Source organism: Triticum aestivum, chromosome 2D (genome assembly GCF_018294505.1).
Source record: "Triticum aestivum cultivar Chinese Spring chromosome 2D, IWGSC CS RefSeq v2.1, whole genome shotgun sequence".
Classification (NCBI taxonomy): Eukaryota; Viridiplantae; Streptophyta; class Magnoliopsida; order Poales; family Poaceae; genus Triticum; species Triticum aestivum.
Genome location: NC_057799.1, coordinates 429,254,361 through 429,315,361, shown reverse-complemented (window position 1 = coordinate 429,315,361; position 61,001 = coordinate 429,254,361). Strand labels below are relative to the sequence as shown.

The following is a 61,001-nucleotide window of genomic DNA, read 5'->3' as shown; positions in this document are numbered from 1 at the left end:
GCGGCGACGGGCCGGGAGGGCCGGCGTTGGGCCTGCGGGCTCCGGCGGCGGCGTACGGGCTTGCCACGTGGCAGCCGCGGATTGGCCAGTGGCGGAGGTGGACGCGTCCGGCTCCGCCCGGACGTGTCCGGCGGCGGAGTGGGACGAGGGCTAGGGTTTGGACTGAGAATGCTATTTCGGGATGCTCACATATTTATAGGTAGAGGGAGCTAGGAGGCTCCAAATGAGGTGCGGTTTTCGCCCACACGATCGTGATCGAACGACCTAGAGCATGGAGATGACTTGGAGGGGTTTTGGGCTGGTTTTTGAGGGGGGTTTTGCTGGACACTCAAATGGACATTGCGGATGCCCGGTTAACCGTTGGAGTACCAAACGACCTCCAAATGGAACGAAACTTGACCGGTGGTCTCCGGGTGGTATAATAAGGCCACTTGACAAGCCTCGGTCCATTCTGAGAAAGTTTGACACCCGCACACGAAAGAAAACAAGAGGGGTGCACCGGAGGAGATAGGAGCGCCGGATAGCAAAACGGACAACGGGGAAAATGCTCGGATGCATGAGACGAACACGTATGCAAATGCAATGCACATGATGACATGATATGAAAATGCATGACAAGACAAAATGCAAAACGAAAGACAAATCCCGACTACGGAGGGAATATCATAACACATAGCCGAAAATGGCAAGAGTCGGAGTTACAAATATGGCAAGTTACATGCGGGGTGTTACAACACTCCACCACTACGAGAGGATCTCGTCCCGAGATCTAGGACTGAAAGAACTCCGGATATTCGGAACGGAGATGGTCCTCGCGTTCCCAGGTGGCTTCCCGGTCGGAATGGTGCGACCACTTCACTTTCAAAAATTTGATTGACTTGTTGCGGGTCTTGCGCTCAGTTTCTTCAAGAATAGCAACGGGGTGCTCATGATAAGACAAATCTTCTTGGAGGTCAATCTCTTCGAAGTTGATAGTGCGCTCAGGCGTCTTGAAGCACTTGCGGAGCTGTGACACGTGGAACACATCGTGCACGTTCGTGAAGTTGGAAGGAAGCTCAAGTTGATAGGCGAGGTCGCCTCTTTTGCCAATGATCTTGAAAGGACCCACGTATCTAGGGCGAGCTTCCCTTTGATACCGAAGCGACGAGTGCCTTTCATTGGAGAGACGCGGAGGTAGACATGGTCTCCGATCTCGAAAGCCAAATCACGATGCTTACTATCATAGTAACTCTTCTGGCGCGATTGCGCGGCTTTGAGATTATCACGGATGACTTTACCCATTTCTTCAGCTTCAGTGATTAAGTCATTGCCAAGAAGTTGGCGTTCACCAGTCTCTAACCAATTGAGAGGAGTACGACACTTTCTGCCATAGAGAATCTCGAATGGGGCTTTGCCCGAACTCGCTTGGAAGCTGTTGTTGTAGGAGAATTCAGCATAAGGAAGACAATCTTCCCATTTCATGCCAAAGGAAATGACACAAGCCCTGTGCATATCTTCAAGAATTTGATTGACTCGCTCGACTTGGCCACTAGTTTGAGGATGGAAAGCTGTGCTGAAGCGAATGTTTGTGCCCATGGCCTTCTGGAAGGAGTCCCAGAACTTAGAGGTGAAGATGCTTCCACGATCTGAAGAAATCAATTGTGGAATGTCGTGCAAGGAGATAATTCTGGAGGTGTATAGCTCTGCCAGCTGAGCTGCTGTGATGGATTCTTTGATTGAAAGGAAATGAGCCACTTTAGAAAGCTTGTCAATGACAACGAAGATAGCATCATTTCCGCGCTTGGACTTTGGAAAACCAATCACGAAGTCCATTTCGATGTGATCAAACTTCCATTCCGGGATAGCAAGAGGTTGGAGGAGACCAGCTGGTCGTTGGTGTTCTGCTTTCACCCTTCGACAGACATCACATTCATTCACGAATTGAGCGATCTCTCGCTTCATTCGAGTCCACCAATACGACTGCTTGAGATCATGGTACATCTTCGTACTTCCAGGATGAATGGACAGGAGAGAATTGTGTGCCTCGTTCATAATGACTTTCCTTAGATCACCTTTAGGAACCACAATCCGGTCCTCGAAGAACAAAGTGTCTCTGTCATCAATGCGATAGCACTTGTATTTGGAAAGACCCTTGTCGATACCACGTTTCACCTTCTTCACCATGGCATCCAGGAGTTGTGCCTCACGAATTTGATCTTCCAAAGTAGGAGAGACTGTGAGGTTGGCAAGAAAGCCTTGAGGAACAACTTGGAGATTCAGCTTGCGGAAAGCTTCACAAAGATCCGGTTGGAAAGGCTTGAGAATTAAGCTGTTGCAATAAGCCTTCCTGCTTAAAGCATCTGCAATGACATTGGCCTTGCCTGGAGTATATTCAATACTCGGATTGTACTCTTGAATCATTTCGACCCATCGAGTCTGCCTGAGGTTGAGGTTGGGCTGAGTGAAGATGTACTTGAGACTCTTGTGATCAGTGAAAATGTCCACTTGTCTTTCCAACAAGAGATGTCTCCACGTTATTAATGCATGGACAACTGCCGCCAACTCAAGATCGTGAGTGGGTTAGTTTTTTTCGTTGGGCTTCAACTGACGAGAGGTATAGGCCACAACTTTCTTCTCTTGCATTAACACAGCACCGAGACCTTGGAGAGAAGCATCACAGAAAACTTCAAACGGCTTGGATTCATCAGGAGGAGTCAAGACAGGAGCTGTGACTAGTTTCTCTTTGAGAGTGTTGAAAGCAACGTCACACTCAGGAGACCAGACATACTTCACATGCTTCTAGAGGAGGTTGGAAAGAGGCTTTGCAATCTTAGAGAAATTCTCAACGAATCTTCGACAATAGCTTGCAAGACCAAGAAAACTGCGGAGCTGCTTGACATTTTGAGGAGGTTCCCAATTCACAATTGCGGACACCTTCTCGAGATTTACAGCGATGCCCTTGGCAGAGATGATGTGACCAAGGAAAAGAACTTCATCAAGCCAAAACTCACATTTTGAGAACTTCGCATAGAATTGATACTCTCTGAGCTTGTCGAGCACCAATCGCAAATGTTTGGCATGGTCCTTCTTATTCTTGGAGAAGACCAAGATATCATCGAGATACACCAGAACGAATTCATTGGTATAGGGGTTGAAGATGAAATTCATCATCCGAGAGAATACTGGAGGAGCATTGACAAGGCCGAAAGACACGACAGTATATTCATAAGAACCAAAGCTTGTTCTGAATGCTGTCTTGGGGATATCTTCTTCACGAATGCGAATCTGATGATAACCCATACGAAGATCAAGCTTCGAGAATACTTTAGCACCTTTGAGTTGCTCAAATAGCTCATTGATGTTGGGAAGTGGATACTTGTTCTTGATTGTCTTCTTGTTCAATGGACGGTAATCGACACAAAGTCGGTCCGTGCCATCCTTCTTCTTGACAAAAAGAACACCACAACCCCATGGAGAAGAACTCGGTCTGATCAAACCCAGACGCTCTTGTTCATCGAGCTGTTTCTTCAATTCCTTCGGCTCGTTGGGTCCAAGCTTGTATGGACGCTTGCAAACGGGTTCAGTGCCAGGCTCTAGTTCGATAACGAACTCAACTGGCCGATGAGGAGGCATACCCGGAAGCTCTTCTGGAAAGACATCTTGATACTCACAAACGACTGGAATTTGCGAGATGGCATTCAATTCGCCCTTCTCATTGAGAGAGAAAAACCGAATGGTTTCATCATGAGCGGCATAAATAATCACATCCTCAGAAGAGTGTGTCAATTGAATTTCCCTGGCAGCACAATCAAGTTGAGCCTTGTGCTTAGAAAGCCAGTCCATCCCGAGAATTAGATCAATATCCGAGTCACCAAGAACAATTGGAGAAGACTGAAATTTATAGTCGCCCATCTTGATGGAAACATCCGGGACACAATTATTAGATGTCATTTGCTTGCCCGGAGACACAACCTTCAACGAGATAGGGATCTTTTCCGTCACAAATTCATGCTTGGCAACAAAAGGTCTTGATATGAAAGAGAGAGATGCACCAGTATCAAAAAGAACTTTTGCAGGAATATCATTAATAGGAAGATTACCCATTATCACATCAGTAGATTCCTCCGCTTGAGCTGCATTCATCATGTTCACCTTTGCAGAATTTGGATTATGCTTGACCACTGCATTGCTGGAAGATCTGACAGGAGGAGGAGGAGGAAGACGCCTTTGGTTGAAGCATTTGTTAGCATAGTGACCTTTCTGCTGACATCTGTTGCAAGTCACCTCTGAAAGTGGACGGTGATAAGGAGCATTGGACTTTGGAGCTTGATTCTGAGACTTGTTCTGATAGCCAGAGTTGGAAGAACCATGGCCACCTTTGTTCTTCTGCTGATAAGGCTGACGAAACGGAGGAGGAGGAGGCAACCAGAACTTCTGTTGCTTAGCTGTCACAAGTGAGGAAGAAGAAGACTGAACTGCGTCCCTGACTCTCTTCTTAGAAGCCTCACACTTGAGCTGAGCAGCCTCTTGCTTCAGTGCCATATTATAGAATTGATCAAACTGAGTAGGCTCAACAAGAACGAGAGCTAACTGCAGATCCTCTTTAAGGCCACCTCTGAAGTGATAGATCATGCTCTTTTCATCAGGAACGTCTTGTTTAGCGAAGCGAGCAAGTTTCTGAAACTGGATGTTGTATTGATACACAGACATGTTGCCTTGCTTGAGATTGCGGAACTCCTCGCGCTTGCTCTCAACAACACTTTGTGGAATGTGGTGCGCTTTGAAGTCCCGACAGAAGTCAGTCCAAGTGATCACATGACCTCCTCTGAAATCTTTGTATTGTTGATACCAATCAGCAGCTTGGTCCTTGAGCTGGAAAGAAGCAAACTTGACATAGTCCTCAGGCCTGACATTGCTACATTCAAAATGCTTGTTGATGTCCACGAGCCAATCATCGGCATCCGTGGCCTCGGCACAGTAGCTGAAAGACTTGGGCTGATTTGCGAGAAACTGGTTGAGAGTGGCAAAGTGAAACTGATTGTTGCATTGACCTTGATTGCCTTGCCCTTGAGTACGTTCTTGCAAGACTTGCAGAATCATCTGAGCATTGGCGTTGGTGGCTGCCATGATAGCCTGCCATGCCTCCGGAGGCGGAGGTGGTGGCGGAGGGTTCGCTTGACTCCCTTCATTGCGATCCGGATTCTGACGCGTTGGCGGAGCCATCTTGAAGAGGGTGACATCCATTAGCATCTTGATAGACAAATAGATAAGTAGAATCAATGGATAGAAATTGCAACATATAGTCTTCACAATAAACATTCGAACGAAGATGAACAAATGAATTCCGTAGTAAATCAACACACTTCCATAAGTTGAGAAGCCACTTGAAAAGATATGGAATCAACGTATGATTTCGAAACAACTCGAATACCACAATACAAAACAAAACAAAGTATTGGCTTGCAGAATAAGCCGGAACAAACATATGATAGATATTTCGTCCGAAGTTTTCATGGTGGGGCCCACACGGGCTCAATCGTACAGCACCATCATGTACAAGGCTGTGCACATGACATACGAAGCGTCCCCGAGTCGGCATAGCCATGGACTCTTTAAGACACTACGAGACCACTGTAAAATCAACCGTGTATAGGCGGACCACTAGACGTTGAACCCCAATCTCATATCATGCGTCTGTCGGAAAGATATCCTAAGGCTACTTGAATTCCCACTTATAAACTCCCGAAACTTTCTGGTTATGCAATCTGGTGTTGGGGATACAGGGGACACAAAATATATCACACAAACTAGCAATCCCTAGATCCAGCTGTATCCATCCGTCAACACATAACCAAGAAACCTTCGGAAATCGTTTACCTCAACCTTCGAAAAACATCCGTTATACAAGTTATGGCAATACTCCCGAACTCCCGCCCCAGTACTGGGTGGCGTCGAGGTGATCTCACCAACAACTGCATAAAAGAGATTTCGATGTCGGCGAAACTCGGGTATTCCAGAACTGCAACGACAAAATTGTGACGACAACACCTCGGAGCTCAACTCCCCGGGACACTGCCACAACCCCTAAATGTCAGGAGGCACCAAGAACAATGTTCTCGTTACAAAACCATCGGAACGATTCGAAGATACCCGCGTGATCCTAAAATTTTTTTTAGTGAAATTTGAGGAGAGAATAGTCAAAACTTCTACGTCAGGAGACCTCACCAGAGCGACGAAGGGACTGAGGAGTAAAAAGAATCCTACTCTCCGATATATATAATCCTAAGGCTCAAAACATTTTTGTTCTAGACTCAACAACGCCAGCGATTCGATCAAGCAGGGGGCTCCTAAGTCGGGGATGGCTCTGATTACCAACTTGTAACGCCCACGATGCAGCTATATCTCCCACGTGTCGAGGCACGACTTAGAGTCATAACCGCATAGTGGTTTTGTCGCAAGAAGGGTCATCTTCACACAATCCCATGTAATGAACAAGAATGGGATAAAGAGTTGGCTTACAATCGCCACTTCACACAATACATAAATATTATTCATACATCATCCAAAATACAAACATATAGACCGACTACGGTCAAAATCCAGATGAAAATAAGACAACCCCAAATGCTAGATCCCCGATCGTCCCAACTGGGCTCCACTACTGATCATCAGGAAAAGACACATAGTAACGACCACGTTCCTCGTCGAACTCCCACTTGAGATCGACCCCATCATCTGCACTGGCATCGTCGGCACCTGCAACTGTTTTGGTAGAATCTGTGAGTCACGGGGACTCAGCAATCTCACACCCGCGAGATCAAGACTATTTAAGCTTATAGGAAAAGAAGGTGTAGTGAGGTGGAGCTGCAGCGGCAAAAGCATATATGGTGGCTAGCATACGCAAGAGAGAGCGAGAAGAGAAGCAACGGAGCGGTCGCCATCTAGCAATGACCAAGAAGTGATCCTGAACGCCTACTTACGTCATACATAACACAGACCGTGTTCACTTCCCGGACACCGCCGAGAAGAGACCATCACGGCTACACACGCAGTTGATGTATTTTAATTGGGTCAAGTGACAAGTTCTCTACAACCGGACATTAACAAATTCCCATCTGCCTCATAACCGCGGGCACGGCTTTCGAAAGATAATACCCTGCAGGGGTGTCCCAACTTAGCCCATCATAAGCTCTCACGGTCAACGAAGGATAAACCTTCTCCCGGAAAGACCCGATCAGTCTCGGAATCCCGGTTTACAAGACATTTCGACAATGGTAAAACAAGACCAGCAAAGCCGCCCGAATGTGCCGACAAATCCCGATAGGAGCTGCACATATCTCGTTCTCAGGGCACACCGGATGAACACTACGTACAGCTAAAACCAATCCTCGAGTTTCCCCAAGGTGGCGCTGCAAGTGGCTCTAGTTTGGACCAGCACTCAGAGGAACACTGGCCCGGGGTTTAAAAAAAGATGACCCTTCTTGCGACAAAACCACTATGCGGTTATGCCTCTAAGTCGTGCCTCGACACGTGGGAGATATAGCCGCATCGTGGGCGTTACACATCCCCCGGGGGGTTCCGGTAACCCCCCGGTACTCCGGTATATGTCCGTAACCTCCCGAAACACTTCCGGTGTCCGAACATAGTCGTCCAATATATCGATATTTACGTCTCGACCATTTCGAGACTCCTCGTCATGTCCGTGATCATATTCGGGACTCCTAACTACCTTCGGTACATCAAAACACAAAAACTCGTAATACCGATCGTCACAAAACTTTAAGCGTGCGGACCCTACGGGTCCGAGAACTATGTAGACATGAACTAGACATGTCTCCGGTCAATAACCAATAGCGGAACCTGGATGCTCATATTGGCTCCTACATATTCTATGAAGATCTTTATTGGTCAAACCCCATAACAACATTCGTCGTTCCCTTTGTCATCAGTATGTTACTTGCCCGAGATTCGATCGTCGGTATCTTAATACCTAGCTCAATCTCGTTACCGGCAAGTCTCTTTACTCGTTCCGTAATGCATCATCACGCAACTAACTCATTAGTCACATTGCTTGCAAGGCTTATAGTGATATGCATTACCGAGAGGGCCCAGAGATACCTCTGCGACAATCAGAGTGACAAATCCTAATCTTGATCTATGCCAACTTAACAAGTACCATCGGAGACACCTGTAGAGCACCTTTATAATCACCCAGTTACGTTGTGACGTTTGGTAGCACACAAAGTGTTCCTCCGGTATTCGGGAGTTGCATAATCTCATAGTCATAGGAACATGTATAAGTCATGAAGAAAGCAATAGCAACGTACTAAATGATCAAGTGCTAAGCTAACGAAATGGGTCAAGTCAATCACATCATTCTCTAATGATGTGATCCCATTAATCAAATGACAACTCATGTCTATGGCTAGGAAACTTAACCATCTTTGATTTCAGCGAGCTAGTCAAGTAGAGGCATAGACACTCTGTTTGTCTATGTATTCACACATGTATTAAGTTTTCAGTTAATAGAATTCTAGCATGAATAATAAACATTTATCATGAAATAAGGAAATAAATAATAATTTTATTCTTGCCTCTAGGGAATATTTCCTTCACTTCCGCCACGGAACTCGCCGGAATCTCGCCGGAAACTCGTCGTTTACCGTTGCTGCGGCGTCGGCTTGCGGAGTAGATCACAGGAGCAGTGGCTGGAGACTCAACCAACTACCCGGCCACGAACGAGCTAGCTAGCAAGCTCCTGATCCATCCGGCCACGAGCGTTGAGGGAGTAGCTAGCAAGCTCCTCGATCTAGCTGGCCATGGAATAGCTAGCTAGCTCCTGGATCCATCCGGTAACGGAGGAGCTGCCTCCTGGATCGATTCGGCGACTACCATGGACGACGGGAGCTGACTATGAACACAGACGAGAGGAAGAAGAAGACATGGGAAATAATATACGCGAATATTCTTTTTTACGGGTCCGTTATGCGGGGTCTGCATCTACGGCCGTCCGCGCCGGCCTGCAAAGCCGTTTTTTCGCGAACTGCAAACGCATTTTGCGGGTCGGCGGGATGCGGGGTCTGCTAGAGATGCTTTTAGCCGCCACCCATCAGGTCACATTTGCCTTCTACCTCTTCGCACACGCACACCACCAGCATTGTTTCTGGCTGTGCTACTTCCGATTTCCTCATCCCGGTAACCACATGCGCAACTATACTTAGACCGTCTGAACTGTACACTTTGCAAACCTACATGCAGTGAAGGGTGCTATGTTTTTTTTGGAAGCTCGCGTTTGTTCGACTACTTCCACGGCTTCGCCAACCTATCAGGAAAAATCAAGTGGATTTACCATAATATACTACCTCCGTTCTTAAATATTTGTCTTTCTAAAGATTTCAATAAGTGACTACATACGAAGTAAAATGAGTGAATCTACACTATATACATCCGTATGTGGAACGGAGGTAGTAAGATTTAAAAGAATCAAGTGGCTCCAAACAATGACATGGATGGTGAAGCCAAATCTACGTACCTCCTCCTGCATTTCAAAAAAGAATAATAGAAAAAACAAGTCCTCAAAGTTGCCAACTCTCTGGATAAATGATACAGCTCCTACAGCAGCGCCATCCCAATTCCCTTGGATACATCGTCGACCAAATATTCTACGCCGAGCCGCGCATTGTCTAGACCGTGTGTCACACGAACGGTCCCTGTCCAGGCAGAGTGATCCCTTCTCCAAAGAGAAAACAGAGCAATCCCAGTGGCCAAATCCTGGGGCACCTGAGCGCATATTGGGAGCATATCTCCTCGCTGCCGCGTCGACCAAAAGCTACTGCCTTGTCCCCCTGCATCTCGCCCCTTTGCCTCGCTTCCAACTGCTAATTGCATCCCCTCCTCACTAATTTACAAATCTCACTTTCAGTAACACACGTAGTTCGATCAGATATGCTCTACTTCGTGCTCGAATATGCCACGTTTGTAGCCGTGATTTGGATCCTTCTCCCAGGAGGTTTCAATTTGAACAAGGCACTTTGTGTAGCTAGAGTGTGTTGATCTTGTTCATCAGGTCTCTATTCCTATTGTCTGCAAAAGTCTGTCTCCTATCTTAAAAAGAAAAAGAAAAAAGAATTATTATTTTTCAGCAGTGGAAGAAATATCTTTGCCGACCTCGCAACCGAAAGATGCACATAATTCGAATTGCTGCTTCGGTGCACCCTTCTTTTGAAAAGTTTACAACTTTCGACGCAAATCTATGGGAGCTTAAACATTCACAACAGCTAAACTTCAGTCGCCTGAAAACACAATAGCTTCCTTCCCTACGGAATTCAAAGACGGTTCAAAATAGTGAGATCAGCCGTTACAAACTTTTCCGCAAAATAAAACAGCCGTTACAAGGCGCCAAGACCTGACATAACTCTCCTTGTGATCTCCTAGTAGGTTTAATCACATTAGGGATTTATACATGGGACTTGGTAGGACCAGAATTATATTGTCCACCGATCTAAGTTGTATTGTTAAGGCTGGTCATAGTGGGGAATATCATACACTAGTATCATGCATATGATACTAGTGTATGATATTATATCTATAGTGCATAGTATCATAGATTAGTATCATATGTGGTTTCATTTATTGTCATGCAAGACATATAGTAGCATAACATTAATTATGTTACGGTATCTACCTATGTTACTATAACGCTCTCTCTCTTCTTTAATTGTTTGCCACATAAGCATGCTTGCGAGTCCCAAGTGCATGATACCACTTATGTTACCTCATTATGGCCAGCCTAAGCTGGTCGTAATGGTAGTATCATAGAATTAAATGAAGAAAGAGAAGGTTGAGTATCATATCATGATACCGTATCATATTAAATGGTGTGCTATTATGTGTCATGCATGGTTATAAATGAAGTTAGCTATGATACTAACTTATGATACTATGCACTACGGATGTAGTATCATACACTAGTATCATATGCATGATACTAGTATATGATACTCGCCATTACGACCAACCTTAATAATGAGATAAAAGTGCAAATCTGTCATTTATTATGTTGTCATAAAGACATTACAAGGAATTTTTTTGTAGTGTGTGTGTTGGCAAGTTTTATTTTGAGATTCTTGGATCATACATAGTAACACAAAATAAGTTACTATAATATTCTTGGACTAACAGCCTTGTATGCAGTAAAATATTTATTGAGAGTCACTTTTTTTAACACAATATTTATTGAGAATCACAAGGACATTAAGGAACCAATAATATGTACGGGTGCACTAAAGCATGACTCCATGTTACATGTCATCAATCCCACCCAGTTAAAGAATGAGGAAAGCATCGAGGTCATCGACCTATCTTATCATGTTATTGTATTTGAAGTTCTAGGAGTTGAGATCCTCTCTGTTCAATCTTCGTTACTGTCAAGCATCAATTTTGTCCCCAAGTGATTTCATGAAGAAAAGAAATGCAACATACAAATAGCGTGCATGACACGTTGGACGTATCATGTATGCGTATGGGAGTATGTAATACATATAATTTATTATTTGCGGGGACATACAATTAGTATATTGCCGCTCCGTTTCTTCGGTTTTAACATGTTATGCGCTACTTCTGTTTGTACGTCAACAGCTATTTAGTGCACCTTTAACCGTTTTGTAGTGTAATGTAATTTTCTTTGTTAGTAACGTTCATATCATACCCCGCAAAGAAAAGGTGCATATTACTTATTGAATTTTTTTAATATATTACTTGTTGTATTTTATCCAGCAAATGTTGAGATGAATGAAAGAAACCTTTTTTTGCGATATTTTTCCAATCTATTCATCTTCAATCATGATAGTAAAATGAACACTAAAAATAATAAAAATTACATCCAGATCCATAGATTACCTATCGACGACTATAAGCACTGAAGCGAGCTGAAGGCGCGTTGCTGTCATCGCCCCTCCCTCGCCGGAGCCGGACAAACCTTGTTGTAGTAGACAGTCGAGAAGTCTATTTTATTATGCGAAGACTATTGCAGTTGGTTTGAGTTATATAATTCTGCCCCTCAGTGGGTGGCACTAACTAACCTAACGGTCCATCTCATTTTGCCTTGTTTCATTCAAAATAAGAATGCTTGTATTTGTATATCAGTTGAAGCAACGTCGATTTGATATACAGTTCTCTTTAGCACATGACAACTTGACAAGGTCTATATTTTTTGAGCGAGTATATATATTAGTAGCAGACAGTAAAAAAATTGCACCATTTCTCCCATGTGGCGGTCGCATGCTTGCCTTGTGTCCGACACGAAGTTTCTGCACTTGAAAGCACCAGCTCGTGTTGAATTAAACTCAACTTTCGTCCAACTCAACTCAAAAAAGGGAAGAAAAAATACTCAACTTTCGTTTTCTTTTTTACCAAGCGGTACGTGAGCGGCCCGTGCGAGAAGAGTAGTGTGAGTGCTACTGCAGGGTTGACGACGTCGTGGCAGACGCACATGCAGTCCCGGACACTGGGCCCCACTGGCCTGGGCGAAGCAGAAGCTTGCCACGTGGTTGCATCTGAGGTGGCATGCCGGCTCTGACTTGGCAACCGAGTTGGCGTGCTGGACTGGTTGTGTGCGTAGGGTCGGCACTAGAAAATCTGAACGGCCTCCATCATATGGTAAACAACGAATTACTGTAGTGCAAGATGTACCGGTGAAAATTCCCTTCCCCTGCACCCGTACACATAGTACTTGACAAGCACGTCAAATTCTGGTCAAAAAAAAAGACAAGCATGTCAAATAATAGAGAGAATATCACATGAAAACAAAGTTTCAAAAAAAACTTTGTGGAAACCACATTTGAAAGTTTCAAAAAAGTTTGAAAAACCCACGGGATGTTAAGATGAAGATGTTCTATTGCCATGAAAATTTTGAAGTTCAAACACGTTACCATTCACTCCATCCGTTCTAAATATAAGTCTTTTTAGAGATTCCAATGCGGACTACATACAGAGCAAAAGCGAATCTATGTTCTAAAATATGTTTATATAACCATTTAAAAAAAGTCTATATACAGTCGTATGTAGTTCTTATTGAAATTATGTCTATATAACCATTTAAAAAAAAGTCTATATACAGTCGTATGTAGTTCTTATTGAAATATTTAAAAAGACTTGTATTTAGGAACAAAGGGAGTACGAGTTATGAAAAAAACAAATTCAACATTGAATAGTGACAATTACTGTTCGACACTACTCAATGTTGATTTTATTTCTTTCATACCTCGTAATGGTAATGTATTTGAACTTGAGAATTTGACATGTTAATAGACCATCACACTCTTAACATCCCATATTTTTTTAGATTTTTTGAAAACGTCAAAACATCGTTTCCGCTAAAACTTTGGTTTCCATATGATATTCTTTTCAAATAATAATGATTTTTTATGAGAAAACACAAAAGACCTTTGTGTTTCATTTTAATTGAAAGATGGAGGGTACAAGTACAATCCTCCTAGGAGGCTGGAATTACATAGCTAACGCTAGAATCAGTGGACATCCCATGATTACTTTATTTATCTATATAAATGTTTTTCTACATTAAAGTTAGAACCTATATAAATGTGTGAACACCCATCCCCGGTAAAATCGATTTTCGACAGAATCAATCTTACATTTACGATTCTTCCTACAAAGAGCACCATTTAAAGAAAGAAAAAACACCGTCTGTGATTTTAAAATGGTGAGCAATGCCTGCACCGCTCACTATTAAAGACCCATGTTTTTTGTATATTTTTGTGTTAAAGTATTTCATTGTGAAACTCTACAAACATGTACTTTCTTCGTCCCGAATTATTTATCTAAGATTTGTCGTATCTAGACAAATCTAAGACAAGCTTTTCGGCACCGAGGTAATGGAATACATCCATATGAGCACGTGGATTTTTTTTCCAGATATTCTTTGAAACTTCAAACTGCGGTTCTCATTTCTTTTCAAAATAACGGGCTCCACTTCATGTTTCTTGCCTAGTGTGGCCGGAAGTTCAGGTCCAGAGTCGCAATTGCTGTCATGTGATCCAGATTTTGATGTGTCCTTTGGCACAGAACGAGAACTTTTTTTTACCGTGCCCTTTCCCTGTCCTCCTCGAAAACCTACGGGCGGGCTGTGCCCACCGGCGGAGACACCAACCCCGCCCCCTCGTCACCGCGCCGGTAATTTCCGGGGCATACGGATACGGAGAAGAATATGCGCGCCCATTTCCAAGGCGGCGGTAACAAAACACCAACCAAACCCCCGTCCCTCCCTCCGCGGGGTCGCCGTCGCCGAGACCCAGCGCTTCCGCCCTCCGGTTTGTCGCCACTCCCTTGGCCACGGCGCGGAATCTGGGCAGTATTTAAGGCGTCACGGCGCCAATGGCACACCCCCACCCGGAGGGAGCCCGCGCCTGCGAGAGGAGCTGCCATTTGGCGCCACGCCGCCGGCTCCTGCACCCCGGACGCCCGCCCGACCACCAGAGAGGTAACTTTCTCCCCCTCTTCCACCCTGAACGACGACCCTGTCTCTGCCTGCTCCATTCCTGCCAGTCATATTTGCCTCCGCATTGTGCTAGCCTGTGCCTGCCTGCGTGGTTTGGTTGTGTTCTGGGGCCTGGGCATGTGATCCGAGGGAGTGAGTACCATTCCTCATTTACATTTCTTCAGTAAATCCTTCAGTAAATAAGTATGTCTTTGTGAGGTGGTTTTTCTTTTTTACTTCTTTGGGTTTATGGAGGGGGGTTCAGGGTTGCTTAGTTCGTCGATGCAATGCCATGGTAATGCAGTGTGCAAGTGCTGCGTGCCTGACATGCATGCTGCTCCTCCCTTCTTCATTATTGTTGCCTATCTTTTTTGCATTTGATCAGTGCATTTACTTCGCTGCTACCTATGCCTCCGATTCCAGTTACGTTAGGATCGAACCCATTTTTCTTTGATTTCTTGAGAATTTAAGGTTCTTGGATCCAGTACAGTTAGGTTCTGGCCGGAGTTTTCTGTCGAAGATGAGTAAAACATTCATGAAGAATAGCATCATCATCAGTGGTTGAAACTCTGCCAATGAACATCATGATTTGGTTTATTGAGAATTTAAGGTTGTCGGATCAAGTACTGTTTGGTTATTTGAGAATTTAAGGTTGTTGGATCAAGTACTGTTAGGTTCTGGACGGAGTTTTCCGACGAAGGCGAGTAAAATCTTCAGCAAGAATAACATCATGATTTGGTTTATTTAGTATTGTCGCGCATATCATATGCACATGCTTATCAAACTGATTTTCGGAGAGTGAACATATGTTATCATATTCCTATCTTGTCCTAGTGAGCAAACCTATTTTTAGACAGCTTCTCCTATGTTATTACAGTATTGTTTTTCTGGTTCTTATGGCCATTTCGAAGTTTTCTTATATGCTCCGGTAAAAAAAGAATCATGATTCCTAATCACCATGTCATATGAATTGAGGTTACAACCACTTGATAATCATTAATTAGTCATTCCTTGATGGTCATCAAGCTAGTATTTTAAATAGGTGTATACATTTCAGCTAGTATTTTAAATAGCTATATACATTCCTTGCAATGTATAGGATTGACATTTCAGATGAGGAAGCAACTTTACAATTTTCTGTGGACTAGTTGCTATGTTAACTAAAATGGAGGCTGACATACCTGAAGTTATATGTTCAAGTGTTAATTTGTTAAAGGGAATGCAAGTCAGCATGCCCACAAGATATTTTGCTTATTTATATATATGCTTTTATACAAAAAATTAATTTTGAAAGATGCCAATGTCACGACTATTTATACAAATTTGACAGGTTGATTTGTCAAGGGCCACAGCTGTTCGAAAATGGACCCAAAGAAATCAATAGATGATAAATTCTCTAAGTTGCATCCAAGTTTGCCAATAGACACTAGAATTGGCATAGTGGGAGCAGGGCCAAGTGGCTTATCAGCAGCCTATGCACTAGCTAAACTCGGGTACTGCAATGTAACCGTGTTTGAGAAATGCAAGACTGTTTCAGGGATGTGTGAGTCCATTGACATAGAAGGTGAGTTACTTATTGACTGCACTCCTATTTACTTCCTCCGTTCGGAATTACTTGTCACAAAAATGGATGTATCTACAACTAAAATACATCTAGATACATTCATTTCTTGGACGAGTAATTCCAAACGGAGGGAGTAGTTACCATTTTCTGCACTGTTGTAGTTATCAGTGACAACTGTATTCAGGAAGAACATATGACTTGGGAGGACAAGTTATAGCAGCAAACAGTGCGCCTGCTATAACTCACCTGGCAAAAGAGGTAGGAGCTGAATTCGAGGAGATGGATTCACACAAGCTTGCTCTGATCGACAGCCAAACTGGAAATATTCGAGATCTTGAAGTAGCTGAGGACTATGTATCCATGGTATCTCTGACGCTAAAACTACAGGTGAGCTGTTTCTGTAAAGTGTGATTACAAATAACTAAGTATAAAGTTATAGATTAAGTTCAGTTAAGAAGTTATGAATATGTGGGTCTAGTTTTACCTTTATGACACCCACTCTATTGTTTACATGTATGCCTTTTGGTAATTCTTATAGGATGAAGCAAATAAGTCAGGCCGAGTGGGCATCCATGCTCTCAGTGGATTGGCTTCTGACCCAACTCCTCAGTTTTTGAGGCAGCATGGGATAAATTCAGTTCCGAAATCTGTAGCATATGGATACACAGCTTCTGGCTATGGTTTTGTTCAAGACATGCCCTATGCTTTCATTCAAGAATTCACTAGAACCTCTATGGCTGGCAAAATCCGACGTTTCAAGCATGGCTACATGAGCATGTGGGAGAAACTTAGTCAGTCATTACCATTTGAAGTTCTTTGTGGCACGGAGGTTTTGAGAGTCAGGCGCAGCAGCGATGGTGCAAGTGTAACCATTAAGAAGGACAATGGTGACAAACAAGTTATGGAGTTTGACAAAATTATATTCTCAGGTGCTCTTGCTTTTAAAAATGGCAACACATATCGATCTTCTAGTCTCACTGGTGAGCGTGATTTATTTTCAACTTTGTCTGAAGTCTGCGTTTCAGCTGTCTGATTAGTTTGTATGCTCTTTTGTTCAGATGGAGAAAGTGAAGTGGTGGAACTGAATGATCTCGAAAGAGAACTATTCAGTAAGGTACAGACAGTGGACTACTATACTACTGTTGTTAAGATCAATGGATTTGAGCACATGCCAAAGGGATTTTACTACTTTGGAGAATTCATGGAGGATCCAGCAACAATAGGGCATCCAGTGGCAATGCAAAAATTCTTTGATGGCACGGACATTTTCTTGTTCTGGTCTTATGGGAATTCAGCAGACATCAACGGTTCATATGTGGCCAAATGTGTGACGGACATCGTGAGTTCTATGGGAGGCACTGCTCAGAATGTGCTTTTGCAGCGTCGATTCAAGTATTTCCCTCATGTTAACAGTGAAGGTATAGCATAATAGCAATGTCACTAATTGCCAAGTCTTCTATTTACCTTTTCCATATTCCAACTGTGATCATTTATTCTATTGCAGACATGAAAGACGGATTCTATGAGAGGCTTGAATCTGAGTTGCAAGGCTTTCAGAACACTTACTATGTCGGAGGTCTGCTAGCATTTGAGCTTACTGAACGAAATGCTTCATACTCCATTGCGGCTGTTTGTAAACACTTTGCCATCGATGTTGAGCAAACTGTAACTCCTTATGTCAAGGTGAGTTAGAAAATATTGTCACGGTCTGTATGAGTAGAATTGTATATATGAGACGAGTCGTGCTTATGCTTTTCAATTCTTGTTTACACAGAGACTATTTCCTCTGTCCCGCAACAGCAACCCTTCACCTCCTAGAGATCTTGGTGAGCTTGAAGGTGTTGAATTTCCCAACCTTCCATCCCTGGATGGATACTTGCAATATTGGGGAACTCACAGGGTCACCAAGGAAAATGTCATCTATACTTGGATCAATGAAGAAGGAAAAATCATGAACCGAAGAACCTACCAGGAACTTCATGAGAATGCATCTCACATTGCACACAAACTATTGACAAGCACGAAGCCTATTATCAAGCCTGGTGACAGAGTTATCCTTATTCACCTCCCAGGTCTGGAGTTTATTGATGCATTCTTTGGGTGCATTAGAGCAGGAGTTATACCAGTCCCAGTTATTCCCCCTGATCCAATGCAAATGGGTGGGCAAGCACTTCTCAAAGTCGAGAACGTCTCTAAAGTGTGCAGCGCTGTGGCAATTCTGTCAACTTCTTCGTACCATGCTGCCGTACGTGCAGGTTATGTCAAGAACATTGTCACTCTAGCAAAGAATCAGAAATGCTCTGCGCAGTGGCCTGACCTCCCGTGGATTCACACCGAGTCATGGATCAAGAACTACCGGCGAAGTCCAGACACCTTCAACTCAGAAAATGTTTTATCTATGATGACCAAGCCCCAGCCAAGTGACTTGTGCTTTCTGCAGTTCACTTCGGGTTCCACTGGTGATGCCAAGGGGGTGATGATAACACATGGAGGACTAATCCACAATGTGAAGATGATGAAGAAGCGGTATCAAAGTACCTCAAAAACCGTCCTTATCAGTTGGCTTCCACAGTACCATGACATGGGACTAATAGGTGGTATTTTCACTGCTCTTGTAAGTGGAGGAACTTCCATTCTATTCTCGCCGATGACATTTATCAGGAACCCCCTCCTGTGGCTGCAAACAATCAGTGACTACCATGGAACCCATAGTGCAGGTCCAAACTTTGCATTTGAACTCGTGATAAGAAGACTTGAAGCTGAGAAGAGCAAAGTATATGACCTCTCTTCAATGATCTTCCTCATGATTGCAGCAGAACCAGTAAGGCAAAAAACTGTCAGAAGGTTCATAGAGTTGACTCAACCTTTGGGCCTTTCTGAAGGCGTTCTTGCACCTGGATATGGGCTGGCTGAGAACTGTGTCTATGTTTGTTGTGCCTTTGGTGAATGCAAGCCGGTCTTCATAGATATGCAAGGAAGAATTTGTTGTGGGTATATTGAGCAAGATGATCCAGATATTGACATCAGAATTGTTGACGCAGACTCTTTGACTGAGCATCAAGATGGTACTGAGGGTGAGATATGGATCAACAGTCCTAGTTCTGGAGTTGGTTATTGGGGCAACCAGGAAATGAGCCAGAAAACTTTCTGCAATCAGCTCAAGAACCACCCCAACAAGAAGTTCACAAGAACCGGTGATTTAGGGCGGATCATTGACAGCAAACTTTTTATTACCGGAAGGATCAAAGATCTAATCATTGTTGCTGGCAGAAATATTTATTCTGCAGATGTAGAGAAGACGGTGGAAAATTCTTCCGATGTCCTCCGACCAGGATGTTGTGCTGTTGTTGGTGTCCCAGAGGAAGTTCTGACTCAGAAAGGCATCTCAATTCCCGATTCTTCTGATCAGGTTGGACTTGTCGTGATTGCAGAGGTTAGGGAGGGTAAGACAGTCTCTGAAGAAATCATTGACAACATCAAAACACGTGTGGCGGAGGAGCATGGTGTAACTGTTGCATCGGTCAAGCTTATCAAGCCTAGAACCATATCCAAGACAACATCCGGGAAGATACGGAGATTTGAATGCATGAAGCAGTTTGTTGACAACAGTCTTAGTTTGGCCAATGGTAATCGTCCATCTAAAAGGAGTCTATTCCGGTCTCTCACAACAGGAACCGGCATGGAGAGAAGGAGGTCATTCTTGAAGCAGACTGTTGATCCCACCATTCATCCTCAGTCAGAAAGCAAAGTGAAAAACTCCAAGCAGATAACTGAGTTTCTGACACAGTTAGTATCAGATCAATCAGGTATTCCAAAGGACAAAATTTCTCCAACAGGCAGCCTACCTTCTTATGGCTTTGATTCGATTGCAGTGGTTCGAGCAGCTCAGAAGCTCTCAGATTTTCTCGGTATTCCTGTTGGAGCCATTGATATCTTTGCTGCAAGCTGCATTTCTGAGCTTGCTAGCTTCTTGGAGAATTTGTTGAGTAAGTCACAACCAAAGTTGACACATCATCCCAACAGCCAGGGGAAAAGCTCGAGGGAGATCATTGAGTTTCTGACTCAGATAGTATCAGATCAATCAGGTATTCCAAAGGATAAAATTTCTCCAACAGGCAGCCTACCTTCATATGGCTTCGATTCAATTGCTGTGGTCCGAGCAGCACAGAAGCTCTCAGATTTTCTTGGTACTCCTGTTGGAGCGATTGACATCTTTGCAGCAAGCTGTATTTCTGAGCTTGCTAGCTTTTTGGAGAAGTTGTTGCCCAAGTCACAACCACTTTTGGCATCTGATGTATCTTGCTCTACTGAGGATGAGAGTTTAGTAGATGTCAGTGCAGATTTCAGTGTGCTTGCTACTGGGATTCTCCAACTCCTGGCCCTTACCTATGTGTGTTTCATGTTGCTACTTCCAGCATACCTTGCAAGTTTGGCATACATGAGCGTGCTCTACCCGGTCAGTCTGGTTGAAGCATCAGTGACGACCTATCTTGGTTCGTTGGTCATGGCACCTATTGCTTGGATTTGTTATGTCTTGCTCACCTCTTTATCATTGTCTATCTTGGGGAAGTCACTCCTTCAGCCAAATTATGGTCTGACCCCTGATGTTTCGATATGGTCAGTTGACTTTGTTAAATGGTGGGCACTGAACAAGGCTCAAGGGTTTGCTGCAAAGATGCTAGCTGTGCATCTAAAGGGAACAATCTTCTTGAATTATTGGTTCAAGATGCAAGGGGCTCGAATTGGGTCATCTGTTGTTATTGACACAGTAGACATCACTGACCCATCCTTGTTAGTGGTTGCAAATGGTGCAGTGATTGCAGAAGGTGTTCTCATCCAGGGGCATGAAGTCCGTAATGAAGTGCTGAGTTTTAGGCGTGTCAGAATCGGTCGTGAGGCCTCCATTGGTCCTTATGCGGTGCTTCAAAAGGGCACCGTTGTGGATGATGGTGCTATGGTCCCACCACTGCAAAAAACTGAGCCAGGGAAATCAGTGTATCAGAATAAGAGAACTTCTGCAGACATGAAGGTAACTGGAATATCTTATTTCGTACATTGCTAAAATTCTTAGTAACTAGATGACAAATTAGCTGCTCATGCATTATACATTATACCATCATGACGTCGCCTACCCTTAGTTGTACTCCCTCCGTTCGTAAATAGATGACATCTTGGACATGGATGTAGACTCTTCAATATGAAGCTTTGGCCGCTAATTTTTATGTGGATATGTTAGTGAATATTTATGAAATTGTGAAACATTTATTTGTGATAATCAAGTTTTTATTATATGCTCACTTGACCAATTCAATGGATATTATGAATTAATAGTCAAATTTAGTGAAGTTTGACTTTACGCTTTCTAGGATATTATCCGAATGGAAGTACTATTGTTTATTTGGTAGAGATAATACCAAATTAGTGGCAGACACATGAGTAGGGACATAAATGTATCACTGAACCTATGAGTAGCGGAACCAATGGTCGGGACCGTTGGATGCAATTTTGGGACTTTTGCTAATAATACAGGGTATACACCAAGGGGATGATATACTACTTATAATTCAAGGGCTCTTGCCTAGCCATTCATACAATTCAATCTATTCCTTGTTCCCCGGTGCTAGCCATACTCATTTTCTATGTACTTATCTTTTAAACCTGACAAAATATATTTAAATCTCCTTAAACAAAATGATCAAGTGGAATAGACCGTAAGAGCCACTGGACATTGGTCCAGAAATGCTTCTCTGCAAGTTTTAGCTAGGCGATACAGCTAAAGGCATACGTTGGTGGGCAAATACAAGTTCATGTAATTGATCATCTTTTGCTGTTATGTGACTGTCTCCATTTCGTGCAGGAAGAAACAGGGAAAGCGACCATGCTTCTTGAACACCTGGTTTGCATCTATGCGGTTGCGTTGCTAGGTGCTCTATCAAGTGCAACCGTCTACACGTTGTACATTCACTTCTCTGGCACTGAGGCTTCACCTCAGCACTTCTCTTTTGCATGCATTGCGGGCGCGTTCCACTGGTTACCAGCTGCCCTCGCCGCTTACCCTGTGATTGTGCGGGAGACGCCCACAAGCGCATTGACATTTGCTCTCTCCATCGCCTTCGCCTACTTGAGCTATGGTGTCATCCTGAGTCTTGTTACCAGTATGGTCAACACAGCTCTCACCACAAGGCCAGGAACCAAGCAAAATCATATGACAAGCTTGATCCAGAGGCGTATAAACATCGCTGTGCATCTCAGATTTGCAAAGATGTTGTCTGGCACTGAAGCATTCTGCATGTACTTGAGGCTTCTTGGTGCAAAGATTGGCAGGCATTGCTCTATCCGGTCCATTGATCCAGTGGCAAATCCTGAACTGATCAACATCGGTGATGGGGTCCATCTAGGTGATTTCTGCCACATTGTTCCAGGGTTCTACTCCAGTAAGGGGTTTACTGGTGCAGAGATAAAGGTCCAGGAGAACACCATCATTGGTAGTGGCAGCTTGCTCCTCCCTGGCTCAGTCCTCCAAGGGAATGTTATCCTTGGAGCACTTTCTGTGGCACCGGAACATTCTCTTCTCCAGCGAGGCGGCATCTACGTTGGGGCACAGTCTCTGACCATGGTGAAGAACACCTTGCTTGCAGAAGATGAGAGGATTGAAATGATGGACCCAATGTACAAGAAGATTGTTGGGAACCTCTCGGCGAACTTGGCAATCACCACCATGAACGTCAAGTCAAGGTACTTCCACCGCATTGGCGTAAGCGGGCGGGGGGTCCTGAAGATGTACGAGGACATTCCATCTCTGCCCAAGCACAAGATATTTGGCGCCGGCAAGTCTTTCCCAGTAATCGTCCGACACAGTAATAGCCTCAGTGCAGATGATGATGCCAGGCTCGACGCGCGTGGTGCAGCAGTGCGCATTCTCTCCGACGATGGCGAGGTGCCTCTTCTGGACCTTACTTTGAAGAGTGGCAAAGCATTTTATGCGCGCACGATCGCCGACTTCGCCACTTGGCTGGTCTGTGGCCTGCCAGCGAGGGAGGAGCATGTCAAGCGTGCTCCGCACGTCCGGGATGCTGTCTGGGGCTCCCTGCGGGACACCAACTCTTACACCGAGCTGCATTACTACTCCAACATATGCCGGCTGCTGCGGTTCGATGAAGGGAAGGAGATGTATGCAAAATTCAAGCTTCGTCCAGTTGATCAAGACATACCGGAGGAGTCCGGTCAGGTGGTGCCAAGGGGTATCTTGCCGCCAGAGACCGGTGCAATCCCAAGAGATGAGAGTGACACACGCCCTTTACTCTTCCTCGCCGACGACTTCCGTCGGAGGGTGGAAGTTCCAGACGGGGTGCGCTACGTCTTCCAACTGCAGCTCAGGGAGGTGCCCTCTGACGACGCCACCTGTGACGTCGCCCTTGACTGCACGCGGCCATGGGACGAGGAGGAGTTCCCGTACATTGACATCGGAGAGATAAGCATCGACAACAACCTCCCAGCAGAAGAGACGGAGAAGCTCGAGTTCAACCCTTTCCTCCGGTGCCAAGCGGTGGACGTCATCCCGGCGTCGTCCTGCAAGCAGAGCGCGTCCATCGACCACGGGCGCTCGCTGATTTACGAGATATGCCAACGCCTGCGGAACGGCGAGCCACTGCCCGCGTCATGGGCGGCGTTCCTGGAGCAGTCCGACACCAAGATCAACCTGTCGGGGTGCCCAGTGGCCGCCGTCATGCACACAAGGTCCGACACTGCCGATGCCAGCGAGACCAAGGTGACCCTGGCTAGGACATGGCACAAGGCGCTCTGGGCCACGCTGTGCCAGCCGCTGCTGCAAACGCTGGTGCCATACTTCGTCCTGGGCCTGGTCATCTTCCTCCCATTCCGGGGCCTCCTTGCCGTCACCGGGGCCACCGGCATGCCGCTGTACTGGCTGCTGCCGGTCTTCTGGGCGGTGTCGGGCTTGGCCTCCATGGCGACATGCGCCGCGGCAAAGTGGGCCCTGGTCGGCGTCAGGGGCGAAGGCGACGCGGTGCACATCTGGGCGCCGCAGGTGTTCCTGGACACGGTCTGGCAGGCCATACGGACGGCGACGGCGGAGTACTTCGCGGAGCTGACGTGCGGGTCGGTGCTGTTCGCGGCGTGGATGCGAACGATGGGGTCGTCGGTGGCCGTGGCCGACGGGGTGTACGTGGACTCGATGGGCGCGCTGCTGAACCCGGAGATGGTGCACCTGGAGCGGGGCGCGAGCGTGGGCCACGACGCGCTGCTGTTCGGGCACGTGTACGAGGGCGAGGCCGGGAAGGTGAAGTTCGGCAAGGTCCACGTCGGGGAAGACGGGTTCGTCGGCAGCCGGGCGGTGGCGATGCCGGGCGTGAAGGTGGAGGACGGCGGCTACCTGGGAGCCCTGTGCCTGGCCATGAAGGAGGAGATCGTCAGGCACAAGCTATAGTCCGTAGGCGCGAGAAGCATGTGTGGGTTACTTGCTGCTTTTGGTTTCAGCTAGCTGCCGCTCTCTCGGTGTGCCGCCTATGGATGTATACGTACTACGTAGGATCTTATAGCAGTGATAAAGATCAACAGCGACAGGTGGCTGCTAGAAGAAGAAATAAATCGACTGTAGTACGTAGTATGGAAATGAAATAATAAGTTCATCACCACCACTATCGTGGTCGCTGGCTCAGTGCCGTCTCGAGAGGTTGGGATGATGACTTGGTCAACAAACTCAACTGCTGACAAACAAAAGAGCATGGGAAGGTGTAGAATAAAAAAAAAAGACCATCCAGAACTAGCCCTTTGAGGCATATTTTTATAGAAGAAAATCTAAGCATCAAGGGTCACTCCATAACTTGAACCTGGGTGGGCTATAATAGCCCCATGCTATCCTAGCTAACTGGGTGACACCCCGTTCTCAAACAGGTTTAGAATAGATGCTTCGTACATCATGGTGCTACTCCATTTGTTTTTTTTTCTCGAAGGGCCCTCGGCCGATCTTTATTAGACAGAGAAGAAGAGTACAATAGAAACAGTCTAGGAAGGGTAGACTGAATCAGGAGCAGCTGTATATCCCAGCCGGGGCAGTCCTCCTAAATACAACAAACAACAAAACTACATTTTGATGGAAATATGCCCTAGAGACAATAATAAAATGGTTATTATTATATTTTCCTTAATCATGATAAAAGGTTTATTATTCATGCTAGAATTGTATTGACCGAGAACTTAAATACATGTGTGGATGCATAAACAAATACCATGTCCCTGGTAAGGCTCTACTAGACTAGCTCGTTGATCAAAGATGGTTAAGGTTTCCTAACCATGGACATGTGTTGTCATTTGATAATGGGATCACATAATTAGGGGAATGATGTGATGGACAAGACCCATCCGTTAGCTTAGCATATTGATCATTCAGTTCATTGCTATTGCTTTCTTAATGACAAATGCATATTCCATCGACTATGAGATTATGCAACTTCAGGATACTAAAGGAATACCTTGTGTGCTATCAAACGTCACAGCATAACTGGGTGATCATAAAGATGCTCTATAGGTATCTCCGAAGGTGTTTGTTGAGTTGGCATAGATCGAGATTAGGATTTGTCACTCCGAGTATCGGAGAGGTATCTTTGGACCCTCTCGGTAATACACATCATGAGAAGCCTTGCAAGCAAAGTGACTAATGAGTTAGTTGCAAGATGATGTATTACAGAACGAGTAAAGAGACTTGCCGGTAACGAGATTGAACTAGGTATGAAGATACCGACGATCGAATCTCGGGCAAGTAACATACTGGTAGACAAAGGGAATTACGTATGTTGTCATAAGGTTCGACCGATAAAGATCTTCGTAGAATACGTAGGAGCCAATATGGGCATCCAGGTTCCACTATTGGTTATTGACCGGAGAGGTGGCTCGGTCATGTCTACATAGTTCTCGAATCCGTAGGGTCCGCACGCTTAACGTTCGTTGACGATATAGTGTTATATGAGTTATATGATTTGGTGACTGAATGTTGTTTCGAGTCCCAGATGAGATCACGGACATGACAAGGAGTCTCGAAATGGTCAAGAGGTAAAGATTGATATATAGGACGATGGTATTCGAATACAGAAAGAGTTTCGGGATGCACCGGGTAGTCATCGGGTCACCGGAAGGGGTTTCGGACACCCCCCGGTAGGTGTATGGGCTTAATGGGCCAAGGAGGGGACAGACCAGCCCACAGGGGGCTGGTGCGCCCCTCTCCCTGGCCGGCCAGCCCTAGGGAAGGAAAGGGGGAGGGCTAGCCCCTCCTGCCTTCCCCTTCTCATGGGAGAAAGGAAAGGGGGGGGCTCCCTCCCCTGCCTTTCCCCCGCACCTAAACATGGTAGGGGGACGCCACTTGGTATATCCCAGACAGGAGGACATCCCAAGTAGGATTCAGCCTACTTGGGGCGCCCTCCTGGCTGCTCCCTCCTCCCCCCACCTATATATATGTGGGAGGGGGGCGCCTAGCACACGAGAACATTGTCTTAGCCGTGTGCGGCGCCCCCCTTCACCGTTTACGCCCCCGGTCCTATTTTCGTAGTGCTTAGGCGAAGCCCTGCGGAGATCACTTCACCATCACCGTCACCACGACGTCTTGCTGCCGGAACTCACCCACTACCTCGCCGTCTTGTTGGATCAAGAAGGCGAGGACGTCATCGAGCTGAACGTGTGCTGAACACGGAGGTGCCGTCGTTTGGTACTTGATCGGTTGGAGCGCGAAGAAGTTTGACTACATCAACCGCGTTGGTAAACGCTTCCGCTTACGGTCTACGAGGGTACGTAGACACACTCCCCACTCTTGTTGCTATGCATCTCCATGGATAGATCTTGCGTGTGCGTAGAATTTTTTTTGTTTTCCATGCAATGTTTCCCAACAGTGGCATCCGAGCCAGGTGTATGCGTAGATGATATGCACGAGTTGAACACAAAGAGTTGTGGGCGGTGATAGTCATACTGCTTACCACCAACGTCTTATGTTGATTCGGCGGTATTGTGGAATGAAGCGGCCCGGACCAACCTTGCATGTCCACGCACATGAGACCGGTTCCACCGACTGACATGCAGCTAGTTTTGCATAAAAGGTGGCTGGTGGGTGTCGGTTTCTCCTACTTTAGTTGAATCGAATTTGACTACGGCCGGTCCTTGAAGAAGGTTAAAACAGCAAACTTGATGAATCACCGTTGTGGTTTTTGCGTAGTTAAGAACGGTTCTTGCTAGAAGCCCGTAGCAGCCACGCAAAACTTGCAACAACAAAGTAGAGGATGTCTAACTTGTTTTTGCAGGGCATGTTGTGATGTGATATGGTCAAGATATGATGTGATATATGTTGATGTATGAGATGATCATATTTTGTAATATCGACAACCGGCCGGAGCCTTAGGGTTGTCTCTTTATTGTATGAAGTGCTAGCGCCATATAATTGCTTTACTTTATCACCATGCGTTAGCGATAGTTGTAGAAGCAATAGTTGGCGTGACGACCTCGACGCAACGACGCTACGATGGAGATCAAGGTGTCAAGCCAGTGACGATGGAGATCATGACGATGCTTTGGAGATGGAGATCAAAAGCACAAGATGATGATGGCCATATCATGTCACATATTTTGATTGCATGTGATGTTTATCCTTTATGCATCTTATTTTCCTTAGAAAGGCGGTAGCATTATATGATGATCCCTTCACTTAATTTCAAGATAAAAGTGTTCTCCATGAGTATGCACCATTGCTACTGTCGGTGTCAAAACTGGCGGATCTCGGGTAGGGGGTCCCGAACTGTGCGCCTAGGATCGATGGTAACAGGAGACAGGGGACACGATGTTTACCCAGGTTCGGGCCCTCTCTATGGAGGTAATACCCTACTTCCTGCTCGATTGATCTTGATGAATACGAGTGTTACAAGAGTTGATCTACCACGAGATCGTAATGGCTAAACCCTAGGAGCCTAGCCTATGTGTATACGGTAATGAATATCCCCTATCCGGACTATGCTCTCCGGTTTATATAGACACCGAAGAGATCTAGGGTTACATGGGGTCAGTTACATAAGAAGGAATCTTCATAGTTGGTCGCCAAGCTTGCCCTCCATGCCAAGCAGAGTCCAATTCGGACACAGTGCAGTCTTCGGCCTTCATGTCTTCACAGCCCATCAGTCCGGCCCAATGAATAACAGGCCGAACGCCCGAGGACCCCTTAGTCCAGGACTCCCTCAGTAGCCCCTGAACCTGGCTTCAATGACGAGGAGTCCGGCGCGCAGATTGTCTTTGGCATTGCAAGGCGGGTTCCCCTTTCTCCGAACTCCAAGATAGTCTTCGGATGCGATGATTGTATCCAGACCTGTTACACACACCATACACAACCGCAGAGAGAATATAATATTTGCACGAATCTAATCTGCTGACAGCTTCTTTGCAACGCGGCATCACGTTTGTCCGGTCATAATTTCGAACCCTTTTTCTTCTGCCATCCCACGTTTCGAGACACGACTGCTATTGGCATGTCTTGTCGAAGCAGAGATCGTGTCCCCTTATTGCCCTTTTTACATAGCCCTTGGGAACAGGCGAATCTTAAGGCGAGTGAGGAGGCGTTTAATGTTTGCTTCCTTTATAAGAGGATACGGATTCCCTCTTCCTCTTCTCACGCTTTCTCTCTGTCTCCACCTTCCCGATCTCGAGCTCCAGCGCCCAAGTTCTCATCTCCTTTCCACTCAAGCAACCATGTCCGGAGGGCAAGTGGATGGTCTCCTCCGTCAAGGAGGAGGACATTACTGAGCTCCGAGCGGCCGAATATTTGGCGAAGGAGATCGCCCACCGTCTGCCGGCCGAAGGACAAGTTGTCCCCACGCCGGAGCCCACAGAGAGGGTAGTATTCATCCCCCATTTCTTCCGCGGGCTAGGGTTTCCAATCCACCCCTTCGTCCGCGGGCTGATGTATTATTACGGGGTAGATTTCCATGATCTGTCCCCGAATTCCTTCCTCAACATCTCGGCGTTTATCATCGTGTGCGAGGCCTTCCTCCGCATCCAACCCCACTTCGGGCTGTGGCTCAAAGTCTTCAACGTGAAGCCGAAGGTGGTGGACGGCCAGCAGTCGGAGTGCGGAAGAGCCATGGTGAGCAAGCTGCCCAACGTCTCCTGGCCGAAAGGTATTTTTGTGGAGACAGTGAAGGAGTGGCAGAGACAATGGTTCTACATCACGGAACCCCGCGGCACCACCTGGGCCGCGGCTGCCGAATTCCGCTCCGGTGCTCCCATGCAGCTCACCTCTTGGGTCGAGAAGAGTCCGGACTGGTGTTTGTCTGATGAGCTGATAGCGTTGCAGACGTGTGTCCAGAGCATGATAGCCAAGAACGTCAAGCTCGTCGATGTGATCCAGGTGATACTAGTTTGCCGGATTCTTCCATGCCAGCACAGAGGATGACCTCTGTGGGATTTCAACCCGAAGAAGCATCGGACCCTGGTGAGGCTCTTCGAGACCACCCACGAAGACGCCTGGAATTTGCTCTTTAAGGGCAACGAGAAACCGCCGGCCACAGATTCAGACCGTGGTCACGACTGTAAACACCCCGCCAGCGAGGTATGTTACTTTTGACGTATCACCAACCTTATTGTTTTGAGGATGATGTCTGAGCTTTTATTATGGTTCCTTCAGGACTGGATGGAGAGGGCGAAGCGGATCCAGTGTCCGGCTCCGCTGCCTGAAGAACCAGTCATCCCGTGTCTAGCGAAGATGCTGGTGCCGGCGCCATATAAGGCGCCAGAGAAGAAGGCCAAGAAGAAGGCCAAGGGGGCCAAGAGTGGCCTCCGCCATAAGGGCACTTCGCACGTAACGTCCGAAGATGACGAAACTCATTCCTCTGTCCCTGAGGACAATGAAGAGGAAGAGGAGGAGGAGGAAGAAAACAATCCTCCCACTGAGGAGAGGAAGAAGAAAAGGGCGGCTCCGGCGTATCTGGAGGCGGAGACGCCCAAGAAGGGGAAGGGCGTTCCAGCGGTCAACACCGCGTGGGACATTGACAACAATCCGGAACGACGCCCCCGCACTAAGCCCCAGGCCGCATCATAAGTGACAGGGCTCTCTCGTGCGCACATCCAGCCCTTTCTCTCCATTATCCTGATGTAGTTTAACTGTACTATTGCAGTCCGGCCCGCGACCTGATCCAGCGATCCTCGTCTGGAGGTTCGTTGGCTCCATCGGAGATGGCGAGCCAGTCGCCACCGCCTGCTTACTCCCCCGGGGCCAGGGACGACAACGAAGTGCTGTCCCGGAGGGCCGATCCGAACCGGGGAGGAGCCCAGGACGCTGTCCGGGAGGCGCCACGAGGTGAAGCCTCCACTGCCGGACACATGGAGGAGACGATCCCCATGGAGACTGGCGAAGAGGGCCGCATCCAGTTTGGCCCTCAGTCGAATATGATTCCGGAGGCCCATATGGCTCCGGAGTCGGGCGAGCAGCCCCCTTTGAAGGAGGGGGTGCGCCGCTTCCGCCGGTGGTCCCTGTCCATCTAGGAGCGCCGGACAAGCTGATAGAGGCGCTACGAGGCGCCTCCGTTATGGACGAGCACCGTGTCCTTATGGGCGCGGTGATCGAGAAGGTTCAGTCCACCAAGGGTGGACTGAACGAATTCTGCAGCAACCTATTGACAGGTTTCGAGGTAAGTGACATAGAAAGAGAAAAAATCCCATGTAGTCAGTAGCCCCTGAGACACTGTCCGGTGTTCGGCGAGAAGAAGCGCACAGAGGATCTATTGTAGGACACTAACATAGTATGTATGCATAAGCAGGCGTCGCCGTTGGCCGCAACCTCGCATGCTGCCGAAGTCTCTGAATTGAAGCAGAGGCTTGAGCGGACCGAGAAGGAGCTCGGCGAGGTTACAATTCGGCTTCAAAAGAAGCAAGGTGAGTATCGTCTTGCTGTGTGTTCGGAAAGCATAGGCACTGTGTATTTGACTGTAATGTCGTAATATGTGCAGGAGCCATGACCGAGGTTGAGGCCTTGAGGAAGGCCTTGGGCGAGGCCGAGGAGAAAGCTGTCCAACAGCAGGCCGCTCGTAAGAAGCTCAAGGCCCGGGTCGAAGAAGTCCAGCAGGAGCTCCAAGATGCGGTGAAAAAATGTGAGACCTTGGAGAATGATGCGTTGGCTAAAGAGGCCGAACTCACCAAGGCTCGTCAGAGCGTGGAGACCGCACGGAATGAGGCCCAGGCCGCCCTCCAGGAGATCAAGGAGGCCAAGAAGATCATGGTGGGTAAGGCATTTAAGATGCAAAGCAAGTATGCGGAGAAGCAATACCTTTTACTAACCCGGGTTTGGAGTTCCCCAGGGGCTTTTGCGGATCTACCACGCAGCGTATCAGATGCTGCAGAGTTCTACCGAGCCGAAGGAGGAGGTTCGACGGAGAAGCTATTCTGGTCGCAGTACGCGACGCCAGAGCATCCCGTGTCCTTCACCGATCGGCTGAAGCAGCTGGTGGAGCTGCACTGGGTCGCCGAACTAGCCATGAAGGATTTGACAATCCGGCTATGGCTAGCCGAAGCTATGCCCGGCAGCTACTTCGGACTCGTGAGGCGGCTAGTGAACGACTGTCCTCGGCTGGACGTCATCAAGCGCTCTGCCTGTATTGAATATGCCCGTATGGCCTTCGCTCGCTGCAAGATGTGGTGGGCGAAGATGAACGCTGTTGAAGTTGCCAGCGGGACGCCGGAGGGCAAGGAGCACCGCACACCCGAGCGATATTTCGCGGATGTCTTAGAGGGGTCTCGACTTGTGGCGGCGCAATGTTCGCAGGACATTGTATTTGAATAAATGTATTCATGTTGCCCTTGCCTTGTATTATGGGAACAAAGCCGGTTTTTATAAAATAATTTTATTATGCTTTGAATTGTTTCCTCCTGTGCGGCCGTGTTACTTGTAATCTGAGGGTTGGCCAGTCGTCGGCTTCCGCCCTCGCGTAGGTAGTACGGAGGTGTTCGGGATGGATTCTAAACAATCTTGATCCAATTATATGGTCCTTTGGAGGAGTTGTTTAGCGCAACGAACAAGGCAATCGGACTGTACGGCTTAAACACCCTCACTTAGCCATAGGAGTTTTATAATTAAGCAAGTGCGCAGCCCCTGGTCCAAACCAGGGTGCTGTCAGCATCTGATCAGGAAGTGTTGATCCTTCGCATGGCGCGGAAAAAATCTCCAACGATTTTGTAACCCTCGAACAGCTGACCGGCTCTCGCCATATCATGACAGTCAGTTTGTGGCTTTCTCTACTGAGGTGCTCATCCGGTCAAGGCCAGGGCACAATCGCAGTAGTTCTCCCTTTACTACCCTAGCCGATAGAGCGGAACGTAGGGTAGCAAGCACAAGAGCCGGGCAACCCAACTATTGACCAAAGACATGATTCGGAGCCAATGCATATAATGCTAAATTCGGGGTGCCGAACTTATGTATAAGAAGTGTTCGGACTTTGTTGCCGTATTATGGGGCGATAAGTAGCCCCTGGCGAATATCAAACGTACAGAAGGGTATCGATGCAGCAAATAGGCAGATCGAGATAAAACAAAGTAAGAAGCGAAAACCACAGAAACTGGGCCACGAACCATTTTTATTATAACTGGATGGATACGTCAAGGCGTATCTTGTACAGATGGTGCGAGAAGTATCCGGGCTATTTAACATGCCGGAATCAGTAGGGCGCAGTGTGCGGGTCCTGGGAAATAAGTATGAATACCGTCAAGAAGAACGTATGAAGGTTAAACTACACACCTGTGCTGCTTGCCTCCGTTGTGTGCCAATCCTTCCAAAGGACTCGCGATCAGGCCCGTGGAAAAAGGAACCTGAAACAAGAAAAAGGTAAAAGTACATGTGTCCGGGATCTGTCTGGCCGAACTGTAGACCCCGGGTTATCTTGTGCCTCCATCGATGTCCATGGAATTTTGAGTGCGTAATTGTGTACGCGTGGTACGAATGCCACTACCTCATTGGAACTGGGACGGAGGCCGAATTGCTAGTCGAGCTCTTGACGAGCCGCGCCGTCCTGTTGCAGTGAAGTCCGGAACCTCTTAATGATGTCCGAGGGCTCGACAGCCGTACTATGGTGCTGCTTGAGAAGGCCGCTCTGTATTTCTGCTTCTAGGGCGGCGGTGTGCTCCTCTGTTCGGAGGGAGCGTTCCGTATTGCCATTGAATGTTATGACGCCACGTGGACCGGGCATCTTGAGCTTAAGATAAGCATAGTGTGGCACTGCGTTGAATCTAGCAAACGCGGTTCGTCCGCGCAGTGCGTGATAGCCGCTGCGGAAGGGGACGATATCGAAGATTAGCTCTTCGCTTCGGAAGTTGTCCGGAGAACCGATGACCACCTCCAGCGTGATTGAGCCCGTACAGCGGGCCTCTGTGCCTGGTATGACTCCTTTAAAGGTAGTCTTTGTTGGTTTGATTCGCGAGGGGTTAATGCCCATCTTCCGCACTGTGTCCTGATAAAGCAGGTTGAGGCTGCTACCATCGTCCATCAGGACTCGTGTTAGGTGAAACCCGTCAATAATTGGGTCGAGGACTAGTGCGGCTGAACCGCCATGGCGGATACTAGTTGGGTGATCCTGACGATCGAAGGAGATCGGGAATGATGACCACGGATTGAATTTTGGGGCGACTGGCTCTACCGCGTAGACGTCCCTAAGTACTCGCTTACGCTCCCTTTTGGGGATGTGCGTAGCGTATATCATATTCACCATTTTGACTTGAGGGGGAAATTTCTTCTGCCCCCTAGTGTTTGGCTGCCGGGGCTCTTCGTCCTCCGCCCTCACTTTGTGATCCCTTTTCTTTGTTTTCGGCATTTAACTTGCCGGCCTGCTTGAAGACCCAACGATCCCTGTTGATATGATTGGCTTGCTTATCCGGGGTGCCGTGAATTTGGCACGGACGGTCGAGTATGCGGTCCAGGCTGGAAGGTCCTTCATTCTTTCTTTTGTATGGCTTCTTCCGTTGGCCGGACTTGGAGCCGCTAAATCCGGCGTTGACTGTAGTGTCATCGGTGTTGTCGCCATTGCTTCGGCGTTTGTGTCTATTGCGCCGGAGCTTGCCGGTGCTGTTCTTGGCCTCAATGGGGTCTGCCTCGTTGGCTGTGTTTTTACTATGAGCCAGCCAGCTGTCCTCACCCGCACAGAAGCGGGTCATGAGTGCCTTAAGGGCTGCCATAGAGTTCGGCTTTTCTTGGCCGAGGTGGCGTGCTAGCCATTCGTCGCGGATGCTGTGTTTGAAGGCTTCTAGGGCCTCGGCATCCGGACAGTCAACGATCTTGTTCTTTTTGGTTAAGAACCTAGTCCAGAATTTTCTGGCTGATTCTCCAGGTTGTTGAACTATGTGGCTTAAGTTATCGGCATCTGGTGGCCGGACATAAGTTCCTTGGAAGTTATAAAAGAAAGCCTCTTCCAAGTCCTCCGAGCTGCCAATGGAATTCTTGGGCAGGCTATTTAACCAGTAACGAGCTAGTCCTTTGAGATTTAATGGGAGGTATTTGGTGGCGTGGAGGTCATCTCCTCGAGCCATATGGATATGGAGAATGAAATCCTCGATCCATACTGCGGGATCGGTTGTGCCGTCGTATGATTCAATGTTGACAGGCTTGAACCCCTCAGGGAATTCGTGATCCAGTACTTCATCTGTGAAGCAGAGAAGGTGTGCGGCGTCTCTATATCGGCCCGGGCGTGGTTAGATTTATCACGGCCGAATAGGTAGCCGTCGTCGTGCCTCGAGGCACGCCCTCGCGATCCGTAGATCGATCTTGTATGCCCTGCTGTATCGTCCAGGATCTGCCGGAGGTCGTACGTGTGACCCCGAACTCTTCCGTCTCTATTTTTACGAGGCGGTGGGGCAGGCTGCTGTTCGGCCTGAGTTGCCGCTTTATCCCGGCCGCCCTGTCTCGACCACGTGGTGGTCGTTCCGCATTACCGCAAGGGAGATGTGTGCTCTAGTGCTTCCTCATCGAATTGAGGTAGTAGTCTGCGTTTCGGGTAGCTCTTTGTTGGGCACCTGAGGCCGTATTCTTCGGCTGTCAGGACATCAGTCCATCTGTCGATGAGCAGATCTTGTTCAGCTTGAAACTGCTGCTATTTCTTTTTCAGGTTCCTTGCAGTGGCTATGAGCTGAAGCTTAAAGCGCTCCTGCTCTAGAGGATCCTCAGGCACGATGAAGTCTTCATTGCCGAGGCTTGTCTCCTCGGAGGGGGGACGGTAACTGTCGTCCTCCGAGTCATCTTCTATGGCCTGTTCATCAGGGTTGTCTTGCCTGTTCTCATGTTCCTCCTGTTCGGATGTAGCTCCGACAGGGTCTTCATTGTTTTCGGCGTCGCCTGGAGTACTATTCTCTCAGGTGCCGGTGTTGCCATCCTTTGAGCGACGAGGCTTAGGACGGCGTTTGGGGCGTTGGCGCTTGGACTGTGTCTCAGAGGTTTTATTCGCCTCTGGCTCTTCTTCTTCGTCGTCGCCAGATCCTTTGGGTGTATCAACCATGTACACGTCATACGAAGAGGTAGCCGTCCAACGTCCGGTGAATGGTGGGTCTTGGCCTTGCTCCTTATGGGCATCGTCGTCCATGCCGTCGATGTCTTCGGAGCCATAGTCAAGCATGTCGGTTAAGTCATCGACGGTGGCTATGAAGTGGGTGGCGGGTGGGAAGCAAAATTCTTCGTCATCCTTCTCTAGCTCGAACCGGACGTAGTTCGGCTGTGAGTCCTTCTCCAAGGACAAATTCTTTAAAGATTTTAGCACGTCACCCAAAGGCGAGTGCTGGAAGACGTCAGCGGTGCTGAACTCGAAGATCGATAACCGATCTAGCTTTTGGTGTCCGCGGGCGTACACAGTCCGGAACTTATAGCCGGAGACAAGTCCGAAGTTCCGTTAAAGCGAATATTGCAGGGTGTCGAGTCCGTGTGCGGCTCCAACACCGCGGACTCTGCGACCTGGGATGGCACGATCTGCTTTGGCTCTAAGGCCGTCGCAGCAGCAGGAGCCATCTCCTGGGTGTGATCCAATGACAGATTTAAGTCACGTTCATCGGGGTGAGGGGGAGCGATCGCCGCGGGCTCAAATCTCTTGAAGATCAAGTCTCCACGGATATCCGTGATGTAGTTCAAGCTTCCGAATCTGACTTGATGGCCAGGGGCGTAGCTGTCGATCTGCTCCAGATGGCCAAGCGAGTTGGCTCGTAGTACAAAGCCGCCGAATACGAAGGTCTGTCCGGGGAGGAAGGTTTCTCCCTGGACAACGTCATTACTGACAATCGAAGGGGCCATCGAGCCCTTTGCTGACGGCACAGTGGAACTCTCAATGAAAGCACCAATGTCGGTGTCAAAACCGGCGGATCTCGGGTAGGGGGTCCCGAACTGTGCGCCTAGGATTGATGGTAACAGGAGACGAGGGACACGATGTTTACCTAGGTTCGGGCCCTCTCTATGGAGGTAATACCCTACTTCCTGCTTGATTGATCTTGATGAATACGAGTGTTACAAGAGTTTATCTACCACGAGATCGTAATGGCTAAACCCTAGGAGCCTAGCCTATGTGTATATGGTAATGAATATCCCCTATCCGGACTATGCTCTCCGGTTTATATAGACACCGGAGAGATCTAGGGTTACATGGGGTCGGTTACATAAGAAGGAATCTTCATAGTTGGTCGCCAAGCTTGACCTCCACGCCAAGTAGAGTCCAATCCAGACACGGTGCAGTCTTCGGCCTTCATGTCTTCACAGCCCATCAGTCCAGCCCAATGAATAACAGGCCGGACGCCCGAGGACCCCTTAGTCCAGGACTCCCTCAGCTACAGTTTGTCGTTTCGAGACACCACGTGATGATCGGGTGTGATAGACTCTACGTTCACATACAACGGGAGTAAGACAGTTTTGCACATGCAGAATACTTGGGTTAAACTTGACGAGCCTAGCATGTACAGACATGGTCTTGGAACACTGGAGACCGAAAGGTCGAACATGGGTCATATATAGTACATATGATCAACATAGAGATGTTCACCATTGATGACTACCCCATCTCACGTGATGATCGGACATGCGTTAGTTGATTTGGATCATGTATCGTCTTCTTCGAGAAACCACCTCACCGCACTAAGGTGGACGGACGATGCTATTGTGTACTAGTAGTACTAGTACATTTACGCGTCCTTGGGTTCAAGGGACTTCCTGGATGCAAATAAGGCGGCTGTCTCGGCTTGCAGGCGGCACTTGCGAATGACTTACCGTGGTCTCCCTCGATGGTGTTCTCCGTCAAAAGCACTTCGCCAAACCATAAAGTTCGAGATATCGTTGACGTCACCGCAATGGGGAAGGAAGTCAAATAGTTACTACCTCCATTTTTTTACACAAGGCCAGTATATTAAAATTACAATTTGCAAAAGCCCACTAACACTAATCAAGGAAAAATTGATGGGGTTTGCCTCGTACTAGCAACCAAGGACATTAATATACCCTTGCATGCATGCGGAAGTGAGAAGGTTGGTTTGCATGCGCTGCATTAATCAAGCGATGAGGAGTGAGATGGTTAGCTCTTTGTGCTTTGGAGAAAAAAATACACATTAATTGACACATCAAACGAGGATTTGTATCGATTAATCCCGCAAAGGAAAACCCCGCCTTTCTTTTTTAACACTAGTACTCCTAGTACGTACTACCTCCGCCCTGGTTTATTGGTCCCCATTGTATATTGTGTCAAATTTTACTATAGATTGGACTAACAAAACATTCATGCATGTTACCAAAAATTGTATCATTGAAAACTATGTTGAAATACGAATCCAAAGATATAATTTTTGTTGACATGCATTAGCATTTTGTTAGCTAAATATTTGGTCAAAATTTGGCATGAACTACAAAGGTGACCTATAAATCAGGACAGAGGTAGTACGTACTTATCCTATTTGGGTCTAGGCCTTGCATTGCCATACTTCACCACACATTTTTGCCAAGCTTGCCTAAAGTTTTCAAAATGAAAAGGTGGTACACTTGCGCGCGGCTGTCGCGGTCGCACCGCACCCTCACACAGTCGCTCCTGCACGTCGCAAACCCAACCAAGGGAACGCACCCTCACTGACACGGGCTACCGCATGTGAACAACCCAAACTCAGCCATCCTACCGCTGACACATAATTTTCGTTCATACAGTATGTTTATCCAACCGCATGTTGGGAGGATCCGTACGGCCCGTGCGGTGGTCTGTTGGGGAAGAAGAAGAGGTGAGGAAGAAGGGTTAGGAGACGTAGGATATTCATCCAACCGCCTGAAATGGTAGATTGACCCAAATGATGAAAGTCAGGCGACTTGCATAACAATATATATTTTTACACAAAAAAAGATCCCTAAAAACAACAACATAAAGAAAAACTATCACTGCTCGCGGAACGAGAGGACCTCGTCGTCTTTGGCTGCCGGCGCGAACCAGCCGTAGCTGCCGACGTGTGTCTCCGCACCGTGGTTGTCCCCGGCCTCTAGCTACTTGTTCACGCAGAGCGTGCGAGCGCTCTGCACGGACGAGAGCACCGCCCGGTTCAAGTCGAGGACGTCCGGTTCCGCCTGCAGGAGGGCCTTGATGGCAGTGGCATCTGCGTGCTCCGCGTCGAGTTGAACCTCCGCCGCCTGGTTCAAGTCCAGGACGTCCGGTTCCTCCTGCAGGAGGGCCTCGATGGCAGTGGCATCCGCGCGCTCTGCCTCAAGTTGAGCCTCCGCCGCCCGGTTCACATCCACGACATCCGGTTCCGCCTGCAGGAGAGCCTCGATGGCAGCGGCATGCGCGCGCTCCGCGTCGAGTTGAGCTTCTGCCTCTTGGTCCTCCTTTAGTATCGCTTGGTTGAACCGCTGGTCCGCCTGCACCATGGGGGACCCGGACGCCGGCACGAAGTCGATGTCCATCGTCTCATACCCATCGGGGGCCTTCTGCGCCGCGACCTCTGCCATGAACATTGGATCAGCTTCCTCCTCCTCGTAGCTTGGCTCCAGAGAACTCGGGGATTGGCCTGCCGTAAAACAAGCTTGGGAACGGAGGTCTGTGGCGCCGACCGACGCCGCGATTTATGCGCGGCGCTCCGGCGTCAGCATCTTGTAGTACGTGATCTTGCGGCGCACCATGGCTTTCCGGCGAACTAGGCGACGCTTGATGCGGGCTAGGGGATCGAAAGGTGGGGGAATGGGCTGGAGAGGAGGTGTGGTTTTGGGGCAGTGGCTGGCGTAGGCCGAGCAGCGAAGGTTCTGGTGTGAATAGTGGTTCCGGTGACGACCGGTCAATCGGTTTTGATTGTACATCGCTCTTGTCGCGTTCGCGTTGCACCCCGGCACGCTGGACCCTCCATGTCGCTCACCGAATGGAACGCGCTTTGTCTTGCGTTTTTGCTCGCTTGTGGGACCGCAGTTGAGAGCAAACCGACGTCCCTCCCCCTTCCCTGCCCAGGTCATTTATACTACCACTCCCTTCGTTTTATGCGGAGTAAATAAAAGCAGAGGGAGTATACCACATTTGGGGCAGAGTAGACACATAACTACCTACTTTGCCTCTTTTGTTTGAAAACTACCAACATTGGGGCAGGTATGTGACACATACCACCGTTCGCTCGGTTCAGCTATTTTCTGACCGGTCGGCCCCACTTTTAGGTTGACGTGGCAACGGACGATGGACATGTAGCTGACGGCCGTTAGGTCTCCTTGGGTAGGCGATATAACCACCGTTCGAGACAGAAACAGTCTCCTCGCTCGCTCACCCGACGCCACCCGTCGCCGCCGCCGCCGGGGTTCTACCTCGCCGCCCGACATGGTATCATGGGGAGACGGTGAGGAATCGTCTGAGGACCACAGCAATGCTACTAGCGAGGTCAGTCATCATTTTTCTGAATTCTACGGTTAGGGTTTCTCTGATTTGGGGATTTAGGAATTGGGGATATATGATTCGAGCTAGATCTTCTCTCAGCCGCAATGTACATTCTATTTCTTAGGGCTTAAAGACACTTTACGACTTAGATTGGGAAGGGTTAGCTGATGGAGCAGCACCTCCACGTTGTAAATGTGGAGCCATTGCCGCAAAGTTTGTTGATTGGGAAGGATATGAGACAGGAAGGAAATTTTTGGGATGTGCAGGGCAGGTGTGTGATTTACCTGTACTTATTTCTTTAATCACTGCTTACTCATAAGTAAATGTAGCAATTCAATTAGGAACTAATGAAATAAAAATGTTCTATGTTTCTGTAGTTTGGGGAAAGATGTGATTATGTTAAATGGGTAGATGGAGATTGGCCATCATCACTGCAGAAAGCTATTGGAAAATTATGGGAGATGTATGGAGAAGCCAAACAAGGAAGAGTTAGTGATGCTCTGTACTGTATGGAGGAAAAGTTCAAGTTTAGGGATGAAATAACCAAGCCCCACCATGATCTGAAGATTGTCCAAGAAGAAGCGAACAAGACTGTGAATGAGAAGCAGATCACACTTGCTCTGAAGGCAAAGGCTGAACAAGCACTCATTGATGCAAGGGCAGAACTGGAGGAGAAGAAAAAGCTGGATGTTGCAGCTAGTAACATGCATAAGGTGTTGAGGATCAAGGCAGAGAAGGACAGGGATAAAATCAAGGAAGAGAAGAGAAAATTGGAGTTAATGATTGCAGATTTGGTCAAGCAGAAAGAAGGTACCAGGGCAAAGCTGAGGAAGATTAAAGAATTATGTGATGAGTAGTATTTCCATTATAAGAGAAGTAGTTGTATTATTTGTTTCAATGAAGTGAAGTGATTTGCTGAATTTATATTTGTTTGTAAAGGTGTCGACTTGATGTCGAGACCCTTTTTGTTTAAAAGGAAATTTGAACAACATCTCCCTTGTTTTTACTCCCTCCGTTCCAAATTAGTTGACTTGAATTTCACAATAATTGGACACCACAGTACTGCAAGTAATATATAACTGTCACAAGTCTTTCACAAAATAACAGGCATAACTGTCACAAGTTCAAACACACAGGCAAGTTCCCACACAAGTTCACACACACATCAGAGCAACAGGGCAACATCAGAGCAACTGCTCACTGAACATCAGAACAACTAGGGCGTGCAGAAGAAATTCCAGCTAGAGGAGGCACATTTGCATCTCTACCAACACCGGCGTTTGCACCAGCTGAAAAATATGACCTGAAACCAGTATATCTTGGAGCAGCAAATGGAGTCCTTGGAGCAGCAAATGCAGCTGTAGGGTTTCTTGGAGCAGCAGGAGGAGGCCTTGGTGCAGGTGCAGCAGCAGAACTGGAGGAAGATGGAGGAGGCACAGGAGTAGGCATTGATCTACTAGCCTGGTGCAGCAGCAAAATTAATAGCAATTAGTACACAAGTCCAATCAGTAAGATAATAGAGGATATAGTTATTTTTACCTTGTGATTATTTTTCCTTATCGCAAGGTCTGGCCTCAAAGGCACTGAGCAGCTAGTGTACTTGTGGCCTTGCAACTTGCAATTGCTACAAGTGATTGTTGCCATCCTAGAATTTTCCTTAGGTTTGGGCACCTCAAATTAGCCTTTTCTTCTTTTCTCCTGCTTTCTTCCCTTCTGGTGATCTTTGAAACCTGGTGGCATGATGTCTTCAGTATCTGTTTTGATCCAACCATGTTGTTGTGGCATAGGAGCAAACACTGGCTTGTAGCTGTTCAAATACATAGGTTTCTTGAAGAAGTCAGAGACAAATCCTCTGGATGCAACTCTGCTTTGTATATTGCACTGACAGCATGGTTGCAAGGCAACGCTGTCATGTCCCATTTCCTGCATGAACAACTTCTTGTGGCCAGATTTACCTGATGTGTTGCATCACCACTCTTTACCTGCCACAGTCCAAGGTCAGCCCTCTTAGGAATACAATTTCTGGAATATGTTTTCATCAGCTCTAGCCTCTCTGTATAATATGGTGTAATGTCCCATCTAGCCTTTGCCGCTCCTTCCCTCTTTCCATCAAATCTCACCATTAGCTTGTCATAAATTCCTATAAGCATTGTAGCAATTGGTTTGCTCCTTACATCAAGGATGTACCTATTGAATGTTTCACTAAGATTGTTACATATTAAATCTGTTTTGCAATTGGTGTCCATGGCACACCTTGCCCAATTGTGCACATGAATCTTGGACAACCAGACCCAAGCTGGCTCACATTGCTTCTTCAGTTCTTCCATTGCAAGATCATATCCATGCCTAGTCCAAGAGTAGGCAGCATTGTCCATACACTTCTTTAGATCTTCACCTCTAAAGCCTGCAGTTTGAAAGTTGTCATATATGTGCCTAATGCAGAATCTCTGTGGACAGTTAGGAAACACTGTGCTCACTGCTGTAAGTAGACCCTTCTGCTTGTCAGACATTATTGTGTAGTAGCCAAATTTGCCCTGTTCTCCACCTAAAGCATACTTCAGCTGCTCTAAAAACCATACCCAGTTAGGTTTATCTTCCTTACTAACAACAACCCAAGCAATAGGGTAGATATTATTGTTTCCGTCTCTGCCAGTAGCTGCAAGGATTTGTGTTCCTGTTGTCAATTTTATGAAACAGCCATCCAACCCTATGTATGGCCTACATCCATCAAGAAATCCTTGTCTTGCAGCATTCACACAGAAAAAAGACCATGCAATCTTGGCTGGTAGCTTATGTCAACATGTTCTCCTTTCTTCATTGCTTCCAACTGTTCCTCGGTTGGGCCAGTGACTGTGGTGACAATACATCTAGAGCCAGGATTTTTATCTATTACAGTTTGCAGATAATCCCTGATTCTGTGGTATTGCTTCTTATGATCACCCAGTACCATGTTCCTGGCTTTGGTCTTTTCCCTATAGGCCATCCTCTTTGGCACTTCCTCCATGAAATCTATTTTGGCTTTGTCAACTATAGTAGTGATGACAGTATTGGGATCTGACCTGAATTTGTCCACATAAGCAGTGCTAAGCCACTTAGAATTCACTCTAGTGCTAGATGGATCAGTTGGACAAGTGTGTTTCAAGTGAATCTTCTTAATGCAAAATGTTTCCTCATGAGCTATCTTGGAGGCTGTCATATAGAATTCACATCCATATTTTTCCTTTTGCTTACAACACACAATTATCCTATCTGGAGTATTCCTATGGAAATGAAAATTCCTCACTTGTACAATGTGCAGTCTCGAGAGTGCCTCTCTGAACTGATAAACATCTCTAAAACAAAGTTTCAACATGAACTGTTGCTCTGGGCTTTCTCTGTTCTCATCATACCAGACCCTTTCTTTTTGTTTCTTTGCTCTTGATTTTCTTCCTTTAGGCAGCACAAAAGGAAGTGGCTCAAATCCATCATCATCTTCCTCTTTCATAAAACCAACTTCCTCTTCATCATCAGAAGGATCCCAATCTGGAATATCAGGTATCACTACTTGAGAGTGTGATCTCAGTGTAAGACCCGACCTCTTTACTTTCTTCTTCACAGGCTGCTCTGGTGGAATTTGTTCAAAACTTTCATCATCATTGACAAAAATGTCCTCAACATCTGTCTCACCCTCATAGTGCAGCATGGGGTCTTCTCTCTTCCTGTTCATCTCTGCAATAGTTGCCTTCAGTTCCTCTTCCTCTTTCCTGCTCTTCTCCTCTGCATACACTGGATCACACTGTCGTTCATCCCAGCAAATGTAGCTATCATCAGATGCCTCTCCATCATCTTCTTCAGGAAAAGGATTTTCATCAATTTGAGTTTGCACATTCTCACATATAACACTATTTTGTGTACTGAACTGGTGAGCGCTGGGCTGATCATTGGTGTGCAATGGCTGGTAGCACACACTGTCCTGTGTCTAAACCTGATAAGGAATGGACTGGTCCACCCCTGCCTCTAGATCAATGAAACTTGGATATGATTTAGCAATATCAGCTTGTTTCCTTTTGTCCCTCATCACTGTCAGTACCAATTTCTTGCTGCTATCATACTTCCTAATCATCTCATCCACCTTAACTTGGCTATCTACTAAATCTAGCCCTTGCAGCCCCTCCCCTTCATCTTTAACATAGTACATTGAATCACATAAGCCATATCCTTCCTTCTCCATTACTGACAGCAAATTGAGATATCTAACATCTGAACGTTCCATTGATTTTTGAACAAATTTGGCACCATCAAATTGAATAAACAGCTCCCAAATCTCAGATTCTTGCCTACATTAAATTTACAGAAAGGTTCAGACCAAATCCTACTGCCTAAATCCACTAATCTGATGAAGGGGGAAGAAAATGGCTTACCCGCCATCGGAGACGTAGTGGCTGAACGGATTATCGCTGGAGGTGTTGCCCGCCGACGACCAAGCTCTCTGCGATTCGGCTAGCGACGGCAACGCTGACTGTAGCAACGGGAACTGCTCTGAATCGACGACAATGCTGCACTGCTCCTCCTCGCCGCCCTCATACAACAGCCTCTGTCGGACTCGCCCATCGCCGCCTCCGCCGTTAGGGTCGCCGCCGCCGGCCGGGACGCGGAGACGGCCACCGCCGCCGCCGCCAGTAGTCGCCATGGTCCAAGAACGCACGGGATAGAGAGTGGAGCTGGACTGAACTGTTGGGCAAACACTGTCCGAGCGGAGACCTAACGCCGTCAGCTACGTGTCCGTCGTTCATTGCCACGTCGACCTGAAAGTGGGGCCGACTGGTCAGAAAATGGCTAAACCGAGCGAACGGCGGTATGTGTCACATACCTGCCCCAATGTTGATAGTTTTCACATAAAAGAGGCAAAGTAGGTAGTTATGTGTCTACTCTGCCCCAAATGTGGTAGTTTTGCGTCATTTACTCTCAACAAACTCAACTACTGACATACAAAAGAGCATGGGAAGATGTAGAATAAAAAAAACAAGACCATCCAGAACTAGCCGTTTGAGGCATATTTTTATAGAAGAAAATCTAAGCATCAAGGGTCACTTCATAACTTGAACCTGGGTGGGCTATATAGCCCCATGCTATCCTAGCTAACTGGGTGACACCCCGTTCTCAAACAGGTTTAGAATAGATGCTCCGTACATCATGGTGCTACTCCATTCAGTTTTTTTCTCGAAGGGCTCTCGGCCGATCTTTATTAGATAGAGAAGAAGAGTACAACAGAAACATTCTAGGAAGGGTAGACTGAATCAGGAGCAGCTGTATATCCCAGCCGGGGCAGTCCTCCTAAATACAACAAACAACAAAACTACATTTTGATGGAAATATGCCCTAGAGACAATAATAAAATGGTTATTATTATATTTCCTTAATCATGATAAAAGGTTTATTATTCATGCTAGAATTGTATTGACCGAAAACTTAAATACATGTGTGGATACATAAACAAATACCATGTCCCTAGGAAGGCTCTACTAGACTAGCTCGTTGATCAAAGATGGTTAAGGTTTCCTAACCATGGACATGTGTTGTCATTTGATAATGGGATCACATAATTAGGGGAATGATGTGATGGACAAGACCCATCCGTTAGCTTAGCATATTGATCATTCAGTTTATTGCTATTGCTTTCTTAATGACAAATACATATTCCTTCGACTGTGAGATTATGCAACTTCCGGATACTGAAGGAATACCTTGTGTGCTATCAAACGTCACAGCGTAACTGGGTGATCATAAAGATGCTCTATAGGTATCTCCGAAGGTGTTTGTTGAGTTGGCATAGATCGAGATTAGGATTTGTCACTCCGAGTATCGGAGAGGTATCTTTGGGCCCTCTCGGTAATACACATCATGAGAAGCCTTGCAAGCAAAGTGACTAATGAGTTAGTTGCAAGATGATGTATTACAAAATGAGTAAAGAGACTTGCAGGTAACGAGATTGAACTAGGTATGAAGATACCGACGATCGAATCTCGGGCAAGTAACATACTGATAGACAAAGGGAATTACGTATGTTGTCATAAAGTTCGACCGATAAAGATCTTTGTAGAATATGTAGGAGCCAATATGGGCATCCAGGTTCCACTATTGGTTATTGACCGGAGAGGTGTCTCGGTCATGTCTACATAGTTCTCGAACCCGTAGGGTCCGCACGCTTAAAGTTCGTTGACGATATAGTGTTATATGAGTTATATGATTTGGTGACTGAATGTTGTTTCGAGTCCCAGATGAGATCATGGACATGACGAGGAGTCTCGAAATGGTCAAGAGGTAAAGATTTATATATAGGACGATGGTATTCGGATACCGAAAGAGTTTCGGGATGCACCGGGTAGTCATCGGGTCTCCGGAAGGGGTTTCGGACAGACCAGCCCACAGGGGCTGGTGCGCCCCTCTCCCTGGCCGGCCAGCCCTAGGGAAGGAAAGGGGGGAGGGCTAGCCCCTCCTGCCTTCCCCTTCTCATGGGAGAAAGGAAAGGGGGGGGGCTCCCTCCCCTGCCTTTCCCCCGCACCTAAACATGGCAGGGGGACGCCACTTGGTATATCCCCGACAGGAGGACATCCCAAGTAGGATTCAGCCTACTTGGGGCGCCCTCCTAGCTGCTCCCTCCTCCCCCACCTATATATATGTGGGAGGCGGGCACCTAGCACACCAGAACATTGTCTTAGCCGTGTGCGGCGCCCCCCTTCACCGTTTACACCCCCGGTCCTATTTTCGTAGTGCTTAGGCGAAGCCCTGCGGAGATCACTTCACCATCACCGTCACCATGACGTCTTGCTGCCGGAACTCACCCACTACCTCGCCGTCTTGTTGGATCAAGAAGGTGGAGGACGTCATCGAGCTGAACGTGTGCTGAACACGGAGGTGCCGTACGTTTGGTACTTGATTGGTTGGAGCACGAAGAAGTTTGACTACATCAACTGCGTTGGTAAACGCTCCCGCTTACGGTCTACGAGGGTACGTAGACACACTCTCCACTCTCGTTGCTATGCATCTCCATGGATAGATCTTGCGTGTGCGTAGAATTTTTTTTCTTTTCCATGCAATGTTTCCCAACAGTGGCATCCGAGCCAGGTGTATGCGTAGATCATATGCACGAGTTGAACACAAAGAGTTGTGGGCGGTGATAGTCATACTGCTTACCACCAACATCTTATGTTTATTCGGCGGTATTGTGGAATGAAGCGGCCCGGACCAACCTTGCACGTCCACGCACATGAGACCGGTTCCACCGACTGACATGCAGCTAGTTTTGCATAAAAGGTGGCTGGTGGGTGTCTGTTTCTCCTACTTTAGTTGAATCGAATTTGACTACGGCCAGTCCTTGAAGAAGGTTAAAACAGCAAACTTGATGAATCACCGTTGTGGTTTTTGCGTAGTTAAGAACGGTTCTTGCTAGAAGCCTGTAGCAGCCACGCAAAACTTGCAACAACAAAGTAGAGGATGTCTAACTTGTTTTTGCAGGGCATGTTGTGACGTGATATGGTCAAGATATGATGTGATATATGTTGATGTATGAGATGATCATATTTTGTAATATCGACAACCGGCCGGAGCCTTAGGGTTGTCTCTTTATTGTGTGAAGTGCTAGCGCCATATAATTGCTTTACTTTTATCACCATGCGTTAGCGATAGTTGTAGAAGCAATAGTTGGCGTGATGACCTCGACGCAACGACGCTACGATGGAGATCAAGGTGTCAAGCCAGTGATGATGGAGATCATGACGATGCTTTGGAGATGGAGATCAAAAGCACAAGATGATGATGGCCATATCATGTCACATATTTTGATTGCATGTGATGTTTATCCTTTATGCATCTTATTTTCCTTAGAAAGGCGGTAGCATTATATGATGATCCCTTCACTTAATTTCAAGATAAAAGTGTTCTCCATGAGTATGCACCGTTGCTACTGTCGGTGTCAAAACTGGCGGATCTCGGGTAGGGGGCCCCAAACTGTGCGCCTAGGATCGATGGTAACAAGAGACGGGGGACACGATGTTTACCCAGGTTCGGGCCCTCTCTATGGAGGTAATACCCTACTTCCTGCTCGATTGATCTTGATGAATACGAGTGTTACAAGAGTTGATCTACCACGAGATCGTAATGGCTAAACCCTAGGAGCCTAGCCTATGTGTATATGGTAATGAATATCACCTATCCGGACTATGCTCTCCGGTTTATATAGACACCGAAGAGATCTAGGGTTACATGGGGTCAGTTACATAAGAAGGAATCTTCATAGTTGGTCGCCAAGCTTGCCCTCCATGCCAAGCAGAGTCCAATCCGGAAACGGTGCAGTCTTCGGCCTTCATGTCTTCACAGCCCATTAGTCCGGCCCAATGAATAACAGGCTGAACGCCCGAGGACCCCTTAGTCCAGGACTCCCTCAGTAGCCCCTGAACCTGGCTTCAATGACGAGGAGTCCGGCGCGCAGATTGTCTTCGGCATTGCAAGGCGGGTTCCCCTTTCTCCGAACTCCAAGATAGTCTTCGGATGCGATGATTGTATCCGGACCTGTTACACACACCATACACAACCGCAGAGAGAATATAATATTTGCACGAATCTAATCTGCTGACAGCTTCTTTGCAACGCGGCATCACGTTTGTCCGGTCATAATTTTGAACCCTTTTTCTTCTGCCATCCCACGTTTCGAGACACGGCTGCTATTGGCATGTCTTGTCGAAGCAGAGATCGTGTCCCCTTATTGCGGGATTCTCATCAATGCGGGTACGGGTAACCCAACCGCACTGTTTACATAGCCCTTGGGAACAGGCGAATCTTAAGGCGAGTGAGGAGGCGTTTAATGTTTGCTTCCTTTATAAAAGGATACGGATTCCCTCTTCCTCTTCTCACGCTTTCTCTCTGTCTCCGCCTTCCCGATCTCGAGCTCCAGCGCCCAAGTTCTCATCTCCTTTCCACTCAAGCAACCATGTCCGAATCCGGTGGTCAGGGCAAGTGGATGGTCTCCTCCGTCAAGGAGGAGGACATTACTGAGCTCCGAGCGGCCGGATATTTGGCGAAGGAGATCGCCCACCGTCTGCCGGCCGAAGGACAAGTTGTCCCCACGCCAGAGCCCACAGAGAGGGTAGTATTCATCCCCCATTTCTTCCGCGGGCTAGGGTTTCCAATCCACCCCTTCGTCCGCGGGCTGATGTATTATTACGGGGTAGATTTCCATGATCTGTCCTGGAATCCCTTCCTCAACATCTCGGCGTTTATTGTCGTGTGCGAGGCCTTCCTCCGCATCCAACCCCACTTCAGACTGTGGCTCAAAGTCTTCAACGTGAAGCCAAAGGTGGTGGACGGCCAGCACGCGGAGTGCGGAAGAGCCATGGTGAGCAAGCTGCCCAACGTCTCCTGGCCGAAAGGTATTTTTGTGGAGACAGTGAAGGAGTGGCAGAGACAATGGTTCTACATCACGGAACCCCGCGGCACCACCTGGGCCGCGGCTGCCGAATTCCGCTCCGGTGCTCCCATGCAGCTCACCTCTTGGGTCGAGAAGAGTCCGGACTGGTGTTCGTCTGATGAGCTGATAGAGTTGCAAACGCGTGTCCAGAGCATGATAGCCAAGAACGTCAAGCTCGTCGATGTGATCCAGGTGATGCTAGTTCGCCGGATTCTTCCATGCCAGCACAGAGGACGGCCTCTGTGGGATTTCAACCCGAAGAAGCATCGGACCCTGGTGAGGCTCTTCGAGACCACCCACGAAGACGCCTGTAATTTGCTCTTTAAGGGCAACGAGAAACCGCCGGCCATGGATTCAGACCGTGGTCACGACTGTAAACACCCCGCCAGCGAGGTATGTTACTTTTGACGTATCACCAACCTTATTGTTTTGAGGACGATGTCTGAGCTTTTATTATGGTTCCTTCAGGACTGGATGGAGAGGGCGAAGCGGATCCAGTGTCCGGCTTCGCTGCCTGAAGAACCAGTCATCCCGTGTCTAGCGAAGATGCTGGCGCCGGCGCCATATAAGGCGCCGGAGAAGAAGGCCAAGAAGAAGGCTAAGGGGGCCAGGAGTGGCCTCCGCCGTAAGGGCACTTCGCACGTAACGTCTGAAGATGACTAAACACATTCCTCTGTCCCTGAGGACAATGAAGAGGAAGAGGAGGAGGAAGAAGAAATCAATCCTCCCCCTGAGGAGAGGAAGAAGAAGAGGGCAGCTCCGGCGCATCTGGAGGCGGAGACGCCCAAGAAGGGGAAGGGCATTCCAGCGGTCAACACCGCGTGGGACATTGACAGCAGTCCGGAACGACGCCCTCGCACTAAGCCCCAGGCCGCATCATAAGTGACAGGGCTCTCTCGTGCGCACATCCAGCCCTTTCTCTCCATTATCCTGATGTAGTTTAACTGTACTATTGCAGTCCGGCCCGCGACCTGATCCAGCGATCCTCGTCTGGAGGTTCTTTGGCTCCATCGGAGATGGCGAGCCAGTCGCCACCGCCTGCTTACTCCCCCGGGGCCAGGGACGACACCGAAGTGCTGTCCCGGAGGGCCGATCCGAACCGGGGAGGAGCCCAGGACGCTGTCCGGGAGGCGCCACAAGGTGAAGCCTCCACTGCCGGACACATGGAGGAGACGATCCCCATGGAGACTGGCGAAGAGGGCCGCATCCAGTTTGGCCCTCAGCCGAATATGATTCCGGAGGCCCATATGGCTCCGGAGTCGGGCGAGCAGCCCCCTTTGAAGGAGGGGGTGCGCCGCTTCCGCCCGTGGTCCCTGTCCATCCAGGGGCGCCGGACAACCTGATAGAGGCGCTACGAGGCGCCTCCGTTATGGACAAGTACCGTGTCCTTATGGGCGCGGTGATCGAGAAGGTTCAGTCCGCCAAGGGTGGACTGAACAAATTCTGCAGCAACCTGTTGACAGGTTTCGAGGTAAGTGACATAGAAAGAGAAAAAAACCCATGTAGTCAGTAGCCCCTGAGACACTGTCCGGTGTTCGGCGAGAAGAACCTGACAGAGGATCTATTGTAGGACACTAACATAGTATGTATGCATAAGCAGGCGTCGCCATTGGCCGCAACCTCGCATGCTGCCGAAGTCTCTGAATTGAAGCAGAGGCTGGAGCGGACCGAGAACGAGCTCGGCGAGGTTACAGTTCGGCTTCAAAAGAAGCAAGGTGAGTATCGTCTTGCTGTGTGTTCGGAAAGCATAGGCACTGTGTATTTGACTGTAATGTCATAATATGTGCAGGAGCCGCGACCGAGGTTGAGGCCTTGAGGAAGGCCTTGGGCGAGGCCGAGGAGAAAGCTGTCCAGCAGCAGGCCGCTCGTAAGAAGCTCAAGGCCCGGGTCGAAGAAGTCCAGCAGGAGCTCCAAGATGCGGTGAAAAATTGTGAGACCTTGGAGAATGATGCGTCGGCTAAAGAGGCCGAAGTCACCAAGGCTCGTCAAAGCGTGGAGACCGCACGGAATGAGGCCCAGGCCGCCCTCCAGGAGATCAAGGAGGCCAAGAAGATCACGGCGGGTAAGGCATTTAAGATGCAAAGCAAGTATGCGGAGAAGCAATACCTTTTACTAACCCGGGTTCGGAGTTCCCCAGGGGCTTTTGCGGATCTACCACGCAGCGTATCAGACACTGCAGAGTTCTACCGAGCCGAAGGAGGAGGTTCGACGGAGAAGCTATTCTGGTCGCTGTACGCGATGCCAGAGCATCCCGTGTCCTTCACCGATCAGCTGAAGCAGCTGGTGGAGCTGCACTGGGTGGCCGAACTAGCCATGAAGGATTTGACAATCCGGCTATGGCCAGCCGAAGCTATGCCCGGCAGCTACTTCGGACTCGTGAGGCGGCTAGTGAACGACTGTCCTCGGCTGGACGTCATCAAGCGCTCAGCCTGTATTGAAGGTGCCCGTATGGCCTTCGCTCGCTGCAAGATGTGGTGGGCAAAGATGAACGCTGTTGAAGTTGCCAGCGGGCCTCCGGAGGGCAAGGAGCACCGCACACCCGAGCGATATTTCGCGGATGTCGTAGAGGGGTCTCGACTTGTGGCGGCACAATGTTCGCAGGACATTGTATTTGAATAAATGTATTCATGTTGCCCTTGCCTTGTATTATGGGAACAAAGCCGGTTTTTGTAAAATAATTTTATTATGCTTTGAATTGTTTCCTCCTGTGCGGCCGTGTTACTTGTAATCTGAGGGTTGGGCAGTCGTCGGCTTCTGCCCTCGCGTAGGTAGTACGGAGGTGTTCGGGATGGATTCTAAACAATCTTGATCCAATTATATGGTCCTTTGGAGGAGTTGTTTAGCGCAACGAACAAGGCAATCGGACTGTACGGCTTAAACACCCTCACTTAGCCATAGGAGTTTTATAATTAAGCAAGTGCGCAGCCGCTGGTCCAAACCAGGGTGCTGTCAGCATCTGATCAGGAAGTGCTGATCCTTCGCATGGCGCGGAATAAATCTCCAACGATTTTGTAACCCTCGAACAGCTGACCGGCTCTTGCCGTATCATGACAGTCAGTTTTCGGCTTTCTCTACTGAGGTGCTCATCCAGTCAAGGCCAGGGCACAATCGCAGTAGTTCTCCCTTTACTACCCTAGCCGATAGAGCGGAATGTAGGGTAGCAAGCACAGGAGCCGGGCAACCCAACTATTGACCAAAGACATGATTCGGAGCCAATGCATATAATGCTAAATTCGGGGTGCCGAACTTATGTATAAGAAGTGTTCGGACTTTGTTGCCGTATTATGGGGCGATAAGTAGCCCCTGGCGAATATCAAACGTACAGAAGGGTATCGATGCAGCAAATAGGTAGATCAAGATAAAACAAACTAAGAAGCGAAAACCACAGAAACTGGGCCACGAATCATTTTTATTATAACTGGATGGATACGTCAAGGCGTATCTTGTATAGATGGTGCGAGAAGTATCCGGGCTATTTAACATGCCGGAATCAGTAGGGCGCAGCGTGCGGGTCCTGGGAAATAAGTATGAATACCGTCAAGAAGAACGTATGAAGGTTACCCTACACACCTGTGCTGCTTGCCTCCGTTGTGTGCCAATCCTTCCAAAGGACTCGCGATCAGGCCCGTGGAAAAAGGAACCTGAAACAAGAAAAAGGTAAAAGTACGTGTGTCCGGGATCTGTCTGGCCGAACTGCAGACCCCGGGTTATCTTGTGCCTCCGTCGATGTCCATGGAATTTTGAGTGCGTAATTGTGTACGCGTGGTACGAATGCCACTACCTCATTGGAACTGGGACGGAGGCCAAATTGCTAGTCGAGCTCTTGACGAGCCGCGCCGTCCTGTTGCAGTGAAGTCTGGAACCTGTTAATGATGTCCGAGGGCTCGACAGCCGTACTATGGTGCTGCTTGAGAAGGCCGCTCTGTATTTCTGCTGCTAGGGCGGCGGTGTGCTCCTCTGTTTGGAGGGAGCGTTCCGTATTGCCATTGAATGTTATGACGCCGCGTGGACCGGGCATCTTGAGCTTAAGATAAGCATAGTGTGGCATTGCATTGAATCTAGCAAACGCGGTTCGTCCGCGCAGTGCGTGATAGCCACTGCGGAAGGGGACGATATCGAAGATTAGCTCTTCGCTTCGGAAGTTGTCCGGAGAACCGAAGACCACCTCCAGCGTGATTGAGCCCGTACAGCGGGCCTCTGTGCCTGGTATGAATCCATTAAAGGTAGTCTTTGTTGGTTTGATTCGTGAGGGGTTAATGCCCATCTTCCACACTGTGTCCTGATAAAGCAGGTTGAGGCTGCTACCACCGTCCATCAGGACTCGTGTTAGGTGAAACCTGTCAATAATTGGGTCGAGGACTAGTGCGGCTGAACCGCCATGGCGGATACTAGTTGGGTGATCCCGACGATCGAAGGTGATCGGGAATGATGACCACGGATTGAATTTTGGGGCGACTGGCTCTACCGTGTAGACGTCCCTAAGTACTCGCTTACGCTCCCTTTTGTGGATGTGCGTAGCGTATATCATATTCACCATTTTGACTTGAGGGGGAAATTTCTTCTGCCCCCCAGTGTTCGGCTGTCGGGGCTCTTCGTCCTCGTCCTCACTTTGTGATCCCTTTTCTTTGTTTTCGGCATTTAACTTGCCGGCCTGCTTGAAGACCCAACAATCCCTGTTGGTATGATTGGCTTGCTTATCCGGGGTGCCGTGAATTTGGCACGGACGGTCGAGTATGCGGTCCAGGCTGGAAGGTCCTTCGTTGTTTCTTTTGTATGGCTTCTACCGTTGGACGGACTTGGAGCCGCTAAATCCGGCGTTGACTGCAGTGTCATCGGTGTTGTCGCCATTTCTTCGGCGTTTGTGTCTATTGCGCCGGAGCTTGCCGGTGTTGTTCTTGTCCTCAATGGGGTATGCCCCGTTGGCTGTGTTTTTACTACGAGCCAGCCAGCTGTCCTCACCCGCACAGAAGCGGGTCATGAGTGGCGTAAGGGCTGCCATAGACTTCGGCTTTTCTTGGCCGAGGTGGCGTGCTAGCCATTCATCGCGGATGCTGTGTTTGAAGCCTTCTAGGGCCTCGGCATCCGGACAGTCAACGATCTGGTTCTTTTTGGTTAGGAACCTAGTCCAGAATTTTCTGGCTGATTCTCCAGGTTGTTGAACTATGTGGCTTAAGTCATCGACATTTGGTGGCCGAACATAAGTTCCTTGGAAGTTATAAAAGAAAGCCTCTTCCAAGTCCTCCCAGCTGCCGATGGAATTCTCGAGTAGGCTATTTAACCAGTGTCGAGTTAGTCCTTTGAGCTTTAATGGGAGGTATTTGATGGCGTGGAGGTCATCTCCTCGAGCCATATGGATATGGAGAATGAAATCCTCGATCCATACCGCGGGATCGGTTGTGCCGTCGTATGATTCAATGTTGACAGGCTTGAACCCCTCGGGGAATTCATGATCCAGTACTTCATCTGTGAAGCAGAGAGGGTGTGCGGCGTCTCTATATCAGGCCGCGTCGTGGCGTAGCTCTGATGGAGTCCGTCTGCGGTATTCGGCCCGGGCGTGGTTAGATTTATCACGTCCGAATAGGTAGCCGTCGTCGTGCCTCGAGGCACGCCCTCGCGAAACGTAGATCGATCTTGTATGCCCTGCTGTATCGTCGAGGATCTGCAGGAGGTCGTACGTGTGACCCCGAACTCTTCCATCTCTATTTTTATGAGGCGGTGGGGCAGGCTGCTGTTCAGCCTGAGTTGCCGCTTTATCCCGGCCGCGGGGTGGCCGGTCGGCCGCCCTGTCTCGACCACGTGGTGGTCGTTCCACATTACGCAAGGGAGATGTGTGATCCGGTGCTTCCTCATCGAATTGAGGTAGTAGTCTCCGTCTCGGGTAGCTCTTTGTTGGGCGCCTGAGGCCGTATTCTTCGGCTGTCAGGACATCAGTCTATCTGTCGAGGAGCAGATCTTGTTCAGCTTGAAACTGCTGCTGTTTCTTTTTCAGGCTCCTTGTAGTGGCTATGAGCTGAAGCTTAAAGCGCTCCTGCTCTAGAGGATCCTCAGGCACGATGAAGTCTTCGTTGCCGAGGCTTGTCTCCTCCTCGGAGGGTGGACGGTAACTGTCGTCCTCCGAGTCATCTTCTATGGCCTGTTCATCAGGGTTGTCTTGCCTGTTGTCATGTTCCTCCTGTTCGGATGTAGCTCCGACAGGGTCTTCATTGTTTTCGGCGTCGCCTAGAGTACTATTCTCTCAGGTGCCGGTGTTGCCGTCCTTTGAGCGACGAGGCTTAGGACGGCATTTGGGGCATCGGCGCTTGGACTGTGTCTTAGAGGTTTTATCCGCCTCTGGCTCTTCTTCATCGTCGCCAGATCCTTTGGGTGTATCAACCATGTACATGTCATACGAAGAGGTAGCCGTCCAACGTCCAGTGAATGGCGGGTCTTGGCCTTGCTCCTTATCGGCATCGTCGTCCATGCCGTCGATGTCTTCGGAGCCATAGTCAAGCACGTCGGTTAAGTCATCGACGGTGGCTACGAAGTGGGTGGCGGGTGGGAAGCAAAATTCTTCGTCATCCTACTCTAGCTCGAACCGGACGTAGTTCGGCTGTGAGTCCTTCTCCAAGGACAAATGCTTTAAAGATTTTAGCATGTCACCCAAAGGCGAGTGCTGGAAGACGTCAGCGGCGCTGAACTCGAAGATCGATAACCGATCTAGCTTTTGGTGTCCGCGGGCGTACACAGTCCGGAACTTATAGCCGGAGACAAGTCCGAAGTTCCGTTAAAGCGAATATTGCAGGGCATCGAGTCCGTGTGCTGCTCCAACACCGCGGACTCTGCGACCTCGGATGGCACGATCTGCTTTGGCTCTAAGGCCATCGCAGCAGCAGGAGCCATCTCCTGGGTGTGATCCAATGACAGATTTAAGTCACGTTCATCGGGGTGAGGGGGAGCGATCGCCGCAGGCTCAAATCTCTTGAAGATCAAGTCTCCACGGATATCCACGATGTAGTTCAAGCTTCCGAATCTGACCTGATGGCCAGGGGCGTAGCTGTCGATCTGCTCCAGATGGCCAAGCGAGTTGGCCCGCAGTACAAAGCCGCCGAATACGAAGGTCTGTCCGGGGAGGAAGGTTTCTCCCTGGACAACGTCATTACTGACGATCGAAGGGGCCATCGAGCCCTTTGCCGACGGCACAGTGGATCTCTCAATGAAAGCACCAATGTCGGTGTCAAAACCGACGGATCTCGGGTAGGGGGTCCCGAACTGTGCGCCTAGGATCGATGGTAACAGGAGACGGGGGACACGATGTTTACCTAGGTTCGGGCCCTCTCTATGGAGGTAATACCCTACTTCCTGCTTGATTGATCTTAATGAATACAAGTGTTACAAGAGTTGATCTACCACGAGATCGTAATGGCTAAACCCTAGGATCCTAGCCTATGTGTATATGGTAATGAATATCCCCTATCCGGACTATGCTCTCCGGTTTATATAGACACCGGAGAGATGTAGGGTTACATGGGGTCGGTTACATAAGAAGGAATCTTCATAGCTGGTCGCCAAGCTTGACCTCCATGCCAAGTAGAGTCCAATCCGGACACGGTGCAGTCTTCGGCCTTCATGTCTTCACAGCCCATCAGTCCGGCCCAATGAATAACAGGCCGGACGCCCGAGGACCCCTTAGTCCAGGACTCCCTCAGCTACAGTTTGTCGTTTCAAGACACCATGTGATGATCGGGTGTGATAGACTCTATGTTCACATACAACGGGAGTAAGACAGTTTTGCACATGCAGAATACTTGGGTTAAACTTGACGAGCCTAGCATGTACAGACATGGTCTTGGAACACTGGAGACCGAAAGGTCGAACATGGGTCATATATAGTAGATATGATCAACATAGAGATGTTCACCATTGATGACTACCTCATCTCACGTGATGATCAGACATGTGTTAGTTGATTTGGATCATGTATCGTCTTCTTCGAGAAACCACCTCACCGCACTAAGCTGGACAGACGACGCTATTGTGTACTAGTAGTACTAGTACATTTACGCGTCCTTTGGTTCAACGGACTTCCTGGATGCAAATAAGGCGGCTATCTCGGCTTGCAGGCGACACTTGCGAACGACTTACCATGGTCTCCCACGATGGAGTTCTCCGTCGAAAGCACTTCGCCAAACCACAACGTTCGAGATATCATTGACGTCACCGCAATGGGGAAGGAAGTCAAATAGTTACTACCTCCATTTTTTGTACACAAGGCCAGTATATCAAAATTACAATTTGCAAAAGGCCACTAACACTAATCAAGGCAAAATTGATGGGGTTTGCCTCGTACTAGCAACCAAGGACATTAATATACCCTTGCATGCATGCGGAAGTGAGAAGGTTGGTTTGCATGGCGCTGCATTAATCAAGCGATGAGGAGTGAGATGGTTAGCTCTTTGGGCTTTGGAGAAAAAAATACACATTAATTGACACATCAAACGAGGATTTGTATTGATTAATCCCGCAAAGTAAAATCCCGCCTTTCTTTTTTAACACTAGTACTCCTAGTACGTACTACCTCCGCCCTGGTTTATTGGTCCCATTGTATATTGTGTCAAATTTTGACTATAGATTGAACTAACAAAACATTCATGCATGTTACCAAAAATTGTATCATTGAAAACTATGTTGAAATACGAATCCAAAGATATAATTTTTGTTGACATGCATTGACATTTCGTTAGCTAAATATTTGGTCAAAATTTGGCACGAACTACAAAGGTGACCTATAAACCAGGACAGAGGTAGTACGTACTTATCCTGTTTGGGTCTAGGCCTTGCATTGCCATACTTCGCCACACATTTTTGCCAAGCTTGCCTAAAGTTTTCAAAATGAAAAGGAGGTACACTTGCGCGCGGCTGTCGCGGTCGCACCGCACCGTCACACGGTCGCTCCTGCACGCCGCGGTCGCACCGCACCCTCACACAGTCGCTCCTGCATGTCGCAAACCCAACCAAGGGAACGCACCCTCACTGACACGTGCTACCACATGTGAACAACCCAAACTAAGCCATCCTATCACTGACATATAATTTTCGTTCATACAGTATGTTTATCCAAACGCATGTTGGGGAGGATCCGTAGGACCCGTGCGGTGGTCTATTGGGGAAGAAGAAGAGGTGAGGAAGAAGGGTTAGGAGACGTAGGATATTCATCCAACCGCCTGAAATGGTAGATTGACCCAAATGATGAAAGTCAGGTGACTTGCATAAAAATATATATTTTTACACAACAAAAGATCCCTAAAAACAACAACATAAAGAAAAACTATCACTGCTCGCGGAATGAGACGTCCTCGTCGTCTTTGGCTGCCGGCGCGAACTAGCCGTAGCTGCCGACGTGTGTCTCCGCACCGTGGTTGTCCTCGGCCTCCAGCTACTCGTTCACGCAGAGCGTGCGAGCTCTCTGCACGGACGAGAGCACCGCCCGGTTCAAGTCGAGGACGTCCGGTTCCGCCTGCAGGAGGGCCTTGATGGCAGCGGCATCCGTGTGCTCCGCGTCGAGTTGAACCTCCGCCGCCCGGTTCAAGTCCAGGACGTCCGGTTCCGCCTGCAGGAGGGCCTCGATGGCAGTGGCATCCGCGCGCTCCGCCTCAAGTTGAGCCTCCGCCGCCCGGTTCACATCCACGACATCCGGTTCCGCCTGCAGGAGAGCCTCGATGGCAGCGGCATGCGCGCGCTCCGCGTCGAGTTGACCTTTTGCCTCTCGGTCCTCCTTTAGTATCGCCAGGTTGAACCGCTGGTCTGCCTGCACCATGGGGGACCCGGATGCCGGCACGAAGCCGATGTCCATCGTCTCATACCCATCGGGGGCCTTCTGCGCCGTGACCTCCGGCATGAACATTGGATCAGCTTCCTCCTCCTCGTAGCTTGGCTCCAGAGAACTCGGGGATTGGCCTGCCGTAAAGCAAGCTTGGGAACGGAGGTCTGTGGCGCCGACCACCGCCGCGATTTCTGCGCGGCGCTCCAGCATCAGCATCTTGTAGTACGTGATCTTGCGGCGCACCATGGCTTTCCGGCGAACTAGGGGATGCTTGATGCGGGCTAGGGGATCGAAAGGTGGGGGAATGGGCTGGAGAGGAGGTGTGGTTTTGGGGCAGTGGCTGGCGTAGGCCGAGCAGCGAAGGTTCTGGTGTGAATAGTGGTTCCGGTGACGACCGGTCAATCAGTTTTGACTGTACATCGCTCTTGTCGCGTTCGCGTTGCACCCCGGCACGCTGGACCCTCCATGTCGCTCACCGAATGGAACGCGCTTCGTCTTGCGTTTTCGCTCGCTTGTGGGATCGTAGTTGAGAGCAAACCGACGTCCCTCCCCCTTCCCTGCCCATGTCATTTATACTACCACTCCCTCCGTTTTATGCGGAGTAAATAAAAACAAAGGGAGTATACTACGGATGAGGATCCCCTGACGTGGCCGAACCCATTGAGTAACTGACATGCGAGGCCTAGCAAGCATGGGGTCCGCCAGTAAGTGACTGAAAGGGAGGGTAAGGCAGGGATACCTACGTCAGAGGATCCACTTCCACTACTACTCCCTCCTTCCATCTACAGGGCCTAATGCGTTTTTTGAGGCTAACTTTGACCAAATGTTAGAGTAATAATATATGACATGCAACTTACACAAAGCATACGGTCAAATTCGTATGTGAAAGGAGCTTCCAATGATATAATTTTCACATTATACATGTCATGTACTATTAATCTTGTCAATAGTCAAAGGCGGTTTTGAAAAACACATTAGAGCATGGTTAATAATATAGCCAGCCGATGGCTATAAGGAACTGCCATGTCATCTATAGCCATCATCTATATGCACTCATACATTAGTGTGGGCTATAAGGTTGGCTATTTCCCGCAAAAAAAATATAAGGTTGGCTGGCTATTGTGTTAGTACTTTTTTCCATCTCCTCTCTATCTCTTTCTTCATATTTATTGTATTTAACTAGGAATGCGTATATAGCTAGGCTCTTGCATGAGAGCTCACTCCCCTTACTTTTTCATATATCTCTCCTCCACATAGGCCCTATATAAATGGAAGGAGGGAGTACTATGAGCACTGCATACTCTACTACAGATGTTGTCACTACTCCACTAGTACTATTGGACAGGGAGCTTAAAAAAGTTACTATTGGACTGGCTATACGTGGCGAAATCCTAGTAGGAAGAGCATGCGCGAGAACAAGCACATTCACGTGGTTGAAAACAAATTGGAAACCATCTCTGTTTGAATACAAATCTAGGAGTACGTACGAATCTCACAATATTGATTGGGCGTTGTTGAATGTTGATACTTTTTCTGTAAGTTTGATCAAAGTAGAGATACTTTGACTACACATAAAACTTATATGTAAACTAGAAAGGATCAGAGGGAGTATATTGTACGTTCAAAAGCGAAACGAACATTGAATACCCTTTATATATGATTTGTGGATGCTATGATCACCGGTTCAAAATTTTGAATCCGCCTTAGGTATCACACATGCACCCACTCGTTCTCTCTCGATTTCATCTCGGGGTCCGGAGATCGATTGAAAGAGGACTAGGGTGGGGTACAATATGTTCGTTTCGCTTATGAACGTACAATATACTCCCTCTGATCCCCACAGACCCCCC

The 61,001-nt window shown here is 48.1% G+C and overlaps 3 protein-coding genes across 5 annotated transcripts; 2 read left to right on the top strand and 1 right to left on the bottom strand.

Annotated features, from left to right (window-relative positions):
• The first annotated feature begins 22,290 nt into the window (after positions 1–22,290).
• LOC123053610 (uncharacterized) lies at positions 22,291–24,707 on the top strand. Its single transcript, XM_044477088.1, has one exon. The coding sequence runs from the start codon at positions 22,300–22,302 to the stop codon at positions 24,481–24,483; it is 2,184 nt and encodes a 727-aa protein (XP_044333023.1). The 5' UTR covers positions 22,291–22,299; the 3' UTR covers positions 24,484–24,707.
• A 15,058-nt stretch (positions 24,708–39,765) lies between these two features.
• On the top strand, positions 39,766–40,927 carry LOC123053609 (uncharacterized). The gene is made up of 3 exons (XM_044477087.1): positions 39,766–39,913; positions 40,035–40,181; positions 40,288–40,927. The coding sequence occupies exons 1-3, from the start codon at positions 39,854–39,856 to the stop codon at positions 40,765–40,767; spliced, it is 687 nt and encodes a 228-aa protein (XP_044333022.1). The 5' UTR covers positions 39,766–39,853; the 3' UTR covers positions 40,768–40,927.
• Positions 40,928–40,973: 46 nt separating this feature from the next.
• LOC123053608 (uncharacterized) lies at positions 40,974–44,620 on the bottom strand. 3 transcript variants are annotated; one of them, XM_044477085.1, is made up of 4 exons: positions 44,311–44,620; positions 42,388–44,226; positions 41,450–42,314; positions 40,974–41,371 (listed from the first exon to the last, which is right to left on the bottom strand). In XM_044477085.1, the coding sequence occupies exon 2, from the start codon at positions 43,614–43,616 to the stop codon at positions 42,663–42,665; it is 954 nt and encodes a 317-aa protein (XP_044333020.1). In that variant the 5' UTR covers positions 43,617–44,226; positions 44,311–44,620; the 3' UTR covers positions 40,974–41,371; positions 41,450–42,314; positions 42,388–42,662. The 3 variants fall into 2 exon arrangements, with proteins under 3 accessions (XP_044333020.1, XP_044333019.1, XP_044333021.1); XM_044477084.1 differs by having other exon boundaries at positions 41,450–44,226.
• Positions 44,621–61,001: the final 16,381 nt, after the last annotated feature.

What these genes read in the sequence shown, in the direction of transcription:
- LOC123053610 (XM_044477088.1), top strand. Translation starts at nt 22,300, where the DNA reads ATGTTGTCTGGCACTGAAGCATTCTGCATGTACTTGAGGCTTCTTGGT.
- LOC123053609 (XM_044477087.1), top strand. Translation starts at nt 39,854, where the DNA reads ATGGTATCATGGGGAGACGGTGAGGAATCGTCTGAGGACCACAGCAAT. An exon ending in ACAGCAATGCTACTAGCGAG is followed by an intron (nt 39,914 to 40,034) that starts GTCAGTCATCAT and finishes TCTATTTCTTAG; the next exon opens with GGCTTAAAGACACTTTACGA. An exon ending in TTTTGGGATGTGCAGGGCAG is followed by an intron (nt 40,182 to 40,287) that starts GTGTGTGATTTA and finishes ATGTTTCTGTAG; the next exon opens with TTTGGGGAAAGATGTGATTA.
- LOC123053608 (XM_044477084.1), bottom strand. Translation starts at nt 43,616, where the DNA reads ATGAACAGGAAGAGAGAAGACCCCATGCTGCACTATGAGGGTGAGACA.